This window comes from Tachyglossus aculeatus, chromosome 10 (genome assembly GCF_015852505.1).
Source record: "Tachyglossus aculeatus isolate mTacAcu1 chromosome 10, mTacAcu1.pri, whole genome shotgun sequence".
NCBI classification, from domain to species: domain Eukaryota; kingdom Metazoa; phylum Chordata; class Mammalia; order Monotremata; family Tachyglossidae; genus Tachyglossus; species Tachyglossus aculeatus.
This window is the reverse complement of record NC_052075.1, coordinates 6,856,668-6,928,756: the sequence shown is the minus strand read 5'-3', so window position 1 is coordinate 6,928,756 and position 72,089 is coordinate 6,856,668.

Sequence of the window (72,089 nt, the reverse complement as noted above, 5' to 3'; positions counted from 1 at the left end):
TGTCAGGTGTGACTTTGAGCAAGTCACTTAACTCCTCTGAGCCTCAGTTACCTCATCTGTAAAATGGGGATTAAGATTGTGAGCCCCCCGTGGGACAACCTGATCACCTTGTAACCTCCCCAGTGCTTAGAACAGTGCTTTGCATGTAGTAAGCGCATAATAAATGCCATTAAAAAAACTCATAAGCATTGAGTAAGTTCAAAAGAACTAGACTGTGGCAGGCAGACAGAACTAAGATGTGTGACGGGACACAGTGACTGGCTTGTCTTGTTTTATGCTGACAAGTCATCTCTGACCCATAGCGACTCCAATCAATCAATCAATCATATTTATTGACCGCTTACTGTGTGCAGAGCACTGTACTAAGCGCTTGGGAAGTACAAGTTGGCAACATATAGAGACAGTCCCTACCCAACAGTGGGCTCACAGTCTAGAAGGGGGAGACAGAGAACAAAACCAAACATATTAACAAAATAAAATAAATAGAATAGATATGTACAAGTAAAATAAATAAATAAATAGAGTAATAAATATGTACAAACATATATACATATATACAGGTGCTGTGGGGAAGGAAAGGAGGTAAGACGGGGGGGATGGAGAGGGGGATGAGGGGGAGAGGAAGGAAGGGGCTCAGTCTGGGAAGGCCTCCTGGAGGAGGTGAGCTCTCAGTAGGACCTTGAAGGGAGGAAGAGAGCTAGCTTGGCAGATTGGTAGAGGGAGGGCATTCCAGGCCAGGGGGATGACGTGGGCCGGGGGTCGACGGCAGGACAGGCGAGAATGAGGCACGGTGAGGAGACTCCATAGGACACACCTCTCCCAGAATGCCCCACTCTCCATCTGTGACAGTGCTTACTGCTGCCTTATTCTCTGTCTGTTTCCCTCCCACTGTAGACAGTAAGATCCTTGAAGGCAGGGATCATCATGTCTACCAACTCTAGGGATGTGGGTTCTAATTCTGTCTCTGCTGCTCATCTGCTGTGTGACCTTGGGCAAGTCACTTAACTTTTCAGCACCTCAGTTATCTCATCTGTATAATGGAGATTAAGACTGTGAGCCCCATGTGGGACAGGAACTCTGTCCAACCTGATTACCTTGGATCTACTCCTGTGTTTAGAACAGTGCTTGGCACATAGTAAAATACCATAATCATCATAATAATCATCATTACTCTTCCACTCAGTACAGTGAAACCAGCTTGAAAGTAAGCTCTCAATAAATACCACTGATTGATTGATTGATTATGTCTCAGGGCCAAGGTTCATCTATCAGTCTTGGAATAGCACTGATATGATCGCCTCAGAGCATTGAGCCAAGGAGACAAACATAGAATGTGGTGCTGTTAGTTCAGTGTAAAGAGCACGGGCTTGGGAGTCGGAGGTCATGGGTTCGAATCCCCACTCAGCCACTTGTCAGCTGTGCGACCTTGTGCAAGCCACTTAACTTCTCTGTGCCTGTTACCTCATCTGTAAAATGGGGATTAAGACTGTAAGCCCCCCGTGGGACAACCTGATCACCTTGTATCCTCCCCAGAGCTTAGAACAGTCCTATGCACATAGTAAGCGCTTAACAAATACCACATTATTACTATTATTATTATTATTCCCTCAGGCAGATGATATGAACCTTGACTTCAGCGACCACCGAAAAAACTTTCATGAGTAGTGCCGAAGAGGTGATTGAAATATCAAAAGTTATGCCCTGAGATCCACAGGACACTCTGAAGTCACAGATGAAAGGGGATCTATTTTCCATTCAAGATAGTCTTTTCAAGCTAGTTTTATTTATATATATTTGGAATTCTCCACCCACATTTCCTTTTCAAAATGATTTCTTTTTGGCCAACAAGAGAATTATTGTCTCTATCAGGCTGAGGCATTCCAGCTTGGTAAAATCCAAGGTTCTCTAGCGTCTGGGAAGCACCTCTTTCAGGGTAAAAACACAGAATGGGACTCAAAAGACTCAGGGTTCTAATCCTATTTTAGACAAAAGGTTAGTGTATGATACAAAATGTCAAAGCATAGTAGTGGAAACTGAGCAGAAAAGAATGATTTGGGCCAGACCCTAGATACAAGGTCAGAAGGAAAGTATCAGAAGAGGCACAAAGGGTACAGTGTGAAAACTGGGGGAAAGAATGGAAGAATTATAATTTAAAAATTAACAAAAGAGCCCAGGCCCAGGAGGCAAAGAATATAATCTCAGCTCTGCCACTGGCATAGTACGTGACCTCAGGCAAATCACTGAACTTCCTTATGCCTCAGTTTCCTCATCTTTAAAATAGAGATAAAATACCCTCTAGACTGTAAGCTCATTTGGGGCAGGAAAAATATTTATCAACTATGTTATACTGTTCTCTTCCATGTGCTTAGTACAGTGCTCTGAACACAATAAGCCCTCAAATATGATTGATATAATTAAGAATGAGAAGCAGCATGGCCTAGTGGAAAAAGCACATCCCTGGAAGTCTGGAGATCAGGGTTCTAATCCTTGTTGCACCATGTATTAGCTTTGTGACCTTGGCAAGTCACTTAACTTTGTTGTACATCAGTTTCCTTTTCTTTAAAATGGGGGTCAAATATCTGTTCTCCTTCCCCCTTAAACTGAGAACCCCAAGTCAGACAGGGACTGAGTCTGACTTTTTATATTGTATCTACCCTACTGTTTGCAGTCTTATGTGACCACGTGCCTGTCAGTATTTATTCACTCAAACTACACATTGATTTTTTTCTATCTTTCCTCATAGATCAATCCTGTCAGACTTGAAACATTCCTGAGGTGTTTTTTTTAATTCCCAACCACCTCTAAATTGTCCATATATCTTTTTGACATTATACAATTGAGGCAGTGTTGAAGGACCTGAGTTGGGATATTGAAGAGACAAGGTGAAGTAAATATTAATAGATACATAAAAATTACAGACTGGAAAGAAGCAGCATGGCCTAGTAGATAGAGCATGGGGCTGGGAGTCATCCCGGGTTCTAATCCCGGCTCCTCCACTGGTTGGCTGTGTGACCTTGGGCAAGTCACTTAGCTTATCTGTGCCTCAGTTACCTCATCTGTAAAATGAGGATTAAGATTAAGACTAGGAGACCCAGGTGGGACATGGACTGTGTCCAACCTGATTAGTTTGAATACACCCCAGCGCTTAGAACAGTGCCCGGCTTGTAGTAAGTGGTCACCAAAATACCATAAAAAAAGAGAAAAAAATTGGACAGGCTGGAACCAATTTACACTCGGCTAAATATCAATATAATGACCCTGGGGCTGGGGGGTCTTCCCAGTTTGGGCAGTGAGTGTTTAATGACTCCTGCAAGTCATTCATTCATTCAATCGTATTTAATGAGCGCTTACTGTGTGCAGAGCACTGTACTAAGCGCTTGGGAAGTACAAGTTGGCAACATATAGAGACGGTCCCTACCCAACAGTGGGCTCACAGTCTAAATAAATGCCATCATTATTATTATTATTTAACAAGTTACCAATAAAAATCAAATAATAAAAGATGTGAAATCCAGCCAGAACCTGAAAGGGAAATCTGCCCTGCTATTTAGAAGAACTACAAAAAGGAATTCACATCTGCTCACAAATAATATTTTAATTGGCAGTGCCATCGAAAAGAATGCAAGAGAGTAAGTTCAAACGCTTTAGAAACACAAACTAAGGCATATACCAGGAAAGCACTAAAATAGCGCTTAATTAGGGCATATGGACTTACCCATCTGAAGAGGTAGGTGATGTGGATTCTTTCCTGATCAGTATCCTAAGGGGAAAAAAAAGTCAGTAGTGATTAAAACCTTAGTTTCTTCTTCCAGACCAGAGAATCTCCAACAGTGATGACTGAACCATCCAGCTGACTTCTCTGCCCACGATCTGTTCTTTCACCCTAAAGATGGGGCCATGTGCCAACTTGAATGTCAAAAATATCTACAGAATAAATCAGCCACAAAAGCAAACCTGGTACCCCATGCCCAGGACTTAATAGAAATTGAAAGGAATTCAAGTAAGAACTAAAGGAAATCAGGCAGGGGGATTAATGAGATTCTGTATATTTCATATCTCCTTTATATTCCACTTTGCTTGGGCTCACGTTGAATTTGCATTGTAGATGGCGATGCTTCTGGACTTCTGTTCTAGTAATTTGGGGAAGAGAAGAAGTGAGGATGAATAAGCGGAGGGAAGGTGACATATCATGGTTCATAACTGGGGTCAGGAGCTCTGAATTCTAATCCCAGTTCTGCCACTAACTTGCAGTATGACTTTGGATGAGTTCCAGAGCTTCCCATTTGCAAAATGGGTGTAGTAATACTTGCATATCACTAATGAACTGAGCTAAGAAGGGATCAAACAAAATCATGTTTCTTCTTCATTTGAAGGTAAATTCCTTAGGAGCCATATCTTCATCATTCGCCCCCAAGCACCTAGGAAGTGTTCAGCGCACAAAAGATGCTCAATAAATACTGATGATAGTGAAGAAAATAGATTTTAAAGTGTAGTACATTTCAAGAACGAAGTTAATTTTTAAATCCATGCATTATAAAGTTATTGACCATATTCATTTTTTAATAATCACATTATTGTGGTTTTGTAACACCAACATTTGACTGTGCTTTGCAAGGTTGACAAAATACTGAGACAATACGGTTAAAGAATTCAAGGATGTGCATTCAAAAGTTAAGGATGTTGAAAGGAAAGGGATATTAGAAATCTCTAAAAGAGTAAAATAGATATATGGATGTTAGATTATTAGAAGAAACTGTGAGGAATTCAGGATTAAATGACTGTAACTCAGTAATAATGGCATTTATTAAGTGCTTACTATATGCAAAGCACTCTTCTAAGCACTGGGGAGGTTACAAGGTGATCAGGTTGTCCCACTGGGGACTCACAGTCTTAATCCCCATTTTACGGATGAGGTAACTGAGGCACAGAGAAGTTAAGTGACTTGCCCAAAGTCACACAGCTGATAATTGGAGGAGCCGGAATTGGAACCCATGACCTCTGACTCCAAAGCCCGTGCTCTTTCCACTGAACCACGCTGCTTGTATGCTCAAGAGGATAACCCTTTCAATAGATACATCCAAACCTTTCTTTCCAGTATTAAATTCAGGGATCGATGGGTCATTGGTCTGACATAGCAATGACATTTACTTTGGTTTTATGAGGTTATTTTAAGGAATATCTTGACAAAAGCAATTTAATGCTATGAAGTGATATATGGGAATGCCAGATAGGCAATATTTTATGACAACATTGCTGGTTCATGTTGACCTTGTGTAAATTACCCTAGTTTTTGAATTGTATATATAATGTAATAATAATAATAATAATAATACTGGTATTTAAGTGCTTACTATGTGCCAGTCACTGTACTAAGTACTGGGGAGGATGCAAGTAAATTGGCTTGGACACAATCCCTGTCCTACATGGGGCTCTCAGTCTCAATCCCCATTTTACAGATGAGGTAAATGAAGCACAGAGAAGTGAAATAACTTGTCCAAAGTCACGCAGCTGACAATTGGGGGAGCAGGGATTTGAACCCATGACCTCTGACTCCAAAGCTCATGCTCTATGCACTACACCATACTGCTTCCCATATATATTATTATATAATTCCAAAACTAGAGTGATTCACATATATAGATAGATATATATCTATATATATATGATCCCACCTTAAAACTTGGGTCTATGCACAGAGGATGTGGGGTGGGGGAGGGAATAAAGGAGAGAGAGGAAGATAGCAAGAGAAAGGGATAAAGAGAGGGTTAGAGAGAGCCTCATATATTATTGGGTTTAAGGATAGGGCTGTGTTCAACACTAATGAAAGTCATGTTCAGGGGTTTTTTTTTGGGGGGGGTTGGTTTTTTTTGGTTTTTTTTTTTTTTTTTTGCTTTTAGTTCAACTATATGGTTTTCTAATGTTAAGGAGACCTAAGATAGATTCTATATATTGCTTTCCATCTGACTTCTAGTTTTGCAATTCTCTATATCACTTCTTTTGCTGTCTATCTCAGTGAGTTAGAGGTGGATTGGGAAGTCAAGAGCTGTGTTTATTATAGTTCTTTTGGATTAAAGTTCCATCTCAAAAATGTTTGCAAACCACCCTCTCTCTCTCTCTCTCTCTGATGGATACCTCAGCTTTGTTTGGTCTGCAAAAGGTGACCCCCTCCTTAAGTGGTGCAAAGACATTTTTGGAAAATGATTTCTTCAAGTGTGTAGAGTGGTTTATATGCCTGTTCAGATGAATCATTTGAAAATATTAGCACTTCACGATACCTGAATAGTAACAGGACAGCTATACATTCCCCTTTGTTTCTGGTCCATCAGGAGTTTTTTTATTACTTTCCAGTTAAGACAATGAACAATTATATTTGTGTTGATTTATTCTGATTTTTCAGAAAAAGTCAAGGTTTCCTATCATTTTTCTGTAAGATTCTGTTTGGTTTTGTTCTTGCATTGAGTACTATGATTGCTTTGCTTTGATTTTCAGTTGCTTGAACTAAGAGTCATCTCTCCTAAGCTTAGTGTTTGGTAGATGACTCAGTAGGATAGCCCAAATGCTTTTGCAATGAGAATACTGACAGAAGATAGAAACCAGCCATCTCCTAGAGCAAGAGAAGTGTGAAGAGCCACACATTTAAACAACAAAGAAGGAAAGAACCAAAGTTCTGGTTACCCACCCTCCCTCTTACCTCCAGCATGGGCCAAATGACAATCTTACATGAAATTGTAATTTCTTTCCGAAGTAGACTAGCTGAAGACTGCAGCAAACTAAAGGAAAACCTACCAAAGAGAAATTTACTGGAACAAAGAATGCTTTTCCCGGTCCTCTCGGACTGCGGATGGAGACAATTATTTTTCAGTGGATTCAGATACCTGTTTGTTTGTGTTTAGAGGTTGCTTTCTCTGACTCTTGGTTCTTTTCATAGTCCTTGACATAGATGCATAATGTATAAACCCTGCACTTGAAAACCCGCCCACATGCAACCATATTGCTGAACACTTGTAAAAACCAGCCACCGAAGTCTCTCTGATTTCTGACAAATGGCCTTGGCTTTGTCTAGTCCACTTCTCAGTGGCTCCAGTACTTGGAAAAACAAAACTGAGTTTCAGCTTGAGTCATTCCAATGTTTATGTCTGTGGGTCATCATTACAGATGAACAGAGTCCTTGCTAAAACAAATCTGATATGTATTCAGTATTATCTTGACTACCATTTAACGTATATCAATGTCAAGCCTGATTGTTGAGAACAGCAGAAATGGCAGTTTCTCTCAGCTCAGTGGGTTGTTGTCAAAATCATTTAGTTAGTCTCAACTTCAGAATTTAAAATTGCATAAAGCACTTGGACCCCTATAAGTTCACTGATAAATAGCACAATTTGCCAAGATTCATTCCTTATGAGCAATATAATAAGACTGGAAATAGTAATAGTATTTATTAAGCTCCTACTATGTAATAAGCAGTGGGAAAGAGTATAAAAGGGGGAATTAGACATGAACCCAGTCCCTCAAGGAACCCACAATCTATAAGGCAAATAAAAAGTGGTTTCCTCAGTTCATTAGTTTCAGATGGCCTCCTGGAGCATGGGAGTGGAAAGGAACATTTCTTGAGTTTGTCTATCTTTTTTTCTAGAATAGCAAAACTTTTAACTTGAAATCCATAGCTTATTACACTAGTGTCAAAGACCTTCAGCCGTTTCTCTGCTAATCAGCACCTGTACGAAGAATGAACAGAGCAAGGGAATGGAGATAAAACTGAAATTAGTTCATTCTATTAATAATAATAATAATAATAATAATGGCATTTATTAAGCGCTTACTATGTGCAGAGCACTGTTCTAAGCGCTGGGGGGATACAAGGTGATCAAGTTGTCCCACGTGGGGCTCACAGTCTTCATCCCCATTTTACAGATGAGGTAACTGAGGCGCAGAGAAGTTAAGTGACTTGCCCAAGGTCACACAGCAGACATGTGGTGGAGTCGGGATTCGAACCCATGACCTCTGACTCCAAAGCCCGTGCTCTTTCCACTGAGCCACGCTGCTTCTCTATTACTTAAATAAGGTAGCACAGCCAATCATAGGCTTGGGGATCAGACCTGATTTCTAATCCCAGCTTCACCACTTGTCTGTTGTGTGAATATGGGCAGGTCACTTGACTTCTCTGTACCTCCAGTACCTCCTCATCTATAAAATGGGAATTGAATCCTCCTCCCTCCAGCGGGCTTTGAGCCCCCAGTGAAACAGAGATTCTGCCCTACCTTATATCTACCCCCAGCTTAGTACAGTCTCTGGCACCTAGGAAGCACTTCATTCATTTATTCTTTCATTCATTCCATCATATTTATTGAGCGCTTACTGTGTGCAGAGCACTGTACTAAGCACTTGGGAAGTACAAGTTGGCAACATATAGAGACGGTCCCTACCCAACAGCGGGCTCACAGCCTAGAAGACTGATGCTACTGCATGCATAGGCCAACTTCCAAAGCTCCAGCTTAGTTCAGCTACACACCCACAATTTAGATCTCAAGCTAAGCCCTTCAAGTCTGTAATGCTGAGAAGAGACTTCCTCCTAAAACTTTCAGGCTTTGTATTTTTTGTTCAATCAGGAAATACCAAAGGAATGGTGACTTCCATGGTATTTTGGCACTTCATATGGTGGCGGAAATACCTAGGTGCTATTGGCAATAAGGGCTTTAGCAATATCCAGGTAGGGAGATGTCTATATTAAAACAGCAGGAGCAGAACAGAGAATGGACCAAATCCTTTTGAACTTCAAACAGGGCCATAAAAAAGGGCATAAAAGTGTGAAGAAAGGTGGACAGAAGGGGGATTAAACATTTTGTTTAAAATAATAATGATGGTTTTTTTGTTAAAATGTAGATTGGCAGTTATCTGTGAATTTAATTTCACTTTGCTTCTCCTTGGCTTCAGTTGACTGTACTTGAGTCTGGAGATTCCTGTCTCCCTGCCTTAGCATTAAAGTTCTCCGAGGGCAGAGGTTCTGGGTTTTTCCTTGTATTCCCCCAGATAGGATGGTATTCAGTAGGTATGTGATAAATATCACTGATGGATTGCTTAACTTATTACTATTATTACTACTACTAATAATGATAATAATTATTATTATGATGATATTAAGTACTTACTATGTGCTAGATACTGATCTAAGTACTGGGGTAGATATGAAGTAATAATAATAATTATGGTATTTGTTAAGTGCTTACTATGTGACAAGCGCTGTTATAAGTGCTGGGGTGGATACAGGTAATCAGGTTGTCCCACATGGGTCTCACACTTTTAATCCCCATTTTATAGATGAGGTAACTGAGGCACAGAGAAATTAAGTGACTTGCCCAAAGTCACACAGCTGACAATTGGCAGAGCCGGGATTTGACATGACCTCTGACTCCCAAGCTCATGCTCTTTCCATTAAGCCATGTCGCTTCTCTGTAGGCACTTATCCTTTCACGAAAGCAGCCATGTTCTTATATAAGAAAAAAAGATTTTGGTCTTAACCAATAGAGCTATTTCAGTAGCCAGGGATAAGAAGGAAGGCTGTTTTGGATAAAATACAAAATAAAAAGTTAATCTTCAATCCAAACTCAAACTGAGCCCTGTTTGAAGTTTAAAAGGATTTGGTCCATTCCCTCCTCTGCTCCTGTTGTTTTTATATAGACATCTCCCTACCTGGATATTGCTAAAGTCCTTGTTGCCAATAGCACCTAGGTATTTCCGCCACTATAGGAAGTGCCAAAATACCATGGAAGTCACCATTCCTTTGGTATTTCCTGATTGAACAAAAAATACAAAGCCTGAAAGTTTTAGGAGGAAGTCTCTCCTCAGCATTACAGACTCGAAGGGCTTAGCTTGAGATCTAAATTGTGGGTGCGTAACAGAACTAAGCTGGAGCTTTGGAAGTTGGCCTATGCATGCAGTAGCATCAGCGAGCCTCCCTACTGCGATCCAACTGATGAGGTCGGAACATCATCAATCGTATTTATTGAGCACTTACTGTGTGCAAAGCACTGTCAGATGCTCATCTCAGTCTACCTGCCCTTTCACAGCCAATCCAGGAAAGGAACCAACCAGTTCAAGGTGAGGGGAAGATTTAGCCAAAGATTTTCCTTTACCTGTGGGCAATATTAAGGTATTAGATGCAGAAATCCTACATCAGTTTTCTAGTCTAGTCTGCTTTATGTTAGTTTTTTTAAAAAGGTTTGTAGCCAACCATCCTTAATTAAAGCTAAACAAATTCAGTAGTCCAGGGGGATATCATTTCTGATTAAGGATTAACGTTCTTTAGCTTGAGCCTGTCATTTTCAATAGGTTTAAATCAAAATGAAATGTCTAACCACTTACCATATGGTTTATCCATATCTAATTCTGAAATCGGGGATGAAACAACTGATGTCTTCTAAAGTAGGAATGATCAGTATACACTAAAAGCAGGGCAGAGAGCTCTTAAAGACACATTCCCCTGACCATGTATGAATCACTAGCCTGGAATTTTCTGCCTCCTATATTTCTTTTATTTCAAATATAACACTAAGCCAAGAGTATATCCCTTAATGGGGGAAAAAGTGCATTATAGGTCATACGGTCTGAAGAAATAGAAAAGAAAAATAGTGGGGAGAAGCAATAAGAAGTGGAAAGAAAGGGTAGCAGAGTGAGTAAGTAGTGGAGGCAAGGGAAAGAAAAAGGAAAAGTGGAAATGAAAGGGCAGGAGACATTCAGGAATGCTCCTTTTTTGCCTGGGCAATGTTCCTGATCCCCATGAAGTCAACAAATCCATATTTGCCAGATCGACCAACTAATAATGATCAATCAGTCAATGAATCATTAGTATTTATTGAGTGTTTGCTATGTGCAGAGCACTGTACTAAGCACTTGAGAGAGTAACAGAGTTGGTAGGCATGTTTCCTGCCCATAACAAACTTACAGTATGAGGGGAGATAGACATTGATATAAATAATAATTAAAATAATAATGAAACTTGTCAAGTGCTTACGGTGTGCCAAACCCTGTTCTAAGCGGTGGAGTAGATACATGTTAATCAGATTGGACACAGTCCCTGTCTTAAATGGAGTGCACACTCTTAATCCCCATTTTACAGGTGAGGTCACTGAGACACAGAGAAGTCAAGAAGTGACTTGCTCAAGGTCACACGGCAGACATGTGGCAGAGCAGGGATTAGAATCCAGGTCCTACTGATTCTCAGGCCTGTGCTCTATCCACTAAGCCACACTGCTTCTCTTGGATACATAAGTGGTGTGGAGCTGAGGAAGGGGTGAATAAAGGGTGCAGATCTAATTGATCTGATGATTTTGACACCTGTCTCCATGTTTTGTTTTGTTGTCTGTCTCCCCCTTCTAGACTGTGAGCCCGTTGTTGGGTAGGGACCATCTCTATATGTTACCAATTTGTACTTCCCAAGCGCTTAGTACAGTGCTCTGCACACAGTAAGCGCTCAATCCGATTGAATGAATGAATGAATGAAAGTGCAAGGGTGATGCAGATATTTTGATATTATGATACGATGTTTTTTTAAATACTTACCATGTGCAAATTACTGGAGGGCAGAGACAAGATAATCAGATTTGATACACCACCCCCCACACCCCATCCCACAAAGAGCTCACAGTCTGAGAAGGAGTGTGAACAGGTATTTTTTTCCCCATTTTACAGATGAGGAAATTGAGTCCCGGAGGGGTTAGGTGATTTGCCCAAGGTCACACAACAAACAGCGGAGCCTAATGAAAAGAGCATGGGCCTGGGAGTCACGACCTGGGTTCTAATTCTGACTCCACCAGTTATCAACAGTGTGACTTGCTCAGTTACCTCATCTGTAAAATGGGGTTAAGACTGTGAGCCCCATGTGGAGCATGGGCTGTAATCAATTTAGTTAGCTTGTAGCTACCCCAGTGCTTAGAACAATGCAAGCGTGGCTCAGTGGAAAGAGTCCGGGCTTGGGAGTCAGAGGTCATGGGTTCAAATCCCGACTCCGCCACTTGTCAGCTGTGTGACTTTGGGCAAGTCACTTAACATCTCTGTGCCTCAGTGACCTCATCTGTAAAAATGGGGATGAAGACTGTGAGTCCCATGTGGGACAACCTGATAATAATAATAATGATGATGGTATTTATTAAGTGCTTACTATGTGCAAAGCACTGTTCTAAGCGCTGGGGAGGTTACACGGGGGGCTCACAGTCTTAATCCCCATTTTACAGATGAGGTCATTTAGGCACAGAGAAGTTAAGTGACTTGCCCAAAGTCACACAGCTGACAATTGGCGGAGTTGGGATTTGAACCTATGACCTCTGACTCCAAAGCCCGTGCTGATCACCTTGTATCCGCCCCAACGCTTAGAACAGTGTTTTGTACATAGTAAGGCTTAACAAATGCCATTATTATTATTATTATTATTAAGTGCTTAACAAATACCATTAAAAAAATAAGTGGCAAAGCCCAGACTAGAACCCGTGCCTCCTGACTCCAAGCATTGTGCTCTTTCCACTAGAACATGCTTCATACTGATCCACAGACATCTGATTTTACAAGTCAAATACTGAATTGAAAACAGAATGCCCAGAAAACAGAAGTATTCATCTTGCCATGAATGATGGAGAAGGCAAGATCTCAGGCGGCAGATAGGGAGCAGTGGACGGGGGCTAGCTGGAGGAGGAAGGGGAAAACCTGACCTTAGAAATTTAGGATGCAATAACCATTGTCCTTTTGGTTTTCAGTCTTAATGAATTTTACTGAAAGGACAGTGATGACCTAGTTGGAAGACCAAAAAAGGCTTAGGAATCAAGAAAGCCAGGATGATATCCTGTGTCTGGTCTCTGTGTCTTTATTACCTGTGTAATAAAGATGCAAGCAGATGAGAGTGGCAGTGGCAATTTCTGATTTTTGACTGGTTGCTATGAGCAGTCACTTTGGCTGTTCAATTATGCCTTATAAATTGATCACAAAGAGGTCACTATGAAAAATCAATCAGTCATATTTATTGAGCACTTTCTGTGTGCAGAGTACTGTCCTAAGCACTTCAGAGACTACAACAGAATGAACAGACACATTCCCTGCCCATAACGAGCTTACAGTCTAGGTGAGACAGATCCTAATATGAATTAATAAGTAATTTATAATACATAATTTAAAGATATGTACAGTAGCAAATCAATGAACAAGGATAATTGCAAGCAATAAGATATAATTAGTCTTTGGTCTACCTAACAAGCTCTATATAACCTGGTCAAAAAGCAGTTGTTTATGCTGGTCTAGTAGAGAAGCAGCGTGGCCCAGTGGAAAGAGCCCAGGCTTGGAAGTCAGAGGACATGGGTTCTAATCCTGGCTCTGCCACTCGTCTGCTGTGTAACTTCGGGCATGCCACTTAACTTCTTTGTGCCTCAGTGACCTCATCTGTAAAATGCGGATTAAGACTGTGAGCCCCACGTGGGGCAAACTGATTACACTGTATCTACCCCAGTACTTAGAACAGTGCTCAGGACATAGTAAGCTTTAACAAATGCCATTATCATTATTATTATTATTATTATTATTGTTGTTATTTAGTATCAGAAGATGGTGATAATGGTGGTAGTAAGCACTTTGTGCTAAGCAGTGGGACAGATACAAGGTGGTAATAATAATAATAATAATGGCATTTATTAAGCACTTACTGCCATGTGCAAAGCACTGTTCTGGGGAGGTTACAAGGTGATCAGATTGTCCCATGGGGGGCTCACAGTCTTAATCCCCATTTTACAGATGAGGTCACTGAGGCACAGAGAAGTTAAGTGACTTGCCCAAAGTCACACAGCTGACAAATGGCGGAGCTGGGACTAGAACCCATGACCTCTGACTCCCAAGAGTGGGCTCTTTCCACTAAACCACACTGCTTCCCTAATCACACAGCAGGTCAGTGGCAGAGCTGGGATTAGTACCCCAGCCTCCTGATTCCCAGGTCAATCTTCTTTTCAGTAGCCATGCTTTCTCTGTAATTCGACAGAATGGGGTATGAATATTAAAAATACCAGCAATAGCGTGAAATTATAAAGTGATTTTTTTTCTCCCCTAAACATTTTCTTTAACTCTATAAATGCAAATATCATCACACCAATATGAGCATTTTACAAACACAAATTGCAGCATCGAAAAACTGGAAAGCCACCCACCGTATCGCAAACCTTGGCGTTTGACCAAAGAAAGACCAAATACTTTTTCGTTTTTTGGAAAGATTTCCAGCTTGTCTAGTTAACTCTGGCCACAAAGAGGCAGTGTGCGCCACGGCATGGAACGATTTTGCAGCTAATTAATTTGGAGTGAGCTCTGTATGGCTCTACCTTGCAGCTAATTAACTTCAGAAAACAGTCTTTTGTGTCCTCTTCTCTGACGTACAGATGTGCAAAAAGATAGCAAGCTGTGCCACCCTGAAATAGAGACCCCTTTCTTCTACATGATATACATATTTTTGGACGGGGGAGGAAAATACAGCACCACCGCTTAATAAGCCAATTACTTGGAGTGGCACATGGATGAAAAAAAATAGGTCTCCAAGGTTTGCCGCTACCAGAACTAAATAAAAACAAGCTTGTGATTTAAATAAAATACATATTGAAACATCCTCTCTGATTGAACAAAATCCCTTCCCCTTGAATCTCTCTTGTTAAAAGCCCTGGAAATGGAAAGCACTTTGGTGGAAAAACAGTATCCATTTTTTTGCTGCTTATTCTGATTAACCAATTTAAGCATTTCTGGCCACAAGCCTCAAAAATGACTCCCGTTCACAAGTTAAATTGATTGGAAGTGTGCTCCGTGATGTTGTCAACAGTCTGTTAAAGCATAAAATTCATTTTCATTTGTCATTAACCCTTGCTACTTTTAATAGGCAGCCTGCATTTTGACTTTGGCTCTTTAAAGAGACACATTTTAACTTAAAATTAGCAAAAAGATAAAGGTTAAAAGATATCTAATGCTATCTAAAAATTGCGGAGGGGAAAAGAAAAGCCTCTAGATTTTCCTTCACAACTTGCAGATGGCTATGGAAAGTAAGACACCTTAAAGCTGTGCTAAAGATTATTCTGGTGTCTTAGGCCAGGATAGTATCTCATATTTAACAGTAAGGGTGAGGTTCTATTGCTTGGAGCTGTTTTTCTTCAGCAGTGTCTCCATATAAGATAACCAAGTATCTAATTATAATTTATGACATAAATGTGCTAATGGCCATGCACTGTATAGCCAAAACGATTTCTTTTAATGTCCTTCATAATTCCTGTGCATTTCATGGACCTATATCCAATGTGCTGTCAAAGTAGATACCTTATTCTGAAAACTAATCTGGTTCTAAATATTGACAAAAGTATATTGCAATTAATACTCAGAAAACATTGGCCCTACGAGGAGTGATTTTTTCTTCATCAGAGATACTGCTGTCAGCTTAATTAATCACCCCACTGCATCCAATTTTCCAGTGGCAGGAGATGATTGGCTACCTCCTATACCAATCAGATGCTTCCCAATTAATTTATAATGTCAGTGTGTTTGTGTGTGTGTGTGTGTGTGTGTGTGAGTTGGCTCCTATTGAATGAGTTTTGTCACACCAGTGATTAGCAAGCTTTTGCACATCATCCCCATTTATCTAGTGATTTTGTTCAACATATATGGGTGTCTATTTTGCGAAGCCTGAAAAGTATCCTGGGCATTTACTGTGAGGGATAAGCGACTTCTTGATAATCTACATATCAACACAGTATAGCCATTTTGCCAAACCAGGTGTGGCTATGATTTCTCACACTGTGCCATGGTAGTAACCACAGAGCAGAGTTAGGAATGAACAGGCCATTGTTTCAAATCAAAAGTTTCCCCCCCCCCTTCAAAGGCCAGTTTGATTAGCAAAATAGACCCCTCTGAAGAGTATGCTCTTTAAGTAACGGCTGTTTCCTGTGAACTCCTGCAGGAATATAAGTTCCCAGCTCTCCTTTAGGGAAGTTACAAATATGAAATTTGAAAATGTAATGCATGGACATTGTAACTGTTACTATTTTATGAGATTTAAACAATGAAGCCCTAATAAGATGAGTAAAATATGTTGGTGACCTGTCCTTGTTGGCTTATAGGGGCAGCAGGGTATAGAATTCCCAACAGATGAGGTATGTGTGGCCCATTTCCCTTTTGTAGGGATGATTTTATTGTAAGTCACCATTTGCAGGCCCCAAGATCAATCTGTTTGCATGACAAGGGAGAAGTTAAGATGATAATGATAACTGATAAGTTGATGATAATGATGATTGTGGTATTTGTTAAGCACTTACTGTGTTCCAGGAATTGAACTAAACACTGGGGTGGTTACAAGCAAATCCGATTGGAGACAGTACCTGCCCATGCGGGGCTCACAGTCTCAATCCCCATTTTACAGATGAGATAACTAAGAGAAGTGAAGTGACTTGCCCCAGGTCACACAGCAGACAAATGGTGGAGCTGGGATTAGAACCCAGGGCCTTCTGACTCCCAGGCCTGTCTGTGGTCTATCTATCTACTTTTCCAAGCTTCAGGGTAGTCCAGGAAAGTCCAGTCTTCAGAGTTATTGCCTGTGGATGTAAACTCCTTATGGGCAGGTAGTAGATAACTTTTTTGTTTTGCACTCCCTACCTGCTTACTTAGTTCAGTGCATTGCATACAGGAGGTGCTAAATAAAGGCTATGAATATTCAATGAACGCTATCAACTGATTACTATTAGCTTATAGAGAGCATTCTATTTGTCTTTTCCAATGGAGCAAATCTGGCATCTGAAGTGAGATGGTGAACACAGATAGGTCCAACTCCAGATAATAATAGTACTAATACTAATTGTGGTATTTCTTAAGCACTAACTATGTGCAAGGCCCTGTTCTAAGCACTTGGGTAGATGCACGATAATCAGGTTGGACATAGTCCTTGTTACACATAGGGCTCACAGTCTCAATCCCCATTTTGCAGATGAGGGAACTGAGGCACAGAGAATTAAGTGACTTGCCCAAGGTCACACAGCAGACAGATGGCAGAGCCAGGATTAGAACCTTCTGAGTCCCAGGCCCATGCTCTATCAATACTCCTGGGCACTTAGCTAGCCAGGAACTGCTTCAACTCTCAGAATAATAATAATAATGATAATTTCGGCATCTATCAAACTTACTATGTGCCAAGGATTCTACTAAGCCTTGGGGTCAATACAAGATAATCAGGTCCCACATGGAGCTCACAGTCTAAGTAGGAAGGAGAACAGGTATTGAATCCCCAATTGACAGATGAGGGAACTGAGGCACCGAGAAATTGTGACTCACCCAAGGTCACACAGCAGGTACATGAAGAATTAGAATTCCCATCCAAGCCGGAAGAGGTATCAGCAAATGGGTGTGTTCCTCTAGACTGTAAACTCCTTGTGGGCGGGGGTCATGTCAACCAATACTACTGTATTGAACTCTCTCAACCCTTAGTACAGTGCTCTGCACAAAGTAAGTGTTCAATAAATACCATTATTGATTGATTCTACATAACCAGGATAATCCAATTTGACTGCCAGAGCCAAAGCATGGAGAGCAGGGCTGGACGGGTGTGCTCCTCTTTTCCCAACCCCCGCTTCTGCCCCCTTTCCAGGCTGCCCTGCCAATCTAAGCAGTGCCAGGGGAAGGAATATGCAGGAAACGACAAGTTGACATCACCCCCGACTCTCCATGGCCCTCACAACCTCTAACTCCAGATTGAACAGTGATGGCATCAACTGGAGTGATGAGAGGGTGGGTGACTGACAATACTGGCAATACAATAGAGAAGTAGCATGGCATAGTGGCTAGAGCCTGGGCTTGGGAGTCAGAAGGTCATGGGTTTTAATCCCGGCTCCACCCCTTGTTTGCTGTGTGACTTTGGGAAAGGCACTTCACTTCTCTGGGCCTCAGTTACCTCATCTGGAAAATAGGGATTAAGACTGTGAGCCCCATGTGGGCTTGATTACCTTGTATCTCCCCCAGTGCTTAGAACAGTGCTTGGCACATAGTAAGTGCTTAACGAATACCATCATCATCATTATTGTGGCATATTGTGGGGATTGAGCCTGTGAGCCCCACGTGGGACAGGGACTGTGTTCAAACCCAATTTGCTTATCTCCACCCCAGTGCTTCATAGAGTGTCTTTCGCATAGTAAGTGCTTAAGAAATACCATCATTTAACTTACTACTGGAGTCACAGGAAACATGTTGTCTGGATACTCTTACTTTGGCGGTGAGATGGAGAGATGACCCAAGTGCAATATGAATAGGAATTTTTTTACAAAGCTCCTGGACATCTCCACTCCGAAAGATATTGAAGTTTGTTTTCCAATTAAATGTGAGATTCATTTTCAGCAATCAATCAATAGGATTTATTTAGCATTTACTATGTGCAGACCCCTCTCAGGATCACACCTGGAGATTTTCCAGTACTCTACCGGTATCGGCTATGGGAGGGAAAGTCAAGCAGACTTTCCATTCCTAGCTTGGGCAGTGTCTAATGAGTGGAAGGCAATCTGCTACAAGTCAAAACTCACCTGTGCTGGGCAGCAGCAGCATGGGAGAGAGTTGAGGGCAGAGACTCAGATTTACTGTGCGGAAGAAGGCAATGAAAAAACATTTCCATATTTTTATGAAGAAAACTCTACGCATACACTACCAGAACAATTGCAGGTAGAGGTGGGATGTTCTGGGAGAGATGTGTCCTTGGAGTTGTTGTGGGTCAGAGATGACTCAACAGCTTAAGACAACACAAGACTGAATGCAGAGCACTGTGCTAGGAAGAGTACAACACAACAATATGATGCACACATTCCCTGTCTACACCAAGTTTATGCTCTGTGAGCATTGGTATTTTCCCGCCTCATCTTCCCACCTAAACCTGTCCTCCCCTTTACTTTCCCATCACTATAGATGGCACCACTATCTTTCCTACCTCACAGGCCCATAACCTTGGCATTATCCTTGACTCCTCTCTCTCTCTCTCTCATTCAACCCAAATATTCAGTCCATCAGTAAATCCTGTCGGTCCCACCTTCACAACATAGCTAAAATCCACCCTTTCTTCTCCAACCAAACTGCTACCACATTAATACAATAACTCATCCTATCCCGACTGGATTACTGCACCAGGCTCCTTGCTGACCTCCCAGCCTCCTGTCTCTCCCCACTCCAGTCCAAACTTCACTCTGTTGCCTGGATCATTTTTCTATAAAAATGTTCAGGACATACCTCCCCACTCCTCAAAAGACTCCAGTGGTTGCCCATCCACCTCCGCATCAAACAAAAACTCCCCACTATTGGCTTTTAAAGCATTTAGTCACCTTATCTCCTCCTACCTCATCTCCCTACTCTGCTACTGCAACCCAGCCCACACACTTCGCTTCTCTACTGGTAACCTCACTGTACTTTGATCTCGCCTATCTTGCCAGTGACCCTTCTCCCATGTCATTCATTCATTCAGTTGCATTTATTAAGTGTTTATTGTGTGCAGAGCACTGTACTAAGCACTTGGGAAAGTACAGTAAAACAATAAACAGTGATGTTCCTTGCCTACAGTGAGCTCACAGATATCTACCTAAACGCTGTAGGATGGTGGGGGTGGGGCGGGGGAGAACAAAGGGAGCAAGTCGGGGAGACGGAGAAAGAAGTGGGAGGTGAGGAAAAGTGGAGCTTAGTCTGGGAAGGCCTCTTAGAGGAGATGTGCCTTCAGTAAGGCTTTGAAGAGGGGGAGTGTAATTCTCTGCCGGAAACTAGCACTTAGAACAGTGCTTTGCACATAGTAAGCGCTTAATAAATGCCATTATTATTATTATTTGAGGAGGGAGGGCGTTCCAGGCCACAGGCAGGATGTGGGCCCGGGGTCGGCAGAGAGATAGACGAGATCGGGGCACAGTGAGAAGGTTAGCATTAGAGGAGTGAAGTGTGGTGGCTGGGTTGTAGAAGGAGAAAAGCTAGGTGAGTTAGGAGGGGGCTAGGTGATGGAGTACTCTAAAGCCAATGGTGAGGAGTTTTTGCTTGATACGGAGGTGGACGGGCAACCAGTCCTGCCTCTGGCCTGGAACGGCCCCCCTTCTCAAATCCAACAGACAGTTACGCTCCCTTGCTTTAAAGCCTTATTTAAGGCACATCTCCAAGAGGCCTTCCCTGACTAAGCCCCCACATTTCCTCTTCTCCCACTCCCTTCCTCATCATCCTGACTTGCTCCCTTGGTTCTTCCCCTGCACTCCCAGTCCCACAGCACTTATGTACATATCTGTCATTTATTTATTTAGATTAATGTCTGTCTTCCACCTCCCCCAACCCCCAGACTATAAGCTCATCATGGGCAGGGAATGTGTCCGTTTATTGTTTTATTGTACTCTCCCAAGCGTTTAGTATAGTACTCTGCCCACAGTAAGCACTCATTAAATACGATTGAATAGGATCACAAAATAGAAATGAGCATTTCCAACAGCAGCATAAAGATCAACTGACAGCAAAGTCTGATTTAATTAACACTCATATAGCATTTGCATATCTGAGTGAGCCTCTCTTAAATTTCAGATGCAATTTTTCCTAGCATAAAGCACTTTGGGGCTTCGTTAAATCAATTAAATCTTCCCATGTCATCAGTGACACTTCTTTGTGGTGTCTAACACTAAGAACACAGGCCACCTACCCAAAATTGATGACACTTTCCATTAACACAAAGCATATTTAACAAAAAACCCGATGATTCTTTCAAACGAAAATGCACCAAGTAATTACTATGGTCACAGACATCATTTTACACAGGTTTCCAGACCCTCTGACTCTGCTATTTCTGAAAAGAAGGAAGCTCTTTCCATGGCAACCCTTGCAGCACGCTTTAGTCTTAATGCTCTCTGTCACTACCTAGATAGCAAGTACATCTTGTCTTAGAGAAATACATTCAGAAACATTATATGGTTTTAATATTCATTTGGGGAAACACACATGCCAATTCAAATACTATAGGATGGGTGCCTCCAAGTTACAAAATAAACCCAAGGCTCCCCATAGTTCATTTCCATTTCTTTTGCAGAATAATCTCTGCAAATTTGTACAAATTACCTGCATCTCTCAATGTGATTACCACTCTGCTGTGGTGCTAGTTATGATCAGGGTTAATGTCTTTTCATTGAACTCAGATTTTCAAGCAAAGTGGAATTTTCCCTCAAACCGTATTTGTTCTCTGTCATATATTTAACCTGGGTCAACATGGTTTTGTTCTAAGAGATTTTTTTTTCACTGTTTTCTCCTTGTAGATATGTGCTTGCTCTGTCTTTCTCACTCACATATACATACACAGTTGTTTTAGGAAAGTTTTCTTTGTTCTTTTTCCTAGTTTCTCTTAATTACCCCATGCCATGCTTCACAGTTCACTGAAAGACTGGCAGATTGTCTCCGAGGGGCAAATTCTGCCAAGGTGTGCAGGTAATGCAAATCCAGACTAAGCAGGCTAAGAAGATCACATGATATAAATATCCTGGCTTGTCCCTCATTCTCAACGGGAGACTCCATCATAAATGCCATGCTAAGCTAGGAGAGGAACTCCATCTTGATTTTCCATAACAAGTAGTCCACAGCTGGCTAATATTGATTTTCTTTTCCAAAAATGTTCCAGTATCATGGAAGAAATATGATTAACCTTCACAGTACCAAATGCACGAGGGATTGATGTTGTTAAACTTTTTAACCATGCAAAACGGAGCAGTTTCAATTTCACCGAAGGTTTTCCAAGGTATTTTCTCTCACACATTTTAAAGCATGCTGAATCATAGTAAGGATCCAGTGTGAAGATTGGAAAATTAGTGTCCCCAGTACCCGGAGGAAGAACATCACAGGCAGCCACAAAGAAAGGGAGAGTCTGTGGAAAAAAGCTTCTCATCAGTTAGTGACTGAATGAATAGCCCAAACTGATACGACGACATGTACAATTAAACCCAATTAAAGCCATGAACTGAGATGAGGATGGTATTGATGGAATATATCATGTAAATTGGACAAGTCATTATCTTCTCTGTGCCTCAATTTCCTCATTTGTAATACCTTCCCTCTTGATTACTTAAACTGTGAGCCCCACGTGGGACAACAGACTGTGTCTGACCTGATTACCTTGAAATGGTGCTTGCCACATTGTATAAGCGTATTAATAATAATTGTAGTATTTATTAAGCACTATATGCTGGGCACTGTACTAAGCACTGGGGTGGATACAAGCAAATAGGGTTAGACAGGGTCCTTGTCCTGTGTGGGGCTCACAGTCTCAATCCCCATTTTATAGATGAAGTATCTGAGGCTCAATCCCCATTTTACAGATGTGGTATCTGAGGAACAGAGAAATAAAGTGACTTGCCCAAGGTCACGAATATCATTATTATTATTATTACTATTAGTCACCAAAGAAACCCAATAAGGAGTCAAATAGTTTTCATTGTCAGAGCTGAAGCTTGTCACTGAATTTTGCTACTTAAGCAAGCTGCAGTCCTGTTTCATGACTCCAAAGCCCAGGCTCTTTCCACTGAGCCATGCTTCTTCTCTTCTATATTGCCAAACACTGATCAGGACTCAAAAGAATGTCAATAATGCATAAATAGAGAGATACATCAATCAATACTATGCATCAAAGCAGCATGGTATAGTGGATAGAGCACAGGCCTGGGACTCAGAAGGACATGGGTTCTAATTCCAACTCCGCCACTTCTCTGCTGGGTGACCTTGGGAAAGTCACTTCACTTCTCTGTGCCTCAGTTACCCCATCTAAAATGGGAATTGAGAAGTGAGCCTCATGTGGTACAGGGACTGTGTCCAGCCCTATTTACTTGTATCCAACCCAGCACTTAGTATAATGCCTGGCACATAGTAAGTATTTAACAAATACAACAATTATTACTATTATAAACAAATAAATGGATCTATCAAATCAGTAAATGGATGGATAGATAGATGAATAAACATATAAAGTAATAGTATATTAACAGGCACTGAAGCACCACAATCCGATGAAGAATGGATGACAGCAGGGAGCTTAACAGCTACTATGTGGAAAGCCGAAGCATGATGACTACAAACAGTAAGGATAGGAGAAGCAATTTTAAAGGCCATCTTCAAACAACATGATGAAGGTGTGGACTTGCAGGAGGTAAAAATAGTGGATAGGCCAACTTGGGATAGAGAAATCATTGAGGAGCAGCCAGAACAATCGGTCTTGAGGAAAGGCGGGTGACCAATGGAGAAGACAGACTTGAACCAGCACTGGATGTTTCAAACACTGGCTGTAGTTGCATGTCCAAGGAAGGTGTTTGTGTGTGCACAGTGTGAGATTGCTGATCGAGTGTCATACTTTTCAGTCACCCCCACCCGTGATGATAGTGTTTCACAGTTTGTGGTGCATTCTTTGAATTAAAAGTGTGCACCCACACACACACACACCCTTACTGGAAAATGGAAAAGAGACCCACATGTCAGAATAGATGATGTACAGACAAACTCAGTCCTGAATACAACCTAACCATCAGGCATTTAATAGTGAGAAAGCAGGAAGCTTTCCTGCAGGAAGACTTGGTTTCTAATTCTGGCTCCCCTACTTCATCATCATCATCATCAATCGTATTTATTGAGCGCTTACTGTGTGCAGAGCACTGTACTAAGCACTTGGGAAGTACAAGTTGGCAACATATAGAGACAGTCCCTACCCAACAGTGGGCTCACAGTCTTGCCTGCTGTGTGATCTTGGGCAAGTTCCTTCACTTCTCTGGGCCTCAATTACCTCATCTTTAAAATAATAATGATGATGGCATTTATTAAGCGCTTACTATATGCAAAGCACTGTTCTAAGCGCTGGGGAGGTTACAAGGTGATCAGGTTGTCACACGGGGGGCTCACAGTCTTAATCCCCATTTCACAGATGAGGGAACTGAGGCCCAGAGAAGTTAAGTGACTTGCCCAAAGTCACACAGCTGATAATTGGCAGAGCCGGGATTTGAACCCATGAACTCTGACTCCAAAGCTCGGGCTCTTTCCACTGAGCCACACTGCTTCTCTAAAATGGGGATTAAGAATGTGAGCTCCATGTGGGACAGGGACTGTGTACAGCTTGATAAGCCAGTATGTACCCCAGTGCTTAGTACAGTGCCTGAAACACAGTAAATGCTTAACACATAGCATGGGGGGAAAAAAAACAACTTTCAAAAGCTCCAGAAAATATCCTGTTATCCCAGAAGACAAGTGGAAACTTATGTGGCTTAAATCTAACTCTAGGGGTGAACATCAAAAAACTGAACCTTCCATATATCACTAAGATCCAGGATTCTCACTCCCATCCGTGGATGACTTCAGAAAATGCATAACCTCTGATCACCTGCCATGAGGCAGCACCTCCTGGGACCTTTGAACCTATGATGGAATAAGGCAGGAGGCAGCACCGAACCAAGAACAAAAATAATAATAATAATTGGTAATTGTGGTATTTGTTAGGTGTTTACTATGTTCCAGGAGCTGTTCTAAGCACTGGGGTGGATACAAGCTAATCGAGTTGGACACAGTTCCTGTCCCAAAAAGTGTTCACAGTCTTAATTCCCATTTTACAGAAGAGGGCACCGTGACACAGACAAATGAAGTGATTTGATCAAGGTCACACAGCAGCAAAGTGGTGGTCAGGATTAGAACCCAGATCCTTTTGACTCCCAAGCCTGTGCTCTATCCACTAGACCACACAGCTTCTCCACCCTGAGGGGGCCAAGGGAAATATGGGTGAAACATTGGCTCCAACAGCTCATTAAGGAGCAATCCACAAGCAGTATACTCCCCAAACATGAAGTGTTTTCATCCAATGGCATTGGAAACATCTCTGCGAAAGCAAATAGGTAAAATGTACATCATGAAACCCGTTTAAATGGATCGAGAATCGAAGGGGTTCACTGGCAGAAAGCTGAAAACAGGGGAATGGTATAATACGCCCCTCTTTTGCTGAGATATAAACATGCCCAAGTAGATTTGATTCTGCTCAGGGTCAGTAAAATGAAAGGCAAAGTCTCCCATCTTGGTGTCCCTTCCCTCCCTCTCATCCTGGAGTTTATCGAGAAGCAGCATGGCTCAGTGGAAAGAGCCTGGGCTTTGGAGTCAGAGGTCATGGGTTCGAATCCTGGCTCCGCCAATTGTCAGCTGTGTGACTTTGGGCAAGTCACTTAACTTCTCTGTGCCTCTGTTACCTCATCTGTAAAATGGGGATTAAGACTGTGAGCCCCTGTGGGGCAACCTGCTCACCTTATAACTTCCCCAGCGCTTAGAACAGTGCTTTGCACATAGTAAGCACTTAATAAATGTCATTATTATTATTATTATCGAGAATAACATTCGCTCTGAGATCTGATGAAAGTGATTCTGATGACTGTTGGTGCAAGGAACCCTGTTTCTCAGTTGAGGCCAATGTTGTTCCCCACCTGTATCCAGTGACGAGGGAGTCACATTAAAGGGTGAGGACAGAGTTGAAAAATTCTTTAGAATTTGATCAACGGCAACAGGCGTGCCGAGTAACGAAAACCCTCTTTGTCCTGAATAGCAGGGTTATCGCTGAGTTATTGGCCCAACTTTTGACTTTGCTCTATAAACTCAGCCACAGTGTCCTTGGGAAACATTAAGCATGTGGCAAAGAAACCGCTCCATACAGAGACAGGAATTCAAAGGGGCATAACACTTTCCAGTGCAAGGAAATATGCCACTTTGGAACCAAGAGCAATACAGCACTGATCCAAACTGGAGCTACATTTACGCATGTTAATAAACATCTCATATCCTGATGGCCTAAACACGTTATTAACAGCTCTGCAATTGCAGGACACTCTGCCTAACCTGGAATGGATACTCCAATATCATTTTCAACTTTGGCATGAATCTGAGAAAAACATCAAGCTTCGTCCATTTTCTCCATCCATGAATGAGCTCTCCTATTGTTCCCAGTGATCAAAACTGACGTGTCTGACAGTTCAGGTAATTAATGTACCACGCATTGGCTTTGGATGCAGCAGACGAATGTGGCACCTGGTAATTGAATCAGTTTGCAAACTTTCTCCCCACAAGGCACATATCTTCCAGAGATTTCTGAATGCCTCCCATATGTGGTGTTATGTATCTCCGATCCATCCCCAGTGGATTAATGATAAAAATAATTATTATAGTATTTGTTAAGCACTTACTATATGCCAGGCACTGTACTGAGCACTGGGTGGATACAAGCAAATCATGTTCAGTCATTCAGTCATTCAATCGTATTTATTGAGCGCTTACTGTGTGCAGAGCACTGCACAAAGCACTTGCAAAGTACAACTCGGCAACAGATTGAGACAATCTCTACACAACAACAGGAAGTTGAATACAGTCCCTATCCCTTGCAGGTTCGCAGTCTCAATCCCCATTTTACAGAGGAGGAAACTGAGGCTCAGAGAAGTGAAGTGATTTGCCCAAGGTCACACAGCAGACAAGTGGCTCTATCCATTATGCCATGCTGGATTGGTTCTCAGTCACCCAGATGGCAGATCAAAAAGTGCCACAGCAGGTGCCATGAGGCCTGAACTCTTCACAGATCAATTTAAGGTGAACCTAGATACCCCTAGAGAGGCTACCACTCTACTCTTTTCTGTGTCCACCCTTCTTCGCACCTTCGGATGCCTGGGGCAGGGGGTGCGGGGTTCAAGAGGAGTGTTGTAGGAGGACAGAGCACAAATCTGGAAGTCAGAAGGTCATGGGCTCTAATCCCAGCTCTGTCACTCATCTGCTGTGTGACCTTGGGCAAGTCACTTCACTTCCCTGGGCCTCAGTTACCTCATTTGTAAAATGGAGATTAAGACTGTGAGCCCCATATGGGACTGGGTCATTCATTCCTTCTATCGTATTTATTGAGTGCTTACTGTGTGCAGAGCACTGTACTAAGCACTTGGGAAGTACAAGTCGGCAACATATAGAGACCCAACAACGGGCTCACAGTCTAGAAGGGGGAGACAGACAACAAAACAAAACATGTAGACAGGTATCAAAATCATCAGAACAAATAGAATTAAAGGTCCAACCTGGTTAGTTTGTATCTACCCCTGTGCTTAGAAGTGCTTAACCAATACCATAAAAAAAAGGTAGGAGTCTGGTCTCAGACATCCACTGAGTCTGAGTTGATGACCAAGGTGGTCTGGGTCAGCATAGCTTCTCCCCAACCTGATGGGCAGTTGGAGACCCACACAGACCCATTTTTAGGCTCTGTAAAAATGAATTTCTCCTATGAATTGACATCGTATTGGTGGCAGGAGAGTTTGTGAATGCTGATGAAGCTTAAAGCTATGCCGTATGAGGCTATCCATAATGGAAAGTTCTAAGTCCAAGGGTCACACAAAGTTCATTCATGTGTGCTGGGCAGAAGTGGCATGGCAAAGTGTCAAAGGAGAGTGATCAAGTGATCAAAACGAGGATCAGAGACGATGGCAGAGACTCAAATTTTTACTGCATGGAAGAAGGCAAAGGTAAACCACTTCCGTATCTTTACCGAGAAAAGTCTACAGATATACATATCATAACAACATTAAGACGGGAGATGGGACGTTCTGAAAAGGGTGGGTCCATGGATTCGCTATGGGTCGGAAACTTCTTGAGGGCATTTGAAGAAGAAGGCCAGGTTCTTGGCACAGGAAAACAGTAAATCAGTCAGTGGATTTATTGAGTCCATACTCAGCGTGGCTTAGTGGAAAGAGCACAGGTTTAAGAGTCAGAGATCGTGGTTTCTAATCCTGACTCCACCACTCATCGGCTGTGTGACTTTGGTCAAGTCACTTAACTTCTCTGTGCCTCAGTTCCGTCATCTGTAAAATGGGAATTAAGATGTGAGCCCCACGTGGGACAACCTGATTACCTTGTATCTACCCCAGCACTTAGAATAGTGCTTGGCACATAATAAGCACTTAATAAATATCATTATTATTAGTATACCCTGTGCAGAGCACTGTACTGAGTGGCTCTGAGAAAGAACAATAGGTTTAGTAAACATAATCTCTGCTCTTAAGGATTTTACAATCTAATGAGGGAAACTGACACTCAAATAAATTAGTGGTAAGGAGAAGGAACAGAGTTTAAAGGTATGTATATAAGTACTACCGGGGGTAAGGGAGGGGTAAATAGCTAAGTGCTTAGCAGATGAGGAATCAGGTACATAGGTGATGCAGTAGGAGAAACAGGGTGGGGAGATGAGAGATTAGACAGGGAAGGCCTCCTGGAGGAGGTATGATTTTGTAGGGCATCCCAGGCATAAGAGGGCAGGAATATGTCATGAACAGACAGAGAGAGGGGAAAACAAGGCACAGTGGGTAGATTGGTATTAGAGGAGTGAAGAGGCGGTAAATATTCAAAGCAAATCAGTGCTATCTACTTCTTGAATTCTGTAGCCACCTCCTTAGAATTCCTCTGCTGTGAAACTGGGGTCCATCAATCCAACAGTCATATTTATTAAACAGTCACATGCCGAGCACTGTACTAAGCACTTGGGAGAGTGTAATATAACAGAGTTGGTAGACATGTTCCCTGCCCTCGGTGAGTTTACAGCCTAGAAGATAGATTGCTGAAGCTTGATTCCCTAGAAAGAGGAGAAAAAAGGTTGTCTGCCTGGTACTGAAGGGGTAAAAGGCCAAGGCTGGGGAAATGTCAGACCACCACAAGAAATATCGCAGGTGATTATGTAAATGTTTTTTTGTTTGAATGGTAAAGAACATAATCCACAACTTGAGTTCAGATTTCCTGTTTAAATATTGTTAGTGTGAATGTTAATCTTAGCTCTTTGATTCCTGCAATGGGGGCTACAAATATTGATTACCATACACAAAATGAGAGCATCAGCTCACTCGAAAGAAAACTGAGATGCACATTTACATGAACTAAGGGACAACGAACATAAATGCCAGGGGATTCAGAACCATTTCAAAGCCTAAAGGCAGTGAATTTGGTTTCACAGATTGACTGCCTCAACCTCCTTTCAGTTCGTCACAAATCTGGGCACAAATGCAGAAGTTAAAACAAACAACGTCAATGGCCAAACACCATGGAAACAAAACCAAACTCCCCCTCAACAGTAAATCTCTACTGGTTTAAAAGTCACCATCCGAGCCCCTGCTTCAAAACAACCTTCGCTCCAAAAGCCCCTCTCCTAATGCTTCACACTGGGTCTTTGCCTCTCAATGATCGCCAGATTAGAGGAGTGATGGGAAGCCAGGGGAGGGAGTAGGAAGCTGAGAATCCTCAACAGAGGCTGAGAGAAACCTAGTTCAGTCCTGAGAACTGTCAGAGGGAGGGGTTGGTGACAAAGGAATCTTGGAGATCTAGAATGAGCTTTAGAGACCTTCAGGTGTCCAATCTATAGCCACACTGTCAAGAATTTCTATGATCTTATAATGATCTGGATTTGAGGGCATGTTCTCATGGACATCCAGATATTTCACTAGACAGGTGCCAATGCATGAATCAGGAAACAGATGCAAGCAGGTGTGAAAATACGCAGGGTCTCCTAATGTGTTGGGTGGAGGAGCAAAGTATTTGCCTTCTCGGATTCCCTGGATCCCTACTCTGGCAAAAGGCTGCTCACCGGACCCTACTCTAGGCCACTAATGGGTTCCCTCACTCTGCAGGCTGAACAGACTGTCCAAAGACACATTACCTCAACAGTGCTGCTGCAATCATCAGAGAGGGGCCAGACCCCAACTCCTCTGAGATGACCAGTCCATTCTTCATCCAATCTCCCCAAAACGATCCAGAGATTTTTAATTTGGCTCCAAATCCACTGGAGGGGCCCAGTGCTATGACTCACTGGATTTTCCTTCAGATGTTCATCCCCCTTGCCTGGTAGAGGCAGCCGTAGTTTCCTCTGGAAGTGGATGAAAAACAAAAATGGAGTGAGGAGGGTGGGGGCTGTGGGTGACAATCAATCAATCATATTTATTGAGCCCTTACTGTGTACAGGGCACTGTACTAAGTGCTTGAGAGAGTACAATATAACAGAGTTGGTAGACAATTTCTATGCCCATATAACGTGCTTACAGTCTATTGACAGACCAACTTCCCAGTTGGCCTACCAAAGGGGGCAGCTGTCTACCTTCTTGGGCTTTGAGTTGGCACTCAACAGGGTCCCTGAGAGAGAGAGAGAGAATAAGCACCATATGGTTGGTACGTCCCAGTTTAAGTGGAATCTTGCATAATTCCAGCAAAATGAGCACCATCCAATCAGTGAATTCAGGGAATTCAGGGAAATGTAATCCTCCTTCGCCTGAAGTCTCCAGATTGACTCCAAGGTTTAGCAGCTTTGTTGACGGTGCCATCATTAAATACAATTTTACGGCAGGGGGGAATGTTGGGAATGGTACAATATGCCTGTTTTAGGGAGTGTTTTCTTCTGGGTTGTACCATGAAGATCTACTAAAATGTTCTTTCATTCAACTATCGTGATACGAGGGTTGATTTGTAGATTTTCTATGCTGTTTCTTTCTCCCCCTTGCCCTTTCCTTGTCATCCTTCAGGTTAACGGTGTACATGAAGCACCAGCCTAAGCAATCACCTGTCTACAATGGGACACATAAATGCCCAATAATGCCAGCCCATTGGCTAGAGGGAAGAGAGGAGGGTGGGAGAGCAGAAGTGTTGCATTTGGCACTGTAAGTGGGGCAAGAGACCAAGCTGATTCTTCAGCAAGTGACACTGTCCCTCGCCAGGAAATGCCAGCAGCCGCTTGGGTTTGGTAGCCCAGAGTATATCAGGTGACAGGTCAGATTTGGCCAATTCTGTTATGTTGTACTCTCCCAAGTGCTTAGTACACTGCTCTGCAAACAGTAATCACTCAATAGATAGGATTGATTGATTGACTAGCAGAGAGCTGCTAAAACAAAGCTAATAACAGTCTTGGCTGCACCAGACACTCAGGGCTTGCTATCAATCAATCAATTGGTCAATCAATGGTATTTACTGAGCACTTACAGTGTGTAGAGCACTGTACTAAGTGCTTGGGAGAGTATAATATATATAAAATGAATTACAGCTAAGGGAAATAGTAGAGTATAAGGATAATTACACAAGTGATGTGGGGCTAGGGTATCAAAGAGCTAAAGGGGTACGTTGCCAAGTGCATGGTTGATGCAGAAGGAAGAGTGGATAAATAATAATAATGATGGCATTTGTTAAGCGCTTACTATGTGCCAGGCACTGTTCTAAGCGCTGGGGTAGATTAAAGGTAATCAGGTTGTCCCACGTGGGGCTCACAGTCTAAATCCCCATTTCACAGATGAGGTAACTGAAGCACAGAGAAGTGAAATGACTTGCCCAAAGTCACACAGCTGACAATTGGAGGAGCCAGGATTTGAACCCATGACCTCTGACTCTCAAGCCCGCGCTCTTTCCATTGAGCCACAAAGGAAATAAGGGTTTAGTCAGAGAAGATTTCTTGAAGAAGCTGTAATTTTAGGAGGGTTTTGAAGTGGGGAAAGTGGTGGACTGTCAGATATGAAGGGGGGAGGGAGTAACAAGCTCAACTAAGTAATTGTATTGTAAATTTGCAATACTGTTAAAATAATGATAATTAATGATAATTATTATTATGGTATTTGTTAAGCACTTACTGTGTGTCAAGCATTGCTATAAACACTGAGACAGATAAAAGTTAACCAGGTTAGACACTCTCTCTGAACCATATGGGGCATGCAGTCTAAATGAGAAGCAGTCTGGCCTAGTGGAAAGAGCTTGGGACTGGGAGTCAGAGGACCTGGGTTCTAATCCTGCCTCTGCCACTTGCTTGCTGTGTGATTTAACTTCTCTGGCTCTCAGTTCCCTTATCTGCAAAATGGGGATTCAGCCACTTAGAAAAAATTGCTCTCTCCGAACTACTGGTGTGAGGATGAGCTGAAAAACCTATAGGCAGGTGCATTTTTATACTTAATTGTGAATTCATTTGGAATTGGAAATGATCATTCAACCTAAATTTTGAGCCCTGTCTGGGACACTCACTGGGTCCAAGATGGTTTTCTTGTACCTGACCCAAGACTTTTTTTAGGGTACTTATTAAGCACTTACTATGTGCCAAGTACTGCACTAGGCTGGTATTTTATTTTTATTTTACAGAGGAAACTGAGCCCTGGAGAGGTTAGATAATGTGCCCCTGGTCAAACAGCAGATGAGTGTGCCTCCTTATATGACATCATCAGAAATTGTACTTTCCAAGCGCTTAGTACAGTACTCTGCACACAGTAAGTGCTTAATAAATCCAATCGAATAAATGAATGAATGAATCAGTGATATTTATCAAGCTCTTACTGTGTGCAGAGCACTGTTCCGAGCACTTGGGACTGTAAGCTCATTGTGGGCAGGGAATGTGACTGTTTATTGTTGTATTGTACTCTCCCAGGTGCTTACTACAGTGTTCTGCACTCAGTGAGTGCTCAATAAATACGACTGAATGAATGAGAGTACAGTTTAACAGAGTTGGTAGACACATTCTCTGCCCACAACAAACTTACAGTCTAGAGGGGAGACAGTATAAATAAATAATTTGCACTATTTCTCCAGTAATATTTTAACTGCCCTTGAATGGTCTAAATCTGAACCCTTCACCATTTGCAGTTTTAGGGTACAAAAGTCCACTCAACTCCAGATCCAGCCTTCTCCTAACTCCCACAGGAAAAGTAACAAAAATCGTAAGTTTTATCCTTATTGAATGGTCTTCAACACTGTCTGTAGCAAGCCAAGGAATATTCAGAAATCACTGAAGTGGACCAGCTAGAGAGAAGAGGTCAGTAGTGCCCAGTTAATCTATTTATCTAACTGGATTTGCTTGAATCCACCGCAGCGCTTTGTACAGTGCCTGGCACTGGCTGGCTTAGCAAATACTATAATTATTATTATTATTATTCATGGTTTCTCTATTTTATATGTAGTAATTTCCCCCTAAATTTGCCCACAACCCATCTTCCCTCAGCAAGGGAGGAAATGCTTTCCCATGATGTGCGAGAGCCACCTGGCTGGTACTCTTTATTAGTTTCTTTATAGACCAGAAGGTTAAGCCACAGTGGTTTTCAACTCAGCCGCATTTATAAAAACAGCACTTCGGAACATGAAAGGATTGTGACGCCAAAACGGTTCCGATGGTTAGACAGCATTTGTAACCCTGGAAAGGTCACTCTTCCTGTTTTCAGGTTTATGAGCAGAAAATATTTATGGTGGTTCAGTTTCAGGACTTGTCTCTTTCTTTTTAAATGTCACTCTCTCTTACCAACATCCTATAAGGGTAGTTTAATTAGAGTATATGTAGATTCTAGCAGACTCTTGGCATTCTTATGGAAAAGGGGGACAGAAGTGTAGTTGACATTTCTCCTTGGACAATATGATTTTGAAAGTGTCTGGTATCATGAGAAAAAATCTCTAAATAAGAGCTTCACAATAACACCCAGCACATATGTATCATTGACAACGTTACTGTCGCTTTGACGTTTTAGTAATTTAACTAATCAGCTCAAAGTAATCACAGACTTTCCGAGGGACATCTTCCATTAGAATCCAGGCTGTCTTCAGTTGACCTACACCACATCAAGTTTCCTTAAAAGGAATAATCATGGAACCATCCTATTCCTCTTTTCCCTGAATTGAGTGCTAGGACAGGTCAGACTGCCACACACTGCCATAAGGAGGATGATTATGAATTATTAATCATGCAGTTTTAGTAGTAGGTATGTCCATCAGGACCACCTATTATCATGAGCTATGATCTGTCAGACCTAAGGAGATTTTATTCAACATTTAGTACCCACTTAATAGTCACACACCTCGTGCCTATGAAATTGCCCAAGCACGTTTTAATATGTTTCAAATAATTAAGACAGCAGAGGTAGGGCTAAGGTATCATAAACTGCTGTAATTAAGAGACTCATAATTAACTTTTGTAAAGTTTATGATGAATTTATTACTTAATATACTCAAAGGACTGGTACCTACATAAAAATGTACCCTCCTGGGAAGCTGGTGTTGTGTTTTTTCAATGAGACAAATACCAAGTGGCAGCGTGAGACAGAGAGAGAAAAAGACTTGAGTTGGGTCATTTAAGAAGAACCAGGAAGGAAAAAGATTAGGCCCAACTGAAGAACTAAAAGAAGTCAGTTGAAAGGTCATTTGGGAGAGGTTACTACTACTAGTACTACTAATAATGGTATTTGTTAAGTGCTTACACTGGGGTAGATACAAGATAATCAGGTCCCACAGCGGACTCACAATCTAAATAGGAGGAATAACGGGTTTTGAATCTCCATTTTGCCAATGAGGGAACTGAGGCACAGAGAAGTTAAGTGACTTGCCCAAGGTTACACAGCAGACAAGTGGTGGATCCAGGATTAGAACCCCGGTCCTCTGGCTCCCAGGCCTGTGCTCTTTCCACTGGGCCATGCTCCTTCTCTTCTGGGAAGAGAGATATTGAAAGGCCTGGATTCTAATCCAGGCAGTTTCCTAATAATAATAATGTTTGTTAAGCGCTTACTACGTGCCGAGCACTGTTCTAACCGCTGGAGTAGATGCAAGGGAATCAGGGTGTCCCACGTGGGGCTCACAGTCTCAATCCCCATTTTACCAATGAGGTCACTGAGGCCCAGAGAAGTGAAATGACTTGTCCAAAGTCACACAGTTGATAAGTGGCAGAGCCAGGATCAGAACCCCAGACCTCTGACTCCCAAACCTGTGCTCTTTCCTAAAGACAGTGTGACCTCGTGGAAAGACCACCGGACTGGCAGTCAGGAGACCCCTGATTCTAGTCCCAGCTCCGCTACAGGCCTGCTGTATGACCTGGGATAAGTCACTTAACCTCTCAGTACTTGAGTATCCTCATCTGTAAAATAATAAAGTATCTGTTCTCCCTACCTCTTTGACTGGGAGCCTCATGTTAGTCAGTCAGTCACATTTATTGAGCCCTTACTGTGTGCAGAGCACTATACTAAGCGCTTGGGAGAGTACAATAGAACTATATAACAGACACATTCCCTATCCACAACAATGTGGGACAGGGATTGTGTCCAATTTGATAATCTCACAGATACCCCAGAATTTAGAACAGTACTTGAAACATAGTAAGATGCTTAACAGAAGCAGCATGGCATAGTGGATAGAGCACGGGACTGGGAGTGACATGGGTTCTAAGCCCAGTTCTGCCACTTGTCTGTGTTATGACCTTGGGTAAATCACTTCACTTCTCTGTGCCTCAGTTACCCCATCTGTAAAACGGGGATTGAGACTGTGAGTCCCACATTGGACAGGGACTGAGTCCAACCCAATTTGCTTGTATCCACCACAGAGTTTAGCATAGGGTCTAGTACATAGTAAGTGATTAACAGATAACACAATCAGCATTATTATTATCAGATGCCCCATTAATAATAATAGTTATTATCATTATTATTATTTAGAGAAGCAGTGTGGCTCAGAAGAGCCCAGGCTTGGGAGTCAGAAGTCATGGGTTCTAATTCCGCCTCTACCACTTGTCTGCTGTGTGACCTTGGGCAAGTCACTTAACTTCTCTGTGCCTCAGTTACCACACCTGTAAAATGGGGATTAAGACTGTGAGCCCCACGTGGGACAATCTGATTATCTTTTATCTATCCCAGAGCTTAGAACAGTGCTTGGCACATAGTAAGTGATTAACAAATAGCATTATTATTATTATTATTATTATTATTATTAAATATATTCTGGTTACAAAGCACTGTTGTAAAAAGCACTGGGAAAAATACATAGGTGAGAATGGCAAATAGTTCCTGACCCTCAAGGGGCTCAGAACCTAAAGATAAGGCTCTGTCCCTAAAGATAAGAGAGGGAGAGGTGTTTGGTGACAGATATATTAGGAATAGGAATGGCAAATTCAGCATCAATAAAGCACAGACTGGGAAGCCTAGCAGCACCAAGCCTTGACGGAGGCTATGTGGGTGTCCAAAACCTTTCTGCCTATCTTCTCTTTCTAATCTATCTGCCTATCTAATCTATGTGCCAAAATGGTAGGTTGCATTGTTCAAAAACAGATTCTTGTGGAAGGGAGAACTTTTCCTAATTATTCCATCATTTTGAATCAAAATAGTGCAATGGAAACAAATGTCACAGCAAGATGGAATCTAGGCCTGCATATGAGACAGTAATAATAATAATAATGACGGTATTTGTTAAGCGCTTACTATGTGCAAAGCACTGTTCTCAGCGCTGGGGAGGTTACAAGGTGATCAGGTTGTCCCACGGGGGACTCACAGCCTTAATCCCCATTTTACAGATGAGGTAACTGAGGCCCAGAGAAGTGTAGTGACTTGCCCAAAGTCACACAGCTGACAGTTGGCGGAGCTGGGATTTGAACCCATGATCTCTGACTCCAAAGCCCGTGCTCTTTCCACTGACAATCCTATCGCTTCATTTTCCAAGTTGTAATGTTGTCAGTCAATCAATTGCATTTATTGAGCACTTCCCGTGTGCAGAGTACTGTACTCAGCATTTGGGAGAGGATACTATAACAGAGTTGGTGGACATGTTCCCCCTCCTAAAGCGATTTTACAGTCTAGAGGAGGATACAGACCTTAATAGAAATAAATACATTGAGGATATGTACATAAAGTACCATGGGGCTAAGGGATGGGTGAATAAAGGGTGCAAATTCAAGTGTAAAGGGACCCAGAAGGGAGTGGAAGAAGAGAAAATGAGGGCTTAGACAGCAAAGGCCTCTTGGAAGAGATGTGCTTTTAATGCATATGATCCCTTTTGTATGAAATTTGCTAAGTGCTTACTATGTGCCAGACACTGTTCTAAGCACCGGAGTAGCTAATCAGGTTGCACACAGCCCATGTCCCACATAGGGCTCACAGTCTTAATCCTCATTTTACCGATGAAGTAACTGAGGCACACGGAAGTGAAGTGACTTGTCCAAATTCACCACAGCTGACAAGTGATTAGAACCTAGGTCCTTCTGACTCCCACGCCCTTGCTCTATCCACTAGGCCCCGGAATCTCCTTCATCACGAATTAATACAGTTAATATAGTAAATGTCAGCAACGTCCCACGGGACTGGAGTGGGGAGTGCATTGGTATTAAACTCTACTTTCCAGATGACACATGGAGACCTAGAAAACCTCGATTCTTCAACCGAGGCTTAGTAGAGTTTAAGGTCATTTATATTTTAACACACTCACTTTTGTGCAAATTTCCTCTTGCCCAAGGATGACACGTTGCGATTTGCTGGATCACGCTGTCTCCCTTTGTGGTTTCCCTTTAACCCCAATTCTCAGCTTCTACCACTAGAAAGCACTATGCCCTTGTGAGCCATCCGTAGGGTCTCGAATGCCCAGGCAAGCATATTAGTGTATGGTAAGAGACATGCAAGATATAAAAATTAATAAAGTCCTTTGAATTATAGTGGCACTGTACCTGCCATTAACCTTTCCTTGGGCCATGCCTGGTGATGGATTTGAATTTCTCCAGGCATCCGATGTGTTCATTTTCAGAATAGGGCATAAATCAAACTTGCCCTGATCATTCTCCAACGGGCAGTTGATACACACGTCTCCATCCTATCATACAGTACTCAAACTGTCCAAACATAATGAGGTCCTACACCTTTTCTTCTGTTTCAGAAGATAAGCTACACCGTTAGACTTTCACCCCATTGACTCTCAGTTGCCATAGAAATCCTCTCATCTAATTAGAGATCAGCACGGAATTCTGATCCGAGGAGTGAAATAGAAAAGGGTTGGGCAGAAATGCAGAATTGGGCAGTTAGGTAGCGTACAAATTAGTCTCCAAAATTTCAGATGAATAATATGCGGTACCATAGAGGAGGTAGGCTAGGGAAAGAGGAGTAGGAGTTTGAAATTTGACTCATTAGGTCAGAATTCAGAACTAGGGGTGGTGGTTCTAAGCAGAAAAAGTCATCAGGACTTCAACTTGCACTTGGATTTGCACTTTTATTCAGCCCACCCTCGACCCCCCAACACTTACATACATATCCGTAATTTATTTACATTAATATCTGTTTCCACCTCTAATAATAATAATAATAATAATGGCATTTGTTAAGTGCTTACTATGTGCCAGGCACTGTTCTAAGCGCTGGGGTAGATACAAGGTAATCAGGTTGTCCCACGTGGGGCTCACAGTCTTCATCCCCATTTTCTAGATGAGGTAACTGAGGCACAGAGAAGTTAAGTGACTTGCCCAAAGTCACACAGCTGACAAGTGGCGGAGCTGGGATTAGAATCCACGACCTCTGCCATGCTGCTTCTTACTGAGCCATGCTGATTCTTACCTCTAGACCATAAGCTTGTTGTGGTTGGGGAATATGTCTACCAACTCTGTAATATTGTACTCTCCAAAGTGCTTTGTCCAGGGCTCTGCACACAGTAAGCACTCAATAAATATAATTGATTAATTGATGGATTGATTGATCGGGGGAGCTCTGATAGCAGTAGCATGCTGCTGCTCCCCTGCTTTAGCATGTCCTCCTTACGCATCAAATAGGGTCATCTAAGTGAATTAATGTTTTTATCATGGGATAATGCAAAGCTATGACTTCCACCCTTCATATTAGTTGGGTTGTAGCTGCAAATTAAGATAGGCCGGTTGACATTCATTTAAGCTCTTCCATCTTTTGGACATCTCCAGGTATTATTTTTCAGTCTTACAAGATTAGGGTTTCATAAGCCTGGCAGGCCTATGGGAAATTGAACAGAAAGTTCTAAGGAAGTTAAAGCACCACGGCCTGCTCTCTACAAGACAAAACCGTTGGAAACATGCTTTCTGAGTAGAGTAATAATAACAACAATAACAATAATCACAGTATTTGTTAAGTGCTGACTATATGTCAAACATATTATTAAGTGCTGGGGTAGATGCAAGATAATCAGGTCCCATATGGGGCTCACATTCTAAGTAGGACACAGTAGGAAATGAGACACGGAGAAGTGAAGTGATTTGCCCAAGGTTACACAGCAAACAACTGGCAGAGCTGGGATTAAAACCCAGTTCTCTGTCTCCCATCTGGGCTCATTCCACTAATGATAATAATTATGGTTTTTGTTAAGCACTTACTATGTGCCTGGCACTGTTCTAAGCCCTGACGTAGATACAAGATAATCGGGTTGGACACAGTCCCTGTCCCACACAGGGCTCTCAATCTTAATCCCCATTTTATATATGAGGGAATTGAAGCACAGTGACTTGCCCGAGGTCACACAGCAGACACGTATCAGAGTCAGAATTGGAACCCATGACCTTCTGACTCGCAGGCCACTGTTCTATCCATTAGGCCATGCTGCTTCCCTGGAATGATTTTTGGAGGCCTGATTTCCACTATGATCCTCCCCTTCCATCCACTCAGGAGTAAAGAAAACTCCACAATCGTGACCATTTGGCTTTCTGAAACTGGCTTTCTGTCACTGTCTGCTCCATCTCCTGCCACTCCCAGCCTACATTCCAGTCACTATGCTCAGTTGTCTACTCCTTATCTCCAGACCAACTGGGAATTCTTTCCACTCATAAGGGTGCAGTCGGACCTTCAGCTGGCTGAGCAGGAATGAGGGATTCCTTATAGCAAACTGGTGCCACATTCATTCATTCATTCAATCATATCTATTGAACACTTACAATGAACAAAGTCCTGTACTAAGTGCTTGGGAGAGTACAATACAACAACAGACACATTCCTAGCCCTCAGTGAGCTCACAGTCTAGAGGGAGAGACAGACATTAATATACACAAATAAATAAATTACAGATACATAATAATAATCCAATCAATCAATCATATTTATTGAGCACTTACTGTGTGCAGAGCACTGTACTAAGCGCTTGGGAAGTACAAGTTGGCAACATATAGAGACAGTCCCTATGCAACAGTGGGCTCACAGTCTTTATGGCATTTGTTAAGTTCTTACTATGTGGCAGGCACTGTACTAAGTGCTGGGGTAGCTATAAGCCCATTGGGTTGGACACAGTCCTTGTCTTATGCGGGGCTCACGGTCTCAATCCCCATTTTACAGATGAGGGAACGGAGGCCCAGAGAAGTGAAGTGGCTTACCCAAGGTCACACAGCAGACAAGTGGCAGAGGTGGGATTAGAACCCATAACCTTCTGACTCCGAGGTCTGTGCTCTATCCACTATTGTACTTCCCAAGCGCTTAGTACAGTGCTCTGTACACAGTAAGTGCTCAATAAATACGATTGAATGAATGCCATACTGCTTCCCCATACATGTATGTGCTGTGGGGGTGGGAGGGAGGTTGAAAGAAAAGAGCAAGTCAGGATGATACAGAAGGGAGTGGAAGAAGAGGAGAGGAGACTTTTGTCGGGGAAGGGTTCTTGGAGGAGATGTGCCTTCAATAAGGCTTTGTAGTCGGCGAGAGCAATTATCTGCCTGATATGAGAAAGGAGGGCATTCCAGGCCAGAGGTAGGATGTGGGCAAGAGGTTGACTGAGAGACAGATGAGATGGAGGTACAGTGAGAAGGTTAACGTGAGAGGAACAAAGTGTCCAGGCTGGGTTGTAGTAGGAGGGTAGCGAGATGAGGTAGGAGGGACCAAGGTGATTGAGTGTGTTAAAACCAATGGTGAGGAGTTTTTCCCTGATGCAGAGGTGACTGGGCAACCACTGGAGTTTCTTGAGGAGTGAGGAAACATGGTCTGAACATTTTTGAAGGAAAATGATTCAGGCAGCAGAGTGGGGTGTGGACTGGAGTGGAGAGAGACAGGAGGCAGGGAGGTCAGCAAGGAGGCTGATACAATAATCAAGGCAGAGTAAGATAAGTGCTTCATTAATATGGTAGCAGTTTGGATGGAATGGAAAGAGTAGATTTTAGCCACATATCCCAGTGCCTCTTGTCCAGTAGCTGAAAGTAAGGGCACATCTAAGAGGGTGGCTTGTTAAAAAATGGTATTTGTTTAAGTGCTCACAGTGTGCCAGTGACTGTACTGAGCACTAGGGTAGATACAAGGTAATCAGGTCAGGTTGGACACAGGTTGCTCCATTCTACAGATGAGGTAACTGTGGCACTGAGAAGTGAAGCGACTTGTTCGAGGCCACACAGCAGATGGGCGGCAGAACTGGTATTAGAACCGAGGTCCTCTCTGACACCCAGGCCTGTGCTCTTTCCCCTAGACCAAGCTGTTCTTTGCTTCTGAGTCAAGCCTTGCAAGAGATCAGAAAAAGGAGCAGGTAGGAAGCATGGAGTAGATTAGTTTCCTAATAAGTGCACTGAGATTTACTGTTGGAATGACAGTGTGCATTATCCCAATTGACTGGGGAGTACCGTTGAAAGGAGAATTGGGTTGGGGCAGCAGAGGAATAGGGAGCAAGGGGCAGGAGAATCGGATTGTGGATTGGTTTCACACAAGAACAGAGGAAACCGTGAGGAGGGGCAGAAAGAATAGAGGTGCTGACACTCCAGTCCATCAGAGAAGATTTCAGCCACTTCTTGATTGGCTGAAAGAGAGATCAGGTGGCCAGACCATTACTGCTGTTTTAATGAACATAAATCAAGCAGGGTGGTTGCAATATATTCTTTGATCCAACTGAAAAAGCAGCCTCATCCCATGACAAGATTTAATGTTACCTTGGTCAGGTCCAGTTTGGCTATTATGATGCATAGGCAGGAAGCGTATGAAATATGTGAACCTCTTTTTTTGACTGGGAGCTGTTACTTTGTTTTGCATAGATTGGGTTGGCTGTATCTGTTAGAGGCAGATGCTTCCCCAGACTTAGCTTGTGGATATTTGAGAAAACAGGAACAAGCTGGGATCAGTGGGGGGATAAAAGGGGAGGGGGAGGAGGGGTCTGTTGGCACTGCAGTTTGTTAGACCAAATAGAAATTCTGTGGGCTAGATATCTTTTGAAAACTATGTGCAAGGCTATTGTCTGTCTTGCTCATCACATTCCGATTATAAACTAGTGATTTAAATCACCGCATCATTTCTATGTTTGGTGCTCAATGAACTGTCAGCTCAACTACATTAAAATAAAATTTCTCCTTTTTTAAAAAAGCATAAATGTTTATTCCCTAGCCTTCCCTGTTAAACCAATCACATCTTATTCTGAAAAAGAAATAAAACAGGCATGAAGCCTTTGATAAGATTCTGTAGTCATTTCACTGGTTTTCTAAAAAGCAAGTATTATTTATGAGATTCAGTAAAGCAGGAAAAGAGTTACAGAACAACCTACAAAATCGCATGGGTTCTTGTGAAGGAGTTGCCAACTTAAATATACCACATTTTAGGCCAAAAGAATTAGAAGGAATGTCTTGATTCAGAAAAGGGAAGCCAACGTTATTTCAAAATATGGCAAGGTTTTTGGAGACAGATTTGCGTTCTACTACAATGATCTGAGATGGACTGCTGAAATGGCGGCTTGTGTTATCTCAGTTGAGAAAGCTTGAAGATTGGATTCTCCAAATAATTACCTAACCATAGCTGAGAAATCAATATGCAAAACTTCTGTTTCTCTATTTCTCAGGGTCATTTTGAAACTCCCGGTTTGAGAGGCATTTCATATATTTTTCTGAAGTGCTACTCTATTTTTAAGAATGAAAGAATGTAAGTCACTAAAGGTCCAAGATTTTCCAAGAAATGCTCCTGACTTGTAAACATTTCAGTGCAGAGCTTTTAAAATGAATAGTCCAGAAACAATCACCGTACACTCTGCATTTTATCCCTCAAGTAAAAATATTCATTTATTGTACTTTTCTCTCCAGTTCCCTTCCCTCCCACCCCTTCCCACCCCTTGAAGGACTTATTTAAAACAGAACACATACATTTTGAAGCTTTAATTATAAAAGGATCATCTTCAAGGTTTCAGAATGCTTCAGAAACTGTAGGTCAAACTAAAAGGTGACCTGATTGTTTCATCTCACGAGCCTCATGACACACATTAAGGTTTTCATTTGCACTCCAGACACGAGGAAACAGTTTTTGACCCAGAGTTACATTGGGTGCGCCTGAGCCATCATTGCATGAGCCCACAGTGGGGCCTCTCTGGCTTTTTCCTGAGATTTGGGTCTCTGGAAGTCAGAGGCTGGCTAGCGAACTGCACAGGAGGGCCACCCACACTTGCTCCGAGTAATTACCAATATCGCGCCCAGCAAACTGCCGTGGGACAGCAACCAGTCCCTAGAATTCCCCCCAGCTATTTCTCACCTAAAGCACTGGTAATAATAATAATTGTGGTATTTGTTTTAGCGCTTTCTATGTACCAAACACCCTTTTAGACTGTGAGTCCCTTTTAGACTGTGAGCCCACTGTTGGGTAGGGACTGTCTCTATATGTTGCCAATTTGTACTTCCCAAGCGCTTAGTACAGTGCTCTGCACATAGTAAGCGCTCAATAAATACGATTGATGATGATGATGATGTTCTAAGTGCTGGGGTAGATACAAGGTAATCAGGTTGGACACAGTCCCTTTCCCACATGGGGCTCCCAGTCTTCAGCCCCATTTTACAAATGAGAGAACTGAACCCCGGAGAAGTGAAGTGACTTGCCCAAGGTCACACAACAGATAAGTGGCAGAGCCAGGATTAGAACCCATGTCCTCTGATTCCCAGATCCATCCTCTTTCCATTATGCCACACTGCCTCTCCACTATGCCATATCTGCTGGTGATGACTGTTTATTTATTCATTCATTCAATCGTATTTATTGAGCGCTTACTGTGTGCAGAGCACTGTACTAAGCGCTTGGGAAGTACAAGGTTGGCAACATATAGAGACGGTCCCTACCCAACAGCGGGCTCACAGTCTAGAAGGGGGAGACAGACAACAAAACAAAACATATTAACAAAATAAAATAAATAGAATAGTAATTGTTACACTGTACTCTCCCAAGCGCTTATCACAGTGCTCTGCACATAGTAAGTTGCCAACTTGTACTTCCCAAGCGGTTAGTACAGTGCTCTGCACACAGTAAGCACTCAATAAATACGATTGAATGAATGAATGAATAGTAAGTGCTCAATAAATACAACTGATTGGCTGACTAACTGACGCCTGCTTTGAAAGGCAAAGCAGCAATAGGTCTGCCTGTCACTTGTCCTTGGACGAGTAACTTCTCAGTTTCCTCATCTCTAAAATGGGGATAACATCCTTGTGTTCCCTGCCTCTTAGAGTATGAGCTCCATGAGGGACAGGGACTGTAACTGATCTAATTGTCTTGTAGCTATCCCAAAATTTAGTATAGTGATTGAGTGATTGATTGATGTGCCAATCAATCAACTATTACTGAGCACTTACAGTGTGCAGACTGCCTTTTTTTTACAATTGCATTTGTTAGGTGCTTAATATGTTTCAAGCACTGTTCTAAGTACTAGGGTACATATAAATTAATCAGCCCAGACACAGCCCTTGTCTCACATGGTGCTCATAGCCTAAGTAAATAAGAAATCCCTTGGGGAAGTACAATGTAACTGAGTTGGCAGATATTATCCCTGCCCGCAGAGAGAGACAGACATTTAAATGTAATAAATACCATCATTCATTCTCTCATTCAATAGTATTTATTGAACACTGTGTGCAAAGCACTGTACTAAGCGCTTGGGAGAGTTCAATATAACAATCAACAGACACATTCCCTGCCCACAACAAGCTTATTACTAATACTATTAAACTACAAGGAGTTGGACACAAGGTAATCCCCAATGGTCTAAATGCTCAAGAACATTCTGGATACAATCTTGAAGGCTATAATTCCAAAAATAACAGGCATGTACCACTGAAAAAGGTAATTCTGGCTTGAATAACTGTTCTCTCGGAAAGGTGCTTCAAGAGTGGGATTTTTAATCTGCTTTTCAGAATCAGGCAGCCTTGCACTGAGGTTCAGAGCCATCACCCAAGCCACCTGTGGTAAGTTTTCGTCTTTCCTTTGGGGTGGGTTGTTTTTGTGCTTTTTGAAACTGTGAATAAATTCCTTGAGTCTCAGTTGGTAAAGAAAGCAATATAGGGAAAGGGCCTGCCAGAGGGGAAAGAACGCAAAGGCTTATATAAAAGAAAAAAGTTGTGCCAAATTGTCTGAAAACAATTTGGAGTCTGGCATATGATAAGTCCTGGCAAGGAACATCACGCATCAGATACTTAACCTCATCCTTCCCAGTTGAAGCGGAGTTCAGAGATGTCCCATGGACAGAACCAGTTAAACTGTTTTCCAAGGCAATTTACCCCCGAGTTGGTCAGCATTTCACAGGATCCTACCTCCCCTCTGCATGTGATTTTCATTATAACTGCAAGGCAGAGTAAAGCAAGCCCAAGCAAAGGAGCAGATTTCATAGAAAATAGGACGAAGGAGACGCACAGGCACAAGGCCCTGTGGATATACATTTCTGGGATGGGGTGGGGAAAATGGAATGGAAATGGAAATGCAAACCCCAGAAATAATAATAATAATGGTATTTGTTAAGTGCTTACTATGTGCAAAGCACTGTTCTAAGTGCTGAGGAGCTTACAAGGTGATCAGGTTGTCCCACGGAGGGCTCACAGTCTTAGTCCCCATTTTACAGATGAGGGAACTGAGGCACAGAGAAGTGAAGTGACTTACCCAAAGTCACACAGCTGACAAGTGGCAGGGCCGGGATTTGAACCCATGACCTCTGACTCCAAAGCCCGTTCTCTTTCCACTGAGCCACGCTGTTTAGCTTAGTCCATTTTGAGTCATTTCTGCTGACCTGATTTTGATTTCACCATGTACAAATGCTCCTGGGAAAATCTGCATTAATTTAATTAATAAAAATTGTGAATGAGGCTAGATATCCCCTTTTCCCCTGAAAGGGTGGTACAACCACGCCAGCTCCCTCCCCTACCTTACCTCATCTCTCTCTCTCTCTCTCTCTCTCTCTCTGTCTCTCTGTCTCTCTCTCTCTTTTACACTCACCCAAATGCAAACACATACTCTCTTTCCTTCTCTCTCTCTCACTCTCTCACTCTATCTCCCCTTCACTCTCTTCCTCCTTCTGGCGGGATTGCCCCTACTAATCAATCGGTGGTATTTATTGAGCACTTACTGCATGCAGAGCACTGCACTAAGTGCTTAGGAGAGTAATTAATTGTGGTATTTGTTAAGTGCTTACTATGCACCAGGCACTATACTAAGCGCTGGAGTGTATACAAACAAATTGGGGTGGTCATAGTCCCTGTCCCATATGGGGCTCACAGTCTTAATCCCCATTTTACAGATGAGGTAATTTAGGCCCAGAGAAGCTAAGCGACTTTGCCGAGGTCACACAGTGGGCAAGTAGCAGAGCCGCGATTACAACCAAGATAATAATAATAATGGCATTTATTAAGCACTTACTATGTGCAAAGCACTGTTCTAAGCGCTGATCTTTCTGACACCCAGGCCTGTGGTCTATCCACAAGGCTACACGGTTTCTCTGAGTAGAGTACAATGTGATCCCTGCCCTCAAGAAGCTTGCAGTCTAATAGGGCTAGTTTGGAGTGGGACTGGCAATGTTTCCGGCAACTCAGCTTCTACCCTGTTCCCAAATTGCATTCATTCATTCATTCATTCAATCGTATGTATTGAGTGCTAACTGTGTGCAGAGCACAGTACTAAGTGCTTGGGAGAGTACAATACAACACAAAACAGACGTATTCCCTGCCCACAATGAGCTTACAGTCTAGAGGGAGAGACAGTTATTAGTATAAACAAGTAAATTACAGATGTGTACAGAAGTGCTGTGGGGCTGGGATGGGGAAGGTGAATGAAGGGAGCAAGTCAGGGTGATACAGGAGAAGAGGAATGGAGGGCTTAGGGAAGGCCTCTTGGAGAAGATGTGTCTTCAATGAGGCTTTGAAGGGGGAGAGAGTAATGCACCTGTTAATTATTATTATGGAATTTGTTCAGCACTTATTATGTGCTAAACAGGAGGGTACACACAAAGGAATGAGAACAGACCCATCCCCTGTCCTACAATCTATCCTATCCTCATTTTAGAGGTTAGGAAACTGAGGTTCAGAGAGATTGTGGCATGTCCAAGGCACAAAGTATGCAGAAATGGAATTTTCACTACATCTGTAGGGTTAATGTTTCTTTGAGGTGTTTATGAGAGCTGTACTACCCAGTGATCGCGGAGGCAGGCGGACAGATATTCTGCTCCAGCAAGAAGTAACCGCTGGTAAAGCCGAGAGCCCATGGGGTTAGTAAGCAGCTGGAAGCACTGCTGATCTCTCCGGAGTCAAGAGGAGAATGGGCCATTTTATTCCTCTGGATTTATCATTTTCCTGATTCTTTCTAAATTCCAAAGTAATGGTTAACTCACCCACCCTCATTCGCCCTAAATGGAACAGAGAATTTCTTTCAACCCTCAAGCTTCCCCTTATCTTAATTAGGGTAATATAATTTACACAGCATCCTTTGTTCTTTAATAATGATGTTTCTTCTTATGTGCTGTGGAGGATTTATGAATCTGTGGCTCTGTTTAAATATTAAATAACAATGGTGATGTGGACAGAAAGGTTATTATCATCATCATCGTCATCATCAAAGAGTATCTGTGAGGTGCTGACAGGACATGGTGCCATGCCCAGGGCCATAAAAAGATTTTATGCCAAAGGAAGACGTGTTCCATGACCAGTAAGAGTTCATATTCTAAAAGAAAAGCAACCTAGGAACAGATGAACACAGAGGCAGGAGGATTGTGCTGCTCGCCCCCCCCCCCACCCCCAACAATGTTTGAGAGAAGGGGGAAGGAGAGGCCTTTGAAAAGAAAGCTCTGTTTTATTCTGATTTTTTTTTCATGGCCATATTAAATATTTCTGTGGAATTCCCGTAGGTGGTGGAGGGTGGGAATTGAAAGTTGACTTTGAGAAAATGGGAAAAAGAGGAGAGACAAAGAAGGGGTCAGGAGCTAATAGGGGACAGAGGGTCAAACAGGAGTGGGTGGGAAGCAGTGTGGTCTAGTGAGAAGAGCACCAGACTGAATGTCAGAGGATCTGGGTTCTAATATCGACTCCACCATCTGGCAGCTGTGTGAGCTTGGACAAATCGCTTAACTTCTCTGGGCCTTCAGTCACTTCATCTATAAAATGGAAATTCATTCATTCATTCAATTGTATTTATTGAGCACTTACTGTGTGCAGAGCACTGTACTAAGCGCTTGGAAACTACAATTCAGCAATTAAGAGAGACAATCCCTGCCCACACAGGGCTTACAATCTAGAAGGGGGAAGACAGACATAAAACAAGTAAACAGGCATCAATATAAATAAATAAAATTATAGATACATACACATCAAAACAAGTATACAGGCGACAATATAAATAAATAGAATTATACATATATACATAAATGCATAAGTGCTGTGTGGTGGGGGGGGGGGAAGAGCAAAGGGGGTGAGTTGAGGTGATGCGGATGGGAGGGGGAGCTGAGGAAAAGGCGAGCTTAGTCTGGGAAGGCCTCTTGGAAGAGGTGAGCCTTCAGTAGGGCTCTGAAGGGGGGAAGAGTGAACTTTTGGTGGATTTGAGGAGGGAGAGCATTCCAGGACAGAGGTAGGACGTGGGCCAGGGAAATTAAATCCAACTCCCTCCTACTTAGACTGTGAACCCCGTATGGGATATCGACTGTGTCCAACCTGATTATTTTGTATCTACCAAGTACCATTTTTTTTTTAAAAAAAGACTTCCAATAATAATAATTATGGTAATTGTTAAGCACTTACTATGTGCTGAGCACTGTTCAAAGCTCTGGGTATAAGAGAGGTAATCATTTGGGGTGGTCTCAGGGCACCTATTGAGAAGCAGACAATGGGGAAGTCTGGGATACATATTCAGCTTCCATATAGGAGTGTTCTCCACACATATGTGGTACATGTGGCATACCCAACACTTTTGCGCCCAAGTTGGGAGCAGGGAGAGTGAAGGTGCTTGGGAGAATGAAAAGATTAATAAACCCATGAAGGCATTTGGCTGCCTAGGAGCAGGGATAAATTTGTCAACCCCTCCCATCATCATCTTCTCCTCCTCCTCTTCCTTTTCCTCCTCCTCCTCTTCCTTTTCCTCCTCCTACTCTTCCTCCTCCTCCTTCTTCTTCAACTGAACTAGGGGTTGGGGTAGATACAAGATTATCAGGTTGGACACAGTCCCTGTTCTACATAGGGCTCACAGTCTTACTCCCCACTTTACAGATGAGGGAACTGAGGCACAGAAACGTTAAGTAATTTGCCCAGGGTCACACGGCAAATGAGTGGTGGAGCAGGATTAGAACCCAGGTCCTTCTAACTCCCAGTCCCTTGCTCTATCCACCAGGCTCACTCACCGATCCATGTGGAAAACCTCAATTCCCTCTCATGGAAATTGAGCCTGGGAGTCACAGAACCTGGGTTCTAATCCCAGGTTTGTTTGCTTGCTGAGTAACCTTGGGCCAGTCACTTCACTTCTCTGTGCCTCAGCTTCCTCATCTAGAAAATAGGGATTCAATACCTGTTCTTAGGAGTTCTACTTAGACTGACATCCTGATGAGGGAACTGTGTCTGACCTGCTTATCTCATATCTACTCCAGCACTTAGTACAATGCTTGATACATAGTTAAGTGCCTAGCAAATACTGTTATTACATGTACTGCTTCCCACTTGGAATTGTCTTTCTTTCTTACCTTCTGAAATAATAATAATAATAATGGCATTTATTAAGCGCTTACTATGTGCAAAGCACTGTTCTAAGCACTGGGGAGGTTACAAGGTGATCAGGTTGTCCCACGTGGGGCTCACAGTCTTAATCCCCATTTTACAAATGAGGTAACTGAGGCACAGAGAAGTGACGTGACTTGCCCAAAGTCACACAGCTGACAAGTGGCAGAGCTGGGATTTGAACCCATGACCTCTGACTCCAAAGCCCGTACTCTTTCCACTCAGCCACACTGCTTAAAGTATGTCACTAGTTTGGGTTTTAGTTCATACAGCTTCTTCCCCAAATTGGATGGTAGCTGAATCTGAGGAAATTTAAGCAGCATCTCAATCAGGAGCCACATATGAAGATGGAAACTCTCTGAAAAGAATCCACAACCTCAACATCACTATGCTCTAAGGGCAAATCACTTCAGGAGCCTCAGTTTCCTTATTTGAAAATAAGCTTTAAAAATCTGTCCTCCATCCCTCTTAGGCTATGGGCCCTGTTTGGGAGTGTATCTATTCTGATTTTCTTGTATCTACCCTTGGCTCCTAGTAAGCAGTTAATCCCATTCTCATGAATAATAATAATAATAATAATGGCATTTATTAAGCACTTACTATGTGCAAAGCACTGTTCTAAGTGCTGGGGAGGTTACAAGGTGATTAGGTTGTCCCACATGGGGCTCACAGTCTTCATCCCCATTTTACAGATGAGGGAACTGAGGCACAGAGAAGTGAAGTGACTTGCCTAAAGTCACACAGCTGACAATTGGCAGAGCTGGGATTTGAACTCATGACCTCTGACTCCAAAGCCCATGCTCTTTTCTCTGAGCCACGCTGCTTCTCTAGTGTGCTTCAAGCCTTTTGTGAGAAGTTATGACAGCAGGAACTTGCAAAAAAATCCCCCACCTGGTTACAGACTCAGACATCATTAAATGTACGAGAGTTCTATGAATTCTTTTCAAGCCACTACTTACTCCAGGCCCGCTGTAGATGTGGCCAATCAATATTGATATTAATACTGATGTTGAAAGGGAGTTTGCCCAACCTTAATGTCTTGTATCCACCCCAGTAATCAGTGCAGTGTGTGGTTTAGAGTAAGTGCTTAACAAATACCTAGGTTGCTATTATTATTAACATTATATAGATTACAGCTGAAGATGGACATAATGCATTGGTCTTTCATAGGATGCAAATTTTAGATTCGGTTTTAGCCACTTCATATGGGGCAGCAGAAATGATTGACCACAAGGTGTACTTGATTATTAATAGGTCTTTTATCAGGACTTCTGTGGCCAATAATGCTATTTCATAACCCAAAAGGTAGTATACGTTCCAAGTCCTCTAGGTAAACCACTGTAGTGTGAGCCCTTTCATAGATTGTAAGCCCCTCAAAGGACAGGGTCTGTTTCTAATTCCCACTTGTATAATGCTTCCCCATCCTTTGGGACAGTACTCTTCACACTGTAAGCACTTAATAAATACTATCATTACCCATGCTGCTTTAGCAAGGGATCATTTTTGCTCATATCTGTTTAACTGTCACTTGGGCCTCTCTGGTTGTTTACTGGCAAAGTCAAGATCCCCTGGGGTCCAGAGAATGGGTGGGCTTTAAGGATCCTCACCGTGTTCTCCTCAAATAATAAAAACTTGAAAGGCACAACTAGAATGGAGAGAACTTTGAAATCTCCCCTCCACATTTGCTGCAGTTTTTCTTCTCATTTCTTTTTTTTTTTTTTTTTGAAATTCATTGCAGTGCAGTGGGTGGAGTAATTGATTACAACTTGGGAAACCAAATTCTCATCATAGTTCCCCCTCTAAGCTGCCGAAGGATTTAGGTCAAGTCCCTCTTCCCTTCTGGACACCGGGGGTCAGGGACACGACGAAGATGACTGAGGTAATGTTTGGAAAGCCCTTGGCATTCACGGAGCATGAATGCTGTGCGATTCAAAGTGTTGTGATTTATTATTTAAGCCACAGAATGTAACAACAATAAAGAGTCTAGTAATTACCCCACCAGAAAGGATTATGTAGTCAGCGGTTCATTGAAGGGAGAAAAAAAAAACCAGCTTTAAAAAAAATAAATGCCTGGCTTCCTTCCATGAGAAAGTCTTGAAGGCACTGATACCTTAAATCCCATTTTGCTCTGTTGATATTATTTCAAATATTCTGGCTCTGTGAGACCTAAAACATATCAAATAGATCTTACTGAGACCTGATTTTATTATGAATACCTAATTATATTTGAGTTTTTAAATTTCACATGAAAACAAGAACTCATGCGGTCTTTTGGAAAATAAAATTGGAAATCCGCAGAGGCAAGAGAGGGAGGCACTGGAGGGAGACGATGGTCCAGACTTGCTTGATTCTCATCAGCAACGAGGATTCATTCCCGGTAGTGGCGGTCTCGGAACAGATTGTTCGGAAAAAGCAGTGGTCGATCACTGCAGAGTGACAGTGGCAAAGAAAATGCCTTTATAAAGCACATTTGTAATGAGTCTTCAGGTGTCTGGTCAAATGTGTTCTCCATGGTGTTGAATACCATATTGTCAGTGGTTGCTAGAGCAACATTTAGCTGGAGGCTCCCGCTCCACTGATGTGCTCTTCAGAAGAGTTGAGGGAACACTCCCAGTTCCAAAAACCAAAACAGAACAAAACAAAACAAAAGAACTGGGAGAAGGACATGGCAAACATCACTATTCGGCCAGAAAGCGGAACACTGTGAATGTTACTGAGCTGAGGTCTCAGGTTTTCTTTCCATGGATCATGAACCAGACTCTGCCTTGATGCTTCTTTCCTAAGATTCTCTGCCACCAAACCTGGTTAGAAGATCACGATGCAGCTACCTTTTCCTTTCTTAATGAAAATGCCAACAATGACGTTAAATGTTTAATTTCATTTGCTCCCTCTTTTTGTTTAATGGTATTTGTTAAGCCCTTACTATGGGCCCGGACACCGTACTAAGTGCTGGGGTAGATGCAAGCTCATTGGGTTAGGCAGAGTCCATGCCCCACCAGGGCGCTCACAGTCTTAATTCCCATTTTATAGATCAGGTAATTGAGGCAGAGAGAAGTAGTTTCATAGCAGACAAGTGGTGAAGCCTTCTGACTCTTAGGCCCATGTTCTACCCATTAGGCCACTCTGTTTCTCCTCTTTTACGTTTCTCCCAGGTGACTATTTTCCATCATCACGGCCTATTTGCACTCTTGCAGGGGAATGGGTTAATGCCCCCTCCTTGTCTCCTCCTCATCCTTCCGTAGTTCCATTTGGATTAATCTACTTTCTTCACCATAATTAATCTAATTAATTATGTATGGTATTTATTAATCACTCTCTATGTGCCAAGCAATGCAATAAGTGCTGGGTTAGGTACTCGATAATCAGGTTGGACACAGTCCCTGATAAACCTCACAGTCTAAGTGGGAGGGAGTCCTAATGCTGACTCTGCTGTGCGACCTTGGGCAAGTCACTTAACTTCTCTGTGCCTCAGTTACCTCATCTTTAAAATGGGGATAAATACTATGAGTTCCATGTGGCACATGGACTGTGTCCAAACTAGTTAGTTGTAATCTTCCCCAGTTCTCAATCAATCAATCAATCATATTTATTGAGTGCTTACTGTGTGCAGAGCACTGTACTAAGTGCTTGGGAAGTACAAGTTGGCAACCTAAAGAGACGGTCCCTACCCAACAGTGGGCTCACAGTCTAGAAGGGGGAGACAGAGAACAAAACCAAACATATTAACAAAATAAAATAAATAGAATAGATATGTACAAGTAAAATAAATAAATAGAGTAATAAATACGTACAAATATGTACAAACATATACACATATATACAGGTAACTGTGTCTGGCACAGAGTTAGCGCTTTTCAACAAACACCATTAAAAATATGGAAGTATGATAGGGCAGGGGATAGATTAGTTAGTTTGAAACCCATCGGGGGAAATTCTTCTGCCACCACTTTATCTCCCAATAGAACAGATATTCCCTTATTTACCCCTACACCTTCCCAGGTGTGACATTCTTTCTCTTCATTTGTGTTTTATCCACTTATTTGTTTGTGTCTATTACTTTCATCTATTCTCTGTGGTTTATTCATTGTCTTGCCTATTAGACATATGCTCTCTGAGATGAGGTATCATTCCTTTCCTTCTTTTATTTAGTTCTCAAGTGCCTAAGACAGTGTTTGAATGCTAGTATTGACCATTCCAAATGGTGCTATCTAGAATCCTCTGATGCCTTTGATCATTCCAAGGAATGAACAGGTAATCCCATGGGTCCTTGTTGGGATTAAACGGTATACTGGATAGAGCATGGGCCTTGAAGTCAGAAGGTCATGAGTTCTAATCCCGGCTCTGCCACTTGTCTGGCGTGTGGCCTGGGGCATGTCACTTGACTTCTCTGTGACTCAGTTACCTCATCTATCAAATGGGGATTAAGACTGTGAGCCCTCTGCGGGACTGGGACTATGTCCAACCCAACTTGTTTGTATCCACCCCCGTGCTTAGTACAGTGCCTAGCACATAGTAAGCAGTTAACAAATACCATTATTATTACTATTATCATTACAAAGAGATAAGCAATATAAAATTGCTTTGGAAAACACAGCAATTATGAGAATAAATTAAAGGGTGGAGTGGGTTAAGTATTGGATGAGAGGTTTTGGGAAGTGGTGGCCTAATCCATGAAAATTTCCTGAAAGAGGTGAGATGAGCCTTGAGTTGCCTTATAAAGGAAGGGAGAGATCTGTTAGGGCAGAGAAGGGATCATGTTTGGAATAGGGGCCCGGAGAGTCTTATGGAGATACAGTGGGTGCATATATGGTATATTTAAGTACTATTGTATGTAGATGGCCTGAACAGTAAGTAGTACATATGGGAAATAGAGTGCCTAGGAGAAAGAGCACAGACCTGGGAATCAGAGGACCTGGGTTCTAATTTCAACTCTGCTACTTGTCTGCTGTGTGATGGTGGGCAAGTCATTTAACTTCCCTGGGCCTAAGTTTCCTCAACTATAAAATGAAGATGAAATACCTGTTCTCCCTCCTATTTGGACTGTTAGTCCCGTGTGGGACAGGGACTAACTTATATCTACCCCAGTGTTTGACATATAGTAAGCGCTTACCAAATACCCTAATCATTACATTCAGAGGAGATAGCCCTACTGGTGAATGACTTCCCACTTCCCAAGTGAGCAAGATGGCTTCTAAGTGCCCAAACTAGGGCAATAGTTTGAAGTGAAGACCAAATGCAGAAAGTTCTGAGAGGAAAAGCTTAGCTGATAGGGAGAGTTTAGAATTGAATGTAGCAAAGGGTCAGAAACAGATTATTAAAACTGGACCAGCTGAAGAAAAAAAATTAGATGACCAAATGGAGGTCTGTTACCTCAAAAATCTTAAGATTCTTAATCAGAAAGATTTCAACTGAAAATATATCAAGACAATCAAAACTGCCGCAACCTTTTGATCAAGTAACTTCTGGCTTCAAATTTGGATGAGTACTGACTGAATTGTCTGAGTGGAGAGTTGATACTAAAATATCTGGAACTTCAGTGCATCAGGAACGATTTTAAAACCACACATCATTTGACTTATTGGAAAAGCCTTGCCACCACATTCACGGCTCTGGCAGTCAGTGGCCTCAGGCAACCGCTTGCCGGAATTTTCCACACTCCACATGCCACGAATGGTATCAAGGGCTATGGTAAAGACCCAGTAATGCTCAAATGGTGAATTCCACATCGCAACCCTTCCTATCGATTCCCTCATTCCTCAACTCGTTACTCAGACCACCTGAAAAGTCAACTCAGGTTTTTAACCCCCACCTTCAAAGAGCTGAATGGTCAAGTCAAATTAAGCCTGTTTATCTCTGCTCTGGTTCCCTTAGAAACTCAAAAAGGGCAGAAGAGTTGTTTCTTTCCAGGATGAGGCTATTAATAATAGGAACTTTCACAGCCATGAACTCAATGCTATCGATCTGCCACAGGTTTAAACCTAGGTCACACACACACTGGAGCTCAATAAATGTTAGATATTATTTTGATTTTTTTCCAGTCTTCTAGAACTGGAACAATAATTGAATATGACCTTAAGCACACAATGCTTGGTACAGTGCTCGCTTTAGCCCTGGCGGATACTCAAATCAGGCAGTTGATGAAGGTGAGACAGAAAATAGTGATTTAAACAGTCACCCACAGCCGCAAGCAGTGGAGAAAAGGATGTTCTTCATTGCACATGGCCTTGGGTGACTGTTTAAGTAACAATATTAATAATAATACTAAGTCTGCGGTAGCCACTTCGTGGAATCCAGAATATGCAATAATTTAGGTGTCTATCACCATTAACTCTGAAGAAAATGCTCATCCCCCCCGTCTCTGACTTTTTCTAGACAAAGCCATCTTTCTGGTGACCACTGACTCAAAAAGACAGTTCCACAGAATCTGGGGTTCCTCCTAGGATACAGAGTCTGGGCTGCCTCTCCTGTACGGTTGATGCCACCCTCAATTACAAAGGAAAAGGTTGGATGACACCACCCCCAAATTTATGTTTCTAATAAATCTCCGGGTTAGCCTGAGGTAAAACCACACTAAGTGTCATAAAAACGTAAAGCCAAGCAGATAGTCTCTGCCATTTCATCACATTTCAACAAAGACCAGATTATTTTTCAGCCTGAGCAGAGTGGAAGACCTCACAGTTTTTGCCCAGGACAGACAGTTGGGAGAGGCATCCATGTTGATTTGTGTTCAGGTTTATTCTGGTCTTGTTTTATAATGTGGACAGACCCTCAGTAATTGAGGCTGAGCACAGCAGTCCAAACGTCAAAAAGAAAGTGATTCTGAGATAAGGCTTCTGTTTAGTCAGGCTTATATTGTTTTCATTTTTGAAAAATGCCAAAATGAAAATCAATCGATGTTAAATTTGACCAGTGAGGAAGTCTTTGGGCATTGGAAAAATATGTTCCTTTAGCCTTCCCTCCTGCTGAAAGTTGATGAAGAATTTTCTAGTTTCCCTGCTTTGTTTAGACTAGAATTTGCATTTTAGTTGAAGCTTATGGCATGTAACCTGTGATAGGGTGGTTGCTATGGCAACATTAATGAGGCTGTCCTATGACCATAGATATCATAAAAAGGGAATGAATCTGGACTCTCTCTCATAACTATATTGGACCCTGCTTTCTGAAAAGAAAAGGTTGAAAAGCACAACTGGGAAAACATTTTTTTTTTAAAGCTGACTAGGATTAAGCCATATTAAACTTAAAACAGGCTGAGGGAAGTGGCAGATTTTACAGGGCTTGGAACACACGAATCCATGGAGAGAGTCCATTTCCAGAGAAAGGAATAAAGCTTTGTGCTGCCAGAGTGACTTTCATTCAAGGATATCAAAGCCCGTTTCATACAATACTAATATTTATTAAGCAAACCTCTGAATACATCAAAGAAGTAAATAATGATTGCACTTGGTTTATAGCTGAATAGTCTGAGAACATAGTAAAATGACTGGTTTGCTTCAGGCCACCAAGAAAGTGGCAAAATTAAACTCTACGCCTAAGAGTTCTCCAACAATGTGGAAATTGACTAACTTGGGATCAGTGAGACACCAATCCTGGGCCAACTCGACATGCAGCCCAACTCTAGACTGTAAGCTTGTTGTGGGCAGAGAATGTGACTGTTTATTGTTATATTGTACTCTCCCAAGTGCTTAGTACAGTGTTCTGCCCATGGTAAGTGCTCAATAAATACGATTAATTAAATGAATGAACTCAGTTGGGATCAATAGTGGGCTACTCTCCGATCCCCTCAGTCCACCCAACTCCCACCTTGGACATATCTGAGTGGGGAGACACAGCCCACTGTTGGGTAGGGACTGTCTCTATATGTTGCCAATTTGTACTTCCCAAGCGCTTAGTACAGTGCTCTGCACACAGTAAGCACTCAATAAATACGATTGATGATGATGATGATGGCAGTGCCCTATTCATTCATTTATTCATTCATTCATTCAATCGTTTCTATTGAGCACTTACTGAGTGCAGATCACTGTATTAAGTGCTTGGGAGAGTACACTATAACAATAAACAGATTCCCTGCCCACAATGAGCTTACAGTCTAGAGAGGAAGACAGACATAATATAAATAAATAAATCACAGCTATGTATATAGATGCGGTGGGGCTGGGAGGGGGGATGAATAAAGGGAGCAAGTCAGGGTGATGCAGAAGGGAGTGGAGGAGCTGTGCCTTCAGTAATACTTTGAAGGGGCAGAGAGTAATTGTTTGTCACACAGTATGTTCGTCCACTGTTGCTGGACTAGATTACAAGTCCGAGAAACCTCAGGGGTGCCCAAGCAGGAATGATAATAATAATGATAATAATAATGGGGGGGGGGGGCAAGGGGGAAGGGAGGGAGACAGTCATCAATATAAATAAATAAAATAAAATTACAGATATGAGAGCTAGGAGTTGGCGGTGAGACAGGTGAGATTGAAGCCCAGTGAGTTAGCACTAAAGGAGCAAAGTGTGCGGGCTGCGTTCTAAGAGAGAGGTGAGGTGAGGTTGAAGGGGGCAAGTGGTGGAGCATTTTACAGCCAGTAGTGAGGAGTTTTTGTTTGGTGTGGAGGTGGATTGGCAACCACTGGAGCTTTTTGAGGAGCAGTGAAAAATGACCTGAATATTTTTTGAAGAAAAATGATCCGAGCAACAGAGTGAAGTATGGACTGGAGTGTGGAGAGATAGGAGGCTGGGAGATCAGCAAAGAGGCTGATGCAGTAATCCAGGCAGGGTAGGATGAATGACTGCATCCATGTGGTAGCAGTTTGGATGGGGAGGAAAGGGTGAATTTTAGCGATGTTGAGAAGGTGGGACTGGCAGGATTTAGTGATGGATTGAATATGTGGGTTGAATGACAGGAAGGTTATGGGCTTGTGAGACAGGAAGAATGGTGGCATCATCTACAGCAATGGGAAAGTCAGGGGAAGGCCAGGGTTTGAGTGGGAGGATAAGAAGCTCTGTTTTGGACATGTTAAGTTTGGAATGATGGGAGGACATTCAAGTAGAGCTGTCTTGAAGGAAGGAGGAGGAGAAGCAAGATTGGGGAAAGAGAGAGAGATCAGTGCTGGAGATATAGATATGGGTATCGTCCCCATAGAGGTGGTAGTTGAAGCCATGGGAGTGAATGAGTTCTCCAAGGAAGTGTGTGTAGAGGGATAATAGAAGGGGACCCAGAACTGAAACTTGAGGGACCCCCAAAGTTAGGCAGTGGGAGGCAGAGGAGGAGCCCACAAAGGAGACTGAGTATGAATGGCCAGAGAGATAAGAGGAGAACCAGGAGAGGACAGGGTCAGTGATGCTAAGGTTGGATAACATTTTCAGGAGAAGTGGTTGGTCCACAGCATCTAAGGCAGCTGAGAGGTTGAGGATGACTAGAATGGAGTAGAGGCCTTTGGATTTGGCAAGAAAGAAATCATGGGTGACCTTTGAGGGGGCAGTTTCTGTAGAGTGAAGGGGACTGAAGCCAGATTGGAGGGGGTCAAGGAGAGAATTGGAGGAGAGGAATATGAGACAGCAGGTGTAGAAGACTAGATAAAGGAGTTTGGAGAGGAATGGTAGGAAGGAGTTGTTTTTAGGATAAGGGAGACATGGATACGTTTGAAAGCAGTGGGGAAGAAACCATTGGAGAGCGAACGGTTAAAGATGGCTGTTAGGGAGGGAAGAAAGAAGCAGGTGAGAGTTTTTATAAGGTACAAAATCATGGAGTCGGAGGCACAGGTGGAGTGGGTGGCTTTTGAGAGGAGGCAAGAGATCTCCTCTAGAGATACTGCTGAGAAGACTGGAAGAGTTAAAGAGGGAGTTGGCAGGGGAAGGGCTGAGGAGGGACAGGGGAGATTTTAGGGAGCTCACACCTGATGGTGTTAATTTTCTGAACAAAGTAGTTGGCCAGCTCATTGAGGGCAAGAGATGGGGGGGATGGGGGGACAGTGGGCCTTAGAAGGGAGTTCAATATCAGGAACAAACACTGGGAGAGATGTGAGTTAATCAGGTTGGTTACTGTCCCTGTTCCCCATTGGGCTCAAGTTCAGTGACTTGCCCAAGGTCCCACATTAGGCAAGTGATAGAGCATAGATTAGAACCAAGGAACTCCAACCCCCATCCCGGACCCACTTTTGATTTGACCCATCTGGTCTGGTCTGTTTCCACTAGATATTTTCCTCTAGACAGTAAACTCATTGTCAGAGGTCATGGTTTCTAATGCCAATTCTGCCACTTGTCAGCCATGTGACTTTGGGCAAGTCACTTCACTTCTCTGGGCCTCAGTTCCCTCATCTGTAAAATGGGGATGAAAGACCGTGAGCCCCACGTGGGACAACCTGATGACCTCGTATTCCCCACAACGCTTAGAACAGTGCTCGGCATATAGTAAGCGCTTAACAAATACCATAATTATTATAATTATTATTGTGGGCAGAGAATGTGTCTATAGTTGTATGGTACTCTTCCAGGTGCTTAGTGCAGTGCTCTGCAGACAGTAAATACTCAATAAATACGACTGAATGAATGAACACTGGCTGAGTTTAGTGCAGGACAGGTCCCCGAATTTTTCAGCCCATGTAGGGCTTTAATGGCAGGTGTCAACACTTGAAAATTTCACCAGCTGCTTCAAAGCATCTCCAGGTAGTTCTCATTGTAAGAGCGATTGCTGGGTACCTTTCAGGAAGCCAGTGCTATCAAATAAGTTCACCCTATAATAGCCGGAGTCATGGCAGTAGATGCTTCTGGAGAGGATGGGGTCCAAAACTGATTTGATTTGATTACGGTATTTGTTAAGGACTTACTATGTGTCAGGCACTGTACTAAGCACTGGGGTGGATACAAGCAGATCAAGTTGGTCACAGTCCCTGTCCCACGTGGGGCTCACACTCTCAATACCCATTTTACAAATGAGGTAACAGGCCCAGAGAAGTGAAGTAACTTGCCCAAGGTCACACAGCAACAAGTGACCTTGCATGGATGAACCCAAGTACTTCTCAGAGGGGAACATGTCTCATGCTTCTGTTGTCCTTTCCCAAGTTCTTAGTACAGCGTTACACCCTGTAGCTACTCAGTAAATAACTTTACTACTGCTATTACTTGAAAGTCATAATTATTATCCCTGGGGCAAACAGTCTACCTCATTCAAAAACCCAAACATTATGCAGTTTTAACTGTCAGTCAGGTTAGGCGTGTCATCTATGCACACAAAACACAACCCAAGAAATGTTGGCAATTTTAACTCAGGATGGCTTAGGCATGCTAGACAAGATGATAACTGGTGTTAATTTATTTGTAATCACTGACGATGAAATGGAAGTTACTAAGACAATGTAGGAGAAAATGTCTAGTGTGGCCTTGTAGTATGAGCAATATTTATTTAATCAGTACAGAACGAGCAACCTTCCTGAAGACCTCTGAGTGCACTACAAAATAGTGCTATCAAATACCCAGATAATTAGGTGATCACAAAAGCAGAGTAATTAGACTCCCACGCTCACCCTCTCTCAAAGAACTCCCTGTTAATTGTTGTTGTCTAAATTCATGGGCCTTGTCCCTCGGTTCAAGGTTAACTGGTCCTTCTTGTCAAAAGAGGAATAGAAAAAGGGTTGCGGAAGGCAAACACTCTTCACTAAACACCCCTCTGGAGATCAGCGTGCCCACATGAAGACTTGGGATGCCATTTCACATGGTTCAGTGACTCAGAACTCCTCTCTGTCCAAATGCGGAAGACAGCCGCTTCAACGGCTCCGTCTCTGCCCCGGACACACGATCTCGCTGTTCAGAAGACTGAGCCAGGGCAGGCAGTTGGCGGAAAGCAGGCTTCTGAACAATTGGCCAGAGAACTCTCTCTGAAGAAAGGCCTTCTCTAAGGTAACAAGAACCCCAGCAGATGCAATTGATGTTTTGAACAGGTCCCAGAAGGAAATAAAAAACCTGTTCAGACTTAGGCCTGCAGGTGCAGCCCTTGCTATGCCATAAATTCCCCCTCCCCTTCAGAGTTTGGAGCCCCACACCTGTTGAGGATTTTGCAAGCCTTCAATTCCTGCCCCATGCATGCAGCCTTCCGTAAGGCATTCTGGAAGTTGTGGATAGATGACGAACAATGGCAGAAATACCTGTAGCAGAGAACAGACTTTCACGTTTGGAAAGCCTGATGCAAATGATAAAGGGCCAGCCCTGGCTGTCGGTGATAACTAAGAATTCAGGAACAACTAAAGATGAAGCAAAATATCTTTTCAGAGTAATCCAGATGGAACCAAATCAACGGTGAATCTGAGTTTGACAGAGGGAAGCTGAAGTGCAGTGGAACGCCTCAGCCAAGAATCTATCCCCCGCAGCACAGATAAATTTTAAGGAAGTTTATTTTTCATTTGTCAAGGCCACACCTGGTGGAGAGTTGCCTTAAAATTACCTATCGCTCTGAGCCAATAAATTAGAAGATAGTCTAACAGCTTTTCAAGGAGAGAAAACTCATCAATAAGGATGGGTTGTCAGTAACCCCCAAAACATCCCAAAGCAAAACCCCAGCAGAAAAGATCCAGGAAGGAAGATTCATCCTTCTGTCTTGGATGAATCTCTGTGATCCCGGAAGGCCTCCTCTGGCATTAGGTTGCTCTGATCCTGAATGAAATGAAAAACAGCATAAGACTTGCAAATATTAAAACTCAGGTCTAAACAAAGAAAATTCCCAGTTCCAAGAGACATTGTTCTGTCTTCTCAATCTAGCAAATGAAGTAAGACGAAGACTTTCAATCTCCCTGCTGTAACCTTGAAAACCATAAATCATTCCTGTTTGTGAGGCCCAACTGAGCTGCCATCATTCTTGTAGCTCACACCAATTCTAGGGATTCAAAGTCACTTAGACTAGCCAAACACAGTTTCCCACTTCAAAGACAAAAAAAACCACCCTGCAAAGATTTGCTGACTGTTTGGGACAAAACAACTCTTACAATGCAACACATTGGGGTTTACATGGAAGTAAAGCCAATGACCTACATCTAGAAGAGTTCATGCAGGTTTGAAAATGAAGGGGAAAGATGCCTAAGAAAACACAGAATCAGCTTTTAAACAAAGCTGAAATCCCCCGGAAGATGCTTAGTGGGAGCATACAAACGCTAGGACTTATTTGTTGGGATTATGTCACCCTCCTCCGGAGATTACAAAAAAATAATAATAATAATAGTAGCAATTGTGGTATTTGTTAAGCTCTTATTATTTGCCTGGCCCTATAATAATAATAATGGCATTTATTAAGCGCTTACTATGTGCAAAACACTGTTCTAAGTGCTGGGGAGGTTACAAGGTGATCAGGTTGTCCCATGGGGAGCTCACAGTCTTAATCCCCATTTTACAGATGAGGTAACTGAGGCACAGAGAAGTTAAGTGACTTGCCCAAAGTCACACAGCTGACAATTGGCAGAGCCGGGATTTGCACCCCTGACCTCTGACTCCAAAGCCCGTGCTCCTTCCACTGAGACAAACTGCTTCCCCTGTACTAAGCACAGGGGTGGATACAAGTTTATTGGGTTGGACACAGTCCCTGCTCCATGTGGGGCTCACAGTCTCAATCCCCATTTTGCAGATGAGGTAACTGAGGCACAGAGAAATGAAGTGACTTGCCCAAGGTCACACAGCAGACAAGTGGTGGATATGGGATTAGAACGGGCCCATGCTTTATCTACCACACCATGCCGCCTCTCAAACCCCACAGCCTTACCTCCTCCAGCCCTGCCCTCTTTAAACCTTATCCTTCTTCTTCTTCCACCACAGCTTTTACAATTGGTTCTTTCCTTTACTGTAGGATTAGAGCGTTTCTTAAGTACTGAGTGTGTGCAAAGCACTGTAGTAAATAGAGGGAAAAAAATGTATCTGCTACCGGCTTTATAAAAGAGACAGTTGTTGAGTAATCAAAACCAATGGGAGGTAAAGCTGAAACAGAAACAGTGTGTGAAATGTAAAAATGTAAATGCCATTTAACGTAACCCGAAACATAGGAGGTTCAGAACTGCAGGTCCGTGCCTTGACTGTGCTTTGCCAAGAGGAGTCACACATTTTCTTGTACCAGTCTTAAAACAAAAGTGTTACAGTCCTGAATGGGTGTTAAGGCTATGAGAAAATCTCTAATGATTAATTTACCTGAACTGTTGCATTTGTCATAGCTTGGCACTCACCTGTCTTTTCTGTTAATGTGTAAATCCCTTTGATAATTGCTGTTTGTTTGAGCTTGCTGAGGAATAAATAATGTGAGAAATCAAAAATTATATTCAGCTAAATGGAATTGTGAGCATACTTTACAAGCAAATCTAGTGTGTGTGTGTGTGTGTGTGTGTGTGTGTGTGTGTGTGTGTGTGTCTAAGTGGGATGAAATTAAGCCATCCACCAGTAGCTAGTGAAGTTAGCTGATGCTATTAAAGCGCTAAAAGGGATCTGATATTTAGACAATTTTCCAGAGACATAATTGTATTTAATTGCATAGCCTTTTAATGACCTAATTTTTAAATGTTGATCAGGCTTTCCAAATACAGAGTGGGGCTATTCAGAAGCATTTCCATTTGGTAATATTTAAGAGGATTTTGAAACACAGCTTCGAAAAGCTCATCCTCACCCTATTCCTTCCATGTGTAAGGAAAAATACAGTGAAATTAATTGGAAAATAGTAATTTTAATAAATCTCAAAAAATCACCCAAATGTGCATGGATGGGTGGGTTTCCTTCATTAATTTGCAGGTCTTTGGAACTGTTGAACAGCTTCAATATCAGGGCCTGGCTTAGTTAAGGAGTTCAGCTTCTGTAAGAAGTGGTTCTTGGATATTTTACAAAGCTTCCAATTTCTATTATTTTTTCCTCAACGTCAGACCGTTGCCTGATTTGCTTGTCCCTAGAATGATAGCATTATAGTTGCTTGTGATTATGAAATTTCTCCATACCGTATAAGTGATCGTATGTGTCCAGTGAGCCTATGTGTCTGGTTTCCAACTCTGAAAAGCCTATTAAGCACTCCTGCAATTGAACGGGGAATCAGAAATCTGAATGGCAGTTGCATATCTTCTCCTGAGTTAACATAATTTGCTGGAATTCACCTTTGTGCTTTGATTTTCTTATGTTTGCATGCATAAATCTGAATGTGTGGTTATTCCATGGGCTGTTGAGATTATCAACTCCAAGCAGCCAATGGGCAGAGATAATAATTAATAATAATAATAATAACTGTGGTATTTTTAAGCGCTTACTATGCGCCAGGCACTGTACTAAGCGCCGGGGTGAATACAAGCAAATCAGGTTGGACCCAGTCCCTGTCCCACTTGGGGCTCACAGTCTCAATCCCCATTTGACAGATGAGGGAACGGAGGCCCAGAGAAGTGAAGTGACTTACCTAAGGTCACACAGCAGACAAGTGGCATAGCCAGGATTAAAACCCAAGACCTCCTGGCTCCTAGCCCTAGCCTCTAGCCACTATGCCATGCTGCTTCTCACAGCCATTCACAGAAGACACTCCAAAATCAATCTGTCAATGGTCTACTTATCTACTTATATTGTATCTCCCCAGCACCTAGTACAGTGGTTGGTTTATAGTAAGGGTTTAACAAATATTATCATTATTATTATTATTATCATCATTAACCATGAGGAGGAGCTCCTTAAGGATGATAAGTGGTTCACCTCTAAGTCATGAGGATGGACATCAAAAAGAATTAATGATCACACAGATTCTCTAAGGGTCCTTGGTTGCGCTGTCTAGGCTGAATCCGGGATTGGATTGGCAATTGTTCCGCCCCATCTAGTATGGCATTTCTTTTGTTCTTAAGTAAAGATGTCTGAATCCTAGGAGAATAGGTCTACTTGGATTTCATTTAGGGAAAACACTATCTGAACATGGGCATCTGCTTAGAGCAGGTTTCCAACCATTCACTTAAAAATATGTCCCTTTAAAAATCCAATTTCACAGGCGGTATTTTTGTGTGTATAATGTGGGCTGTAGGAGTTATTTTGAAAAAAAGATTTTCAAACAGACAGTGGAGTGAACTTTGAAAAATTGTCAACTGGGTGTAAACAGTGCATTTTTTTCCCTTGAAATTTAATAAGGATTTTTTTTTTTTTTTACCCGGCAACCTCATCACATAAGATAATTAAATAGAATCAGCTAAAACAACAACAAAAGGTCACACATAATCAAAACAACTCCAAAAGCATCTTATAATTTGAGAAGACTTCACCAAAACAAGGAAATGCATCTAAAGAACCAAAATCAACAGTACAAATACTGTACAGGATACACCATCTCAGCGTTCAAGAGCTGAGACCGTAGGGTCTAGGATCCTAGAGGTTTGTATTTTTAGACCATGATAGGAAAATTACCTTCTTGGGATTCCAAAAAATCCCAGGAATAAGCAAACAGTTCAGTCCTAGATCCCTGGTTCAGGAGTTAGTTAGCTCACTCCTGGGCCACCATGGCATTCTCTCCTCCTCACCTCTACACCTACTAATAATAATTGTAGTATTTGTTAAGCACTTACTATCAATCAATCAATCAATCAATCGTATTTATTGAGCGCTTACTATGTGCAGAGCACTGTACTAAGCGCTTGGGAAGTACAAATTGGCATCACATAGAGACAGTCCCTACCCGATAGTGGGCTCACAGTCTAAAAGGGGGAGACAGAGAACAGAACCAAACATACCAACAAAATAAAATAAGTAGGATAGAAATGTACAAGTAAAATAAATAAATAAATAAATAAACAGAGTAATAAATATGTACAACCATATATACATATATACAGGTGCTGTGGGGAGGGGAAGGCGGTAAGGCGGGGGGATGGAGAGGGGGACTGTTCTAGAACAGCCAAGCACTGTTCTAAACACTGGGGTAGATACAAGGTAATCAGGCTGGACACAGTCCCTGTCCCACATGGTGCTCACAGTCTTAATCCCCATTCTATATATGAGATAACTGAGGTACGAAGAAGTTAAGTGACTTGTAAAATGGGGATTAAGACTGTGATTAAGACTATGAGCCCCCTGTGGGACAACCTGATCACCTTGTAACCTCCCCAGCGCTTAGAACAGTGCTTTGCACATAGTAAGCTCTTAATAAACACCATCACTATTATTATGAGAAGCAGCATGGCTCAGTGGAAAGAGCACGGGCTTTGGAGTCAGAGTTCATGGGTTCAAATCCCGGCTCTGCCAATTGTCATCTGGGTGACTTTGGGCAAGTCACTTCACTTCTCTGTGCCTCAGTTACCTCATCTGTAAAATGGGGATTGAGACTGTGAGGCCCCCCCCCATGGGACAACCAGATCACCTTGTAACCTCCCCAGTGCTTAGAACAGTGCTTTGCACATAGTAAGCACTTAATAAATGCATTATTATTATTGTTATTATTATTATTGTTGAAGGTCATGCAGCAGACATGTGGCAGAGCCAGGTTTAGAACCCACATCCTCTGATTTCCAGGTCCATGCCCTTTACACTAGGCCAGCTGCTTCTCTCATTCATTCATTAATTCATTCAATTGTATTTATTGAGTGCTTACTGTGTGCAGAGCACTGTACTAAGCGCTTGGGAAGTACAAGTTGGAAACATACAGAGACGGTCTCTACCCAACAGCGGGCTCACATTCTAGAAGGGGGAGAAAGACAACAAAACAAAATACATTAACAAAATAAAATAAATAGAATAGTAAATATGTACAAGTAAATTAAATAGAGTAATAAATCTGTATAAACATATATACAGGTGCTGTGGGGGAGGGGAAGGTGGTAGGGTGGGGGGGATGGGGTGGGGGAGAGGAATGGGGCGGCATTCTCACCTCTACCCTCTCCGCACCTACTCCATCCAAAAGATGGCTGCAAAAATTACCTTCTTTGCCAGGTATTTCAGGCTAAATTTCCGGACTAAACGTAATTTCTGGACTAAAATGTCTTCGTTGGCTCCCTGAAGCACTCGTTCTGCATTTTAAAATCCATCTCCCCTCACTTCCACACTCCACTGAATATTAATCACCTCACCTTCTTTTTATCACTCCTCCCTCTCCTTTAACTGGATCCCAGAAATGTGTTTGGCCCACTACAGATCATTTGAGTTGACACTAGTGAAACTGCTCCAGAAGCTGGATATGTCTTTTCTAGTAAGTGCAGGTCGTACAGTTACCAAATACATTGGACCCCGTTAATAGCTCTGAGTGAGTTCTGAAAACATCTGAGAGTAAGTTGTTATTTTATCCATTCATTCAGTCAGTCAGTCGTATTTATTGAGCGCTTACTATGTGGCGAGCACTGTACTAAGCGCTTGGGTAGTACGGCAACAGAGACAATCCCTACCCAACAATGTGCTCACTGTCTAGAAGGGGGGAGACAGACAACAAAACAAAACAAGTAGGCAGACATCAATACCATCAGAATAAATAATAATAATATGTTTATTCCATATTTCCCCCAGCTAATCTCCAAGCTCCCACCTTTACCTCACTGATTTCCTACTACAAACCAGTCTATGCGCTTTCCTCCTCTAATACCAATTTACTCACTGCATTTCAATCTCATCGGTCCTGCCACAAGCCAGGAACTCCCACCCAATCAATCAATCGTATTTATTGAGCGCTTACTGTGTGCAGACAGACAACTGTTCTCCTCACCTTCAAACCCTCTTTAAAATCACATCTCCTCAGAGACCTTCCTAATTAAGCCCTCTTTTCCCCTACTCTCCCTTCTGCAACATCTCTGTACTTGGATTTGTACCCTGTAAGCACTTGGTGTTCACTCCACCCTCCGCCCCACACCACTTATTCATTCAAGCGCTTAGTACAGTGCTCTGCACACAGTAAGCACTCAATAAATACAGTAGAATGAATTCATTCATTTATTGAAGCTTACTGTGTGCAGGGCACTGTACCAAATGCTTGGGAGAGTAAAACATAGCAATGAACAGATGCATTCCCTCACAACTATATGTCCATATCTGTAATTTATTTATAATAATGATGATAATAATTATGGTATTTGTTAAACACTTACTATGTGCCAGGCACTGTACTAAGCACTGGGGTGAATACAAGCAAATCCAGTTGGACATAGTCCTTGTCCCATGTGGGGCTCACAGTCTCAATCCCCATTTTACAGAGGAGGTAACTGAGGCCCAGAGAAGCAAAATGACTTGTCCAAGGACACAGCATACAAAGTGGCAGAGCCAGGATTAGAACCCATGACCTTCTGACTCCCAGGCCTGGGCTCTATCCACTATATCATGCTGCTTCTCTATTTATCTATATTCATTCAATCATATTTATTGAGCACTTACTGTGTGCAAAGCACTGTACTAAGCGCTTGATGCCTTACTCTGCCTCTAGGTTGTAAACTCCTTGTGGGCAGAGAACTTGTCTATCAACTCTACTGTATTGGACTCTTCCAAACACTTACTACAGTGCTCTGCAAATAATAAGCACTCAATCGATATCTTTGACTCATTGATTAATTGACCCTTTGTTCATGTACAGTGAAAATTTCCACAAGTAAATATAAATGTGCCAAGGAAGGTTATCCCAAAGGCGTTAAATAATAGCACCCGATCCTGAAAATGTCTCATTTTAGATCACCACAAGAATTCCATATGCTATAGGGTCATTGGTTTATATATTCACTTTAAGCATTGCTATTCAACTGGTTGAGTTATCCATATTTATAGGAGTCTAATTTCCTATGACAGGCATCACTCAGTTTGACAAGCTTTTTCTTTGTCTCATTCTATGAAACAGCACGGCTCTTAAGTACACTGTAGCCCTAATTGTATATGTCAACTATGCTGATTGGAATGCCAATTGTGAAGATGATCACTGCATATTAATGTTAATTGTATAGTAATATTGTTCTAGTATAATGAGAGTATGAATTGAATGATCCCTCTCTAATCTACAGTATTTAATTACTATTAATTGCTTTTTTTTTTTCCAATTTGACTTGATGGACAGTACATTGAGATGTTTCCCCAAAGCACTTCCCCATCATGTCTACTGGAAATGGGAAGTCACATGGAAAATAGCAACTGAATGGGAGAAGGAAAGCCATTATGTGAAGTTGGGGCTAAATTGAATTGCAGTTTAAATGAAATTCTGTTCTCACAATGTATTATATGTTATTAGCTCCATATTTGCCGGAATTGTTTGAATGTTATCCCATCTGGAGACAGAGGATTAGAAGCAGCATGTCTTAGTGAATAGAGCACAGACTTGGGATTCAGAAGGACCTGGGTTCTAATCCCGGTTCCACCACATGTCTACTGTGTGACACTGGGTAAGTCACTTAACTGCTCTGCGACTCAGTTACCTCATCTGTAAAATGGGGATAAGAGTGTGAGCCCCAAATGGGATAGGGACTGTGTCCAACCTGATTAATTTGTATCTGGCCCAGCTCTCAGGACAGTGCTTGGCACATACTCAATAAATACGATTGATGATGATAGTAAGCACTTAACAAGTACCATAATTACTATTATTACTATGACCTCAATGTCTGTCCCATCTTGGGAATATGAGTTGAAGAAAAACGGAAAAAAAGAAACCAAAATGGAGATTGAAAGGAAAAAACACAAAATCCAATCCAGGTCTTAATTCAAGGCAAAAATTACCTCATTAGCAGGATTTCCATTAACAGGGAAGATTTCAGCTCTGTATCAAAAATATTCTCACACAAAATCTTCCAAACTTGAGGGACAGGCAGCATAATGCTATTTACAGAGTAATAAGTAAATCCTTTCCTATTAGAGTTCCAAATACATTTTTCACCTCTATTCTACTGTAGACATCTTTCCAGATCCTTGTCTAGTTGGGATGAGGGAATAGATCTCACTATTATACAGCATCTTCTACAAATTCCAAGGTCCATGTGGTCTCTATGTCCGTCTTCCTCCCCATATATATGTATAAAATCATAAATTCCTAAGTAGCTCAATAGAATTGTTAACTGGAAGTGCCAATCAAGTCAATGACTCATTGACTGTTGGATGCATTGGAATAATTAAACTTTTCATGATTTCAAACCAATGCTTCTCCTTCTCAGCATCTGTCAAATAAAGAGAAGCTCTCATTCAAGATTAGAAACCAAGAGAGCAACAGCATGCTTTCTGTGGGCAGGGAACATCTCTACCAACGTAAGGCACAGGCAGTGTGTCTGTGGCTCAGTTTCCTCCTCTGTTAAAATGGAGTTTAAGACTGTGAGCTCTATGTGGGACAGGGACTGTGCCCAACCCGATGATCTTGTATCTTTTCCAGCACTTAGTACAGTGCCTGACACATAGTAAATGCTTAACATATACACAGTTATTATTAACTCTGTTATATTGTACTCTCCCAAGCACTTAGTACGGTACTCTGCACACAGGAAGCTCTCAATAAGTATGATACATTGATAAATATGATTGCTTGTTTATTTGTCCCTAATTAGAGTACTCTGCCTTCCACTCTCTATTGTAATGCTTCTTGAAGAAATTCAAAGCTGTCTTTGCTCAGGCACTAGGCGGGACTCAGATGCGTCTTTTTGAAGGAACTTTTTCAAACCAATAGTTCGGCAGGCATTGTGTGAAGGACATCACTTTGCCCCCTCCTACCTCAACTCCCTTTTCTCCTTCTCTGTCCCAGCCTGCATACTCCACTCCTCTGGTGCCACTAACCTCCTCAATGGGCCTTGTTCTCGCCTGTCCCACCATCGACCCCTGGCCCGTGTCCTACCTCTGGCCTGGAACACCCTTCCTCCTCAAATCCGCAAAAAAAAATCACATTTCCCCTCTTCAAAGCCCTACTGAAGGTTCACCTCCTCCGAAAGGACTTCCCAAATTAAGTTCCCATTTTCCTCAGGTCCCCCACCCCTCCCCATCGCCCCAACTCGCTCCCTTTGCTCTACCCCCCCTCCCCACCCCACAGCACTTGGGTATACATTTTAGACTGTGAGCCCACTGTTGGGTAGGGACTGTCTCTATATGTTGCCAATTTGTACTTCCCAAGCGCTTAGTACAGTGCTCTGCACATAGTAAGTGCTCAATAAGTACGATTGATGATGATGATGATGATATACATGTACATATCTGTAAATCTATTTATATTAATGCCTGTTTACTTGTTTTGATGTGTACATATATCTATAATTCTATTTATTTATATTGATTCTATTGATGCCTGTTGGCTGGTTTTGATGTCTGTCTCCCCCACTTCTAGACTGTAAGCCTGTAGTGGGCTGGGATTGTCTCTCTTTATTGCTTAATTGTAATTTTCAAGTGCTTAGTACGGTGCTCTACATACAATAAGCGCTCAATAAATACAATTGAATTTATGTTCAGACTTATTACTTTATTTTACTTGTACAAATTTACTATTCTATTTACTTTGTTAATGATGTGCATCTAG